General features: G+C 40.8%; 1 protein-coding gene and 1 pseudogene across 1 annotated transcript; one reads left to right on the top strand and one right to left on the bottom strand.

The window, feature by feature from the left end:
- Positions 1-29,117: 29,117 nt before the first annotated feature.
- LOC148019504 (uncharacterized) lies at positions 29,118-67,972 on the top strand. Its single transcript, XM_087700993.1, has 14 exons — positions 29,118-29,235; positions 29,429-29,525; positions 29,609-29,779; positions 29,971-30,128; positions 30,352-30,420; positions 31,792-32,026; positions 32,100-32,271; positions 65,641-65,768; positions 65,900-66,022; positions 66,130-66,260; positions 66,341-66,472; positions 66,594-66,699; positions 66,807-66,922; positions 67,223-67,972. The coding sequence occupies exons 2-14, from the start codon at positions 29,430-29,432 to the stop codon at positions 67,461-67,463; spliced, it is 1,878 nt and encodes a 625-aa protein (XP_087557119.1). The 5' UTR covers positions 29,118-29,235; position 29,429; the 3' UTR covers positions 67,464-67,972.
- LOC148019505 (uncharacterized) lies at positions 37,947-39,536 on the bottom strand (annotated as a pseudogene).
- Positions 67,973-72,089: the final 4,117 nt, after the last annotated feature.

Below are 72,089 nucleotides of genomic sequence, written 5' to 3'. Positions count from 1 at the left end.
TGTGGAAGCCTTAGTTGAACTCTACACTAGGCTTCCTCTAATGCCTCATTTGAAATGTCTACCAAGTGGGAAATAGTTGTCAGCATCAAGATAGTGGAAAATAACTCGCTAACTTCCATTGGCATGAATGGGAGAAAACCACAAAGATAAATGGTGTGAGATCAAGCTCATTACCAATATGTTTTAGGTGGTTGGAAGCTTAGTGTAGTTGAGGATCCAATAGGAAGCCTTATGAGTGAACTAGTCAAAGTTCTTCACCCCACACAACATGTTGTTACTAAAACCCAATTGATTAGGTGCAACTAATCTTTTAATGCTTTCATCCACTTTATTTTACCTTCTTCCCCCACACTTGTTGTGTTCTCTACTACATTGTTATTTTGTCACATCATTTTCTTCCTTCATTTCATACATTTTTTAATGTGCACCTTCACTTTGCACATTTGACATATATTATTGTGTTTGGGACTATCCAAATGCCATAGGTTTCATTTTGGCAATTGTACACCGTGACTTCAAAAAATAAACTGTGATCATATTTCTACATTATGGCTTGTCAATTTCTTAGCACAGTGCTTGCTACGAGTGAAAGGGGGTGACATTATTGCATCTCACCCATCACCACACACTTGCTTGCTTGCCTTCTTTTCACTTTCTTCTAATATGGAGAACTTTTATAACTAAAAGATACTAAGACCATCACAAGGGTGGAATGACTGAAACTTCCTTCAAAAAGGGTTTTCAAAAAATACTTCCTAATTAGGGTGATGTTCTAAAGCTCTTGTGATAACCTTATACGCATCAGCATGCTTCTTATTATCTACTTTTTTCACTAGAAAGCACTAACCTCATTGTGATATGGTGATCAAATTCGACCTTCCTTCTTCACCTCTAGTTATTTTCCAAAAGGATTTTGGATTCCTTATGTTCCCAAGGCAAATGCTTCTCCACCTCTTCATACTTCTTGCTGCACAATGGGCAATTAGGTGCTAGACTCAAAGCTTTGCTTAACTTTGACCTCATAGGGAAGGTCTTTGTGGCAACCCTTCATAGGATGAGATCAATCTATGTGAAGAGCCAAGTCAATAGGTATCTTATTTTCCACCTTTTGTGCACCTTAAGAATGATCGTTAGAATCTTCTCTTCTATTCAGCTACATGCAAAATAGTCAGGACATTGGATGGACTTTTATTTTTTCAGAAGCTACAACTCACTTTGATGGCAATCTCTCACTTTATCTTCTTGACACCCCACTGTAACTAACCATGAATCCTTCTCTCCAACCCAAGAAAGCAAGAACAAAAGACTAGCTCTGAGGTGCATTGAATTCACCAACCTACCTTCTCGCATTATAGTCCAAAAGCTTGAAGTCTCAAAGGCGGTTACACAATACAATGCCGCTACTCCTTTGTATCCACCACCAAGTATGCCCATGGTGAGAGAAGAAAATAGGAAAGAAGAAGATGGAGAAGATCTTCACTTACCAAATCCCTCACTCTCTCACAATCTCACAACCTCACTCACAACTCCAAACTCAACCCTCTTGCCATGAATGGGAAGAAGAAGAAGAAAAGCAAGAAGAAGTCATAGAGCTTCACCTTCTCTCACTCAACATGCCTCTTACTCTCACTCTCCCTTACTCTCAACAATGGAGACAAGATGATAGAATAGAATAAGTGAATGGAAAGCTTCAATAATTACACTGATGGAGCTTCCACAACATGGATACGCCAGAAATGTAAATAAAATAAATACATTCCACCCTTATATGGACCAAAGCTATAGCTAGATTTAGGCCCCTTCTCTAGGGTGATGCCTTGTTTGCATTTTAGCTTTTATACACCTCTGAATTAGGGTTTGCACATAATAGTTGTTGCAAATGTGATAGAAACAACTATAAGAAATAATACAACATGTACGAGTGTAGTGAGCCTGGCTATCACAAAATAATACAACCACAATAATAATGTGTCCATGAAGTATCACAAAAGTACCCAATCGTACACTAAAGCTCTTGAAAAAATACTATTCCCAAAATGCCAACACTTGCACTTTCATTGTATTTTACTTTTGCCTTTGATATTTTCTATTTGCATTACCCTCTTTGAGACAATTGCATGTCCCATGGCACTCATGTCAAAGGTAGATGCCGAATTCTAGGAGGGTTGAAGAAGTAGTACTAAAGAAATAATGGTTTAGATTTGGAAGTAATATATGCAACTGATGGAGAACTATTTTGGATGATGAAGAAGATAATGAGCCTAATGATGGTATGGATAATGTTTGTTAGTAATGTGATAGGTGCTAAGGAATGTTATTTTGGTGGCATAGCTAGTAGAGAATATGGGATTGTTGATGTTGCTACTCTTGACTATTGATCCTTCCTATTGGATAAACCTTGAATAGTCATTGAAAATGAATATGGCATTGTCAAAGATAGGAGATTTGAGTGTTGAAGTGTTGCATGCTTGAAACGATTGATTTTTCATTTTTTTTAAATTTTTAGAGTTGCATTGTCATTTTAGCTGTGGATTTAACTAAGTATGAGTATTTTAAAATATGTTTTTACGAGTTTGGATTGGTTGGATATCTTTAGTTAGTTATTTGTGGTTTTTGATTGGATTACAATGATTTGGCCTTGTTTTACATTTGGTTGTCTTTGTAAAGCATTGTTTCCCTTCTATTTGAGGTTTTGAGATTATAGATGAATGAGATTGGATATTATTTGAGATTCTTTTGATGGTTTTTGGTTTCTTGATGATTTTTTTTTGTTGATCATGTGGTTTTCATATCTTTTGTTGACTTTTGTGAGCTTTCGTATAGCTCTATAGCTTTTATGTTTGTCTGCATGAGTTTAATTAGATGGGTCAATAGCTTGGGAATGATTTTCTTCCTTAGAAAGAGGGGATGCTTGTTGGTGTCACAATGTAGATTTTCTTGTAGTATTTTTTCCACTTCCTTAGTATTCTATCAAGAGCTCCATGTTTAAGCTTACTAAATCTTCTACTACCATTATGACTTCTATTATCATTAATGCTTATGTTCATGTGCTATTGCTACTATTGCTTCTACTATTGTTGTTGTTGTTGTTACTACTATTGCTGATGTTGTTGTTGCTACTACTACTGCTACTATTGCTACTTCTAGTACTGCTATTGTTGTTGTTGTTGTTGTTGATGCTACTACTGCTACTGCTACTACTGCTGCTGCTACTGCTACTACTACTACTCTACCACTCTACTATTGTTGCTTCTGTTATAGTGATACTACTACAATTAATTGTATCTACTAAGCCCATAAATCCTAAGGTTACTACTACTTCTCCTACCTTTTTTTTTTTTTGTTGCTACTATTCCTACTACTAAAACTATCATTTCTACTATTACTATTGCTAAATTATTGTTGTTGTTGTTGCTGCTACTAACATATACCTCTAAGCTAGTATTATTGCAAATTGCAAACCTATTATACCATATACATGCCTTCTCCTAACACTAGCAATATATTAACCAACTATTATTAACATCCTAAGCCCTAAAGTTACTACTACTAACTTACTAGTTTGCCCACTAATCTATAAGTAGACTTACTAGTAATTTACTAACTAACAAATTTACTAGTCTATTACTAGAACCAATGTAATAAGCAACCTACCAATCTACTACTATTAAACTACCACCACAATTAATCTATTAAATAGCCTACCAATCTACTACTATTAATCCAAGCACCACAATCTAATCTATTACTATTTATTTAATTATTAAATGATTGAATTACTTTAATTTATTTGCTCTCTAATTTCTCTCATTTACTACGAGATATAGGCCTCATTCTGACATTCAAAGCGACGAAAATGCTCATAAAAAAATTTGCCCCCGTCGTCGCTAAACACGTCGGTATTAGCATCTCCATGGAACCATCAGTATTTGCGTCGTTATTTGCATCACTTTTGCTATGCAAATATCGACACCAATAGTGACAGTTTGTGACGCCAATAGCAACACATGTAGTAAATTTGCAACGCTAATAGCGATGGTTACAAAGAAAAAAAATTGTGGCAAGGCAGGAAGCACTATGTGCTATATTTACATTCTATAAATGGATTACATGTTAAGTATACAATGGTCGTCAAAATGAGCGCAAAATGTACTAGAACCCACAAGACTGAAACATAGAATAAGTACAATATCGCTAATGAAAACTCATGGAATCATGGCAAGATACAAAGGATGATAATAACATAGTACATGGAATATGCTTGTATAAATCATAGGACCAAAAAGGAAGAGGATATACACTCCACGAATCCAAGTGCAAGCTATAGATCCTTGCCATCCAAAAGCTCATCCCGATCCAAAGGAGTATCAAACGGAGTCTTTTAAGAAAAAACTACACATCAGTCCACTATACATAATGTATTTTAATAAAAATAGTAACTACGGACAGGAAAGATGAGTGATTTACCGAGCCGTCGCGTGCATATAGTCTATCAATCGATATAGTGAGACCGTGTCTCTGTGCATATCGAGTCTCTAGACCAGTGGGATCACGGTTTATAATGGAGTGTTGCAAATAATAAAAGTACAATTGTTAGAAATACGATTGTTAGTACAAGCCATATTGCAAAAAAGAAAGCGAGAAGAAGAAAAGAAAAACTTACAAAGTCCTCCAAATAAGGCTGCCACTCCCAGGATGATGGACCACCCCTGCCTTCAATCGTGCCCTCGCTACCTTGCATAGTTGTCTCCAATGTCTCAGAGAATCTATAGTATCTTCCCTGAGTCTCCACCAGTCATCTGCATCGAGCCACTCGGGCTTCAAGGTGTCACTCTTGAGTGCCTTCCATGCATCTGATATTCTATGTGACATGTATGTACGCATGCACTCCATCATCCAACCTATGGAAAACCTCTTTGCTGTGGTGGGTACCGGAAACTCCTCATGTAAGGACGCTACTATGTAATCCTTGCTCCCCTCGAGTATGTTTTTCCAATGGTCCAATATGTTGTGTCGAAAAACTTGTTGGCACAACTCTCTTATATGAGCCATCACCCTCCTCCCCTCATCATTCATGATCACGGCTCCTGTACTATCATCTACAATGTATCCATACCCCTCTAGGATATGTCTAAAATGTGTCCTCTCCCACCTACGACCGCGCTCTTGGGCATACCAAGAAAACCCTGTGCATCTGATGTACCCACGGGGGTGGTATCTCTCAAAGTAGCATCCATAGGGGTGCCACCTGCAGATGACTGAGCAAAAGCTGGAGTCACTGGAGTAGACATCCTCACAGGTGTAACAAATCCTACGGCTAACACAACTCCACCAAAACGATGAGACAGAGACACTGCATTGGTGTCTCCACAACCACCACCTAAGCCACCCTCTCTCGAATCTGCATGAGAGCGAGGATTAGCACCTACATCTCGAGCCGACCGTGAGTTCACTGCATCTATGTCTCCACAGCATCCCCCACAACCACCCCCTCTGTCCGCCCAAGTTTGGAGCATCAACCTCATCTATTGGAAACTAAAGCATCAGAGCATGCCAATGTAGATCTAATAGAATGGCCTGATGGTGTCCGAGACAGCTCCTGGTCCGTCATATCTCTGAATCAAGCCATTTGATCTGGAGACATACGTGTGAATATATCATGCAACTCCTCATCGCTCATTCCTTAACTCATAATGCTCTCCAAAATATTGTCAAATGTCACCTGCACATACAAAAAGTGATGTTAGCATAATCAATATAAAGATTCAAGCAAAGCCCGATAATATAACTCTGAAAAAAATGATGTTACTTAAAATGCATTTTCTAGAGTACCCTTATAAGCGATTCATCAACAAATTATGTAGGCAGATGCTGCAAGTATGACGTAGTCTATGGTCCCATATCAATCTCCTAGCACAACTCCACATATACTAAAAGGTCGATAGACAGGTCACCACAGAAGGATGAGTCCACCTCGTTCTCAAAGAAATTTTGGCTTCATGTCTTTCCATCATCATTATCCAATTCTACCTTCTCTACATGCTCCAAGCCATCTTCGACCTCCAGCCCTTGCAATATCGACCCCTCCACGTACATATTGTCCTCATTTACGTTGGGAATATTGTTTTCATCACACGCTTACACTTCGGGGAGCTGAAGGCGCAACATACCACCATTGAGGTTATTGGGGATTTGGATAGAAATTTACATGTTCAAAATCACATACAAGGAGATTCAACATTTGTGACATATACCATGTAGTAATAAAATTTAAAAAAACAATTCATGCACCTGTTCACAATGGGTCGACAAGACAAATGTGTCACGCAGATCCATCCATCTTTTTTCAAAATCTGTTTCGAGAAATCTAGATGGACCTCATCAAACGGTTGCCTTAGCTCCTTCTAGTACCACTACATATCAAATATGATCATGGAGAAGCTATGGTAATCCACTGTGATAATACTTTGCGAGTTTCCAAAATACTCCATCTCATCTATAATGGTGTTTGGATCCGTGGCTCGCTATCGGCTCTCTTGCTCGAACTTTGCCATAACACCACAATCCGTTGTGGAACGCATTTTGTTGATGCACTTGACGTGAAAATGTCGCCCGCGTGACCATGCCACACTGTATATTTTGTATTGTACATTGAAACAGTTAGATTAGTTGTCACATATAAAATCTAGATACAAGAGCTTTTAAACATGTGGTCACCTTTGGACTACATCCCCTCGAGAATTTCCACTCCTCAGTAGAGACATCCACTCCTTCACAAGAGGTTGTGATCAAAGCTCCATGTAACCATCGCATAGACATAAACCACGGCATCTCTTCCATGCCCTCGGGATATCAAATCGGTCGATGGCATATACTACATCGAATTTTCGATTGCACTTCTTCACAATCTTTCTTGGCTTGCTCGTACCTAGCGAGCCATGTCTCCATGGATGCATGGTGCAACATACAAAAATGATTCGCTTTTTCCTCCATTGTAGCATCCATCCTTTTTTCTACCCCATTTCCAACCACCACATCTTCGGTTAGTCTATCATTGTCCTTTAGTGACCATAGCTATTGTTGTCTGAATCCGTTGTTGATAGCCACTGTGAAATATGTACTAACGCCTCTAACACCAACCAACCTTCAGTCATTGCTACCTTTTGGCCGAGCTCATTGTTGCACAATACCTTTCAGGTTTCATGAAGTGTTTCAAGAAGAACATCCATCACATATGGATAGGTCCCGCAATCTCCACTTCATCTACAAGATGCACCAGGAGGTGGGTTTGTATCGTAAGCATGTACTTCTTAAAGAGACAGACCATCTCCATTGCTCCCCGCCTTGTGGATTCAATGGAGGACGTCTTTATCTCCTTCTATGAGATCCATTGCACTAATTTTGACAACTTATAAATTGCCTCGCGTATTTCTAGAGTAAGGCATTCTGTGATCGTAATCAGTAGTATAAACTATCATAAATGAATAAGCATTATGAACACTAACTAGACTCCAAATAGCAAAATACACAAGCCACTTACAATCCATTTGTAGTACAAACTTAACATATCTTATACCAATCATGGGATTTTAGCCTTGATAGTTGGTCGTCTTTAGAAAAAACGAATCTGAGAGAATGCATCATACCCGTCGAAGTGCGGATAGACCTAATAATTTGCTTCACAATGCACTCTTCTTTAGTGGACAAAACCCCAAGGAGTGCGAGGTAGTTGCAAGCGACCATCAGCACTTGATTGTGGCCAAAGCACCTCCATCTTGCCTACCTCCTTCAAATCTATTCGTGCCCCCTGTAGTGTCTCTCTTTCCTATGATGTGGTCCCATAGTAAGCTACCCACATTCTTGAAATATATGCATGGGATCCAACAAGTGGTTGATCTGTAAGTGAGTCCAATACAAAAACTCGTAGAAAATCGAGAACCATCACACTCCATTTGGATGCGACTCCGTGTAGATCATTTTCAACTCGTACCAGCTTTGGACATTCATTCGTGTTAGAGGTCGTCCAAGAAACCCTTCCCTCAGTTCATGACCCTCTGGCAAGAAAGAGGCATGTCCTTGATATACCATTTTCTTCATGGTTCATGACCTTCGAGAGTCTAACTTTGGACATGAATGATAACCTAAGGTAACCAAACCTATCCCAATGTCTCTATTTAGTGAACACAAACTTGAACGAGCTATAATAGATATGACCAACAAGAATAGAAGCCTACTTACCTGAGCACTCTCTGAATCTGGAAAATTCATGTATGGTCCACATGAGAATGGCTTGTATATTGGCAGACCGTCGACCATTGTGCTTGCTCATATCTTCCACGTCAATCCCCTCCTTCCACAAAATCTTAAGCTCATCGACTAATGGATGGAGATAGATGTCCATATTCTTGACTTTGTAGCAGCCAAGAACGAGCAAGCTAAGGATCAGGTGTCCTTTCTTCGTAGAAAGCCATGGCGTTATGTTGTAGTTAACAAGGACTACAGACCGCACATTGTAAGAAGTTGAGTAGAGACCGAATGGGTTCACACCATCCATAGCAAGACCGAGCCAAAGATTCCTTGGCTCTCATGCAAAGCCTGGAAAGGTAGAGTCAATGTGGCCCCATGCGCGTGAATTCGCTGATATTCATTAGACTCCATCTGTGGATCTATTCTATGCATGCCACGTTGTCAAGCTCGCCATGCTCGATGTACGAAACATGTGATGTATACAAGGGGATAAGTGGAAAGTGTCTAAGAACTTTTTGAGGGATAGTTTGCCCTTTGTAAGTCTTGTCGATCCTTGTGAGCACCAAACTTTGAATATGTCTCTATAGTCTCATACTCTCCTTGAAACAACACACAATCATTGACACATGCATGGATGTTATTGTAGTCCATGCCAAGCTTTTGTAAAATATGACATGCATCATCACGAGACTCAGGCATGGTATTTTCAAGTGGTAATATATGATACTTTAGCAACTTGAAAAGAAATCATAAAACACCTTGAAAAAGCACAATTGTTTTTTATAATGGTGTCGAAAAGAAATCAACGAAGCATACGTAGAAGGTACATAAACAACTCAATCACACTCGTATCGCTCCACCCATATTTTGCTTGCATACATAGGAGTGCAAGTAACATCTTTAGGTGAGACACTCGGCACCCATCATATAATGGTATGGATGCTTCCTCTCTTAGTGGATCAAATGTCTCAGCATCCATGGGTATCAATGCATCGATCATTGCCTCCATCTCAGGCTCCAAGATTGTAGAAAAGTCTAAAAGGCTACATATCTCCTTTGATATTGATGGTATAGACTGGGTCATGCCTTTCAAGTAATGGATTGGCTCAAGCACTCCATCCATTACATGCCCACAAACTCTTCTAATCAGTCACAATAGGTGCATTTCTCCTTAATGAGACGTCACCTCCCTCTATAAATTTTATGGCCACGTCTAATGTTTTTGTATATGTTATTCAATTAGTTTGCGAATATAAGGCATGATTGATACACATTTTTCTTACCGTTTGCTCAAAGTCTGAGATTGCCTGATCAATGATATCTGATTAAAACTCGCTGAAGCGTCGTAGGTATTCTGTAGACAAGCGACACTTTCGTCTAATTTCCAGCTTGCATTGAGAGCAAGGACACGGGACACATTGATTAAGATACGCCTCACGATCTTGAACATCACAACTATTATCGTTTTCCATTTTGTCTACGTTACGACAAACAATTAGTTCTTATTCTCATTCTCTTTTTCTTTATTAATTTGTTTGAGAAGGGATTTCTTCTCTTATAACTCAACAAAATTAATGTCAACTAAAGTCTTGGTTTTCTTCCCCTTTCTTTTCACTCTTTGTTTTATGTTCTCTCCCCTTTTTTTTATTTCTCTCTCTCTCTTTCTTTGTTGCCCCTCTCTTCGTTTCTCTCCACCCCCTCGTGTTTTCTCACTCATTCTCCTCTCTCTCTCTCTCCCCCCATTTCTTGGTTATCTTTCATGTTTATTATCTCTCTTCGTGACAAATTCTCTTTTTGTTTCTCTCCACCCCCTCGTGTTTTCCACTCATTCTCCTCTCTCCCTCCCTCCCTCTCTCTCTCTCTCTCTCTCTCTCTCTCTCTCTCTCTCTCTCTCTCTCTCTCTCTCATTCTCTCTTCCTTTTCCTTTCTTCTTCTCCCTCTCTCATTTCCTCTCTTTGTCTCTCAATGCACCTCATTCTCAAGAAAAAAAAAAAGAAGAACAAGAACAAACCAATAAGAGGAGGACGGTCTCCTCTTCGCAACAAACTCTCTCTTTGTTTCTCTCCATCTCCTCATGTTTTCTCACTCATTCTTCTCTCTCTCTATCTCTCTTTCCCCCCATTTCTTGGTTATCTTTCATGTTTATTCTCTCTCTTCATGACAAACCCTCTTTTTGTTTCTCTCCACCTTCTTGTGTTTTCTTACTCATTCCCCTCCCTCCCTCCCTCCCTCCCTCCCTCCCTCCCTCCCCCTCTCTCTCTCTCTCTCTCTCTCTCTCTCTCTCTCTCTCTCTCTCTCTCTCTCTCTCTCTCTCTCTTTCTCTCTCCATTTTCCTTTTTTCTTCCCCCTCTCTCATTTCCTCTATTTCTCCCTCAATGCACCTCATTCTTAATAAAAACAAAAAAAAAAAAGAACAAGAACAAACCAATAAAAGGAGGATGGATTGTCCATCTCCTCTTCACGACAAACCCTCTCTTTGTTTCTCTCCACCCCCTAGTGTTTTCTCACTCATTCTCCTCTCTCTCTCTCTCTCTCTCTCTCTCTCTCTCTCTCTCTCTCTCTCTCTCTCAATGTGCCTCATTTTCAACAAAAACAAACAAAAGAAAAGAAAAAAGAATAAGAACAAACCAAGAGGGGGCAATGTACTCACTGTTGCAAATGCCCGAGAATGGATTCTTCATCTCCTCTTCGTTCAACGACCCCTCTTCTTCCTGAATGGCAACGGCGGTAGCGGTGAGAAGCTCTCATTCTCTCTCTTTCTCTTTTCCTCTCTCTCTCCCTCCCAAAGGCACGATCTCTTTCTCTCTCTCTTTCGCTCTTTGCGGCAAAATGTCGCGCTCGAGTTTCGCTCGCTTTTTTTTCTCTGAGCGGCATTGCTATTTGTGTCACAAATAGTGATGCCACTAATATGCATCACAACTGCCTGTCGCTATGCCCCTATATCCTTGTAGTGATTGTTATTCTAATTACTAATTCTATTCCTTTAATCACTAATGTCTCTAATTTCTCTATTACTTTGGTATTGTGAAATTAATCATTAGTGTACTGCTATGGCTCTAGTTACTCTAAGTTTAGTACATTAATTGATCTAATCTTATTTTTTGTAGACATACTTATTTACTTAAGCCATAATATGCAAATAGAAGAGAAAAAAACTTCATTTGATAAAGCTTTTAGCTCAAGGCTTAATCACACACAATAATCATCACTCAAGCACTAACTGATAGTATACATATGGAGAATATACTATATAAAAGATAAACACATATGACGCTTATCAATGCTCACTAAACACACCTAAAACCACTAACTTAATACTAGATATATTTAATTATATTAACTACACTTCAATTTGTATCATCTTTCTCTAAATGTGCACTCATGTTCTTTTCCTTCTTCTAATATTCATCCACATTAGGCTTCCTTCTCATTTTCCCTCTCATAACTTATAAATTGAATGTAATTATAATACACCTACTTTTCATGTAAGTAAAAAGTACTTGAAAAGCTCTTGCAAAACGAGCATATAAAATTTATATTTATAGTATAGAGCAACAATAAAAGGATTAGCTCAATGGATAGTCACTTTGTAGGAGTTAAGTATGCTTAGGTGACATCTCGGTGACATTAATTGGAAGGAAAAAACAATCTACAAATTTTTAAAGGAATTTTTTTAAATAAAATTTATTTTTTTTTTTTGTTGTTGAGAGTCAGGCTTTCATTTGTGTAAATTGTAACAATCAAATGATACTTTGAACTCATATCTTGTATTAGTCAAAATTTTTATAAAGACTAAGGTCTAGAGGCATAGAATAAGAAGCACGATTGTCAAATGGCACAAAAGGGGTAGGATATCCAAGGGGGATGGGAAAAACCCAAACCTAAATTTTATGTACAAATAATATGAAAACTAAGGGAAGAAGCTATTCATATGTGCGTAAACTTTACTCTCTTGATTTCTTGCAACCTCGGTGCTTTGAGGGTGAGAGTGAGTGTGAGAGCATGTCTACAATGAGGGACATGGTTGTGTCAAGCTTCTTGCATTCTATATTCTTCTTCTCCATCCCATTTCATGGTGAGTGCTTTTGAGAGCAATATTGTTTTAGCCTTCAATGAGAAATAAACTGGGTCGAGTCTTGAGATGAAAGTAGGTCAAGTTCTAACCACTTTTACTCAATGTCCTAATTGACTCACACTTTGACAGACAAAATAACACTACCTATTGTATGGTAGGAATAGAAATGTTTCACAATGCCACTTCTAGCTTGGCTCATCCTATGGCAAGCAATTGGCATGTATACCTCTTACAGAGATAGGAATCATCCAAAAAGTGTGGGAGATTGATTGCAATACTTATCAGTCAAATAGTTAGAAAGTTGGCCTGCTATGATTTAATGGTGCTAACAAAGTGGAAGAGCCATCACTCTTAGGATAAGAGTGAGTATGAGCCTGGTGTGAGTTGAGAGTGAGAGAGGGTGAGGGACTTGAATGAGAAGCCTTTTTATTCTCTTCATCTCCTAGAGCTCATTATGGGTGTCTCCTCTCCATTGTGGCAATAAAGAAGAGAAATTAAAGGTAAAGGAGCATGCACTTGGATTGAGAATGAGGCGAGCCAATAGAATGAGTACAATAAGGTAAGTATACATAAGCATGTTCTATTAGGTGAGAGCTAGTTGCATACTTTGTATATGTTGAAATTCTTGAAATAATAAGATGCGTTCAATGGTCATGACATCAAGCTCGTAGACTATGACATTTTGTTTCTATTGCATGTGTCAATGACAATATCACACACCTCACATCACAAATTAGGAGGGGTATGCAAGTACAACTTTGAAATGCAAGTGATTAGTTAGTTTTCATTGTTTAGGTGGAGTGTAGTTCTTAGATTTCACTTTTATGGACTAAAGAGTTGAAATAGGAATAGTGAAAATAGAAGTAACAATTACCATCTTTGGCAAAATAGAAAGAAAGAAAATTTAAAAGAATTGTTGCAAGGAGAATATGAATTTAAAAAATCCTCATTGCAAGTATTCTCTAGTTTAATACATCGCGAGAATGCCTCAAGAGTCATGAGCACATAAGTAAGCTTAAGTTTAAGTGATGAAGAGAATGCGTTGAGAGGCAAAGAAGTCATGTGTGTACGAGGAATAGTGGACTAAGGTTTATTTTCTAACAAATAATCAATTTAAAAAGGGGACAAAAAGCATGTCAAGAAAAGCAAGGCAGCCGTCTCCACAATAGGTTCCACTATTGTTGCTGATCTTCATCCTAAGAGCAACATCATCTCAATCACCATCATTCGCCTATTTAGCATCATCATTGCTATCTTGCCATTTGTGTCTTCTATCTATGCACCTCTCGTTTCAATTTGTGCCTACTATATGAACTATTATCATCATCATCTTCACCAATAGCATTGTTTACAACAATCGCACATGTTATCCATGCATCATCATCAACAACATGCCACCTTGGTCCATCATCTTCATGGTCTTTGTCATCTCCAATAACATAAAGATTATCTTCACCGTGAATAGTAGTAGTAGCACAATAAATGTGGCTTTATGGAATGCTTAGCTGTTATAAAAAAATACCAACTACACATCAAATCTAACAAAATTCTCCTATGCTGTAAAACGAGGTGACCAGTTTGTGGAGAGGATAGTGAAATTTGAACTCAACCAACCGAGATAGTGAAAGATCAACTCCATTTGAAGCCCTCTAAAATCTAATCAGATGACCCATGCTATAGACTCATCTTATACACCTAGCCTTGGCCTTATTCACCATAGATCCTATTAAAAAGACAAAGTGATCATAGATGTCTAGGAGTCTCTCAGCATTTCACTTAACAACTACCAATATATTGAGGTATCATCTGCAAACATTACAATTAGGCATAGGGATCCAATGGGAAGAACCTCTTTGAGGGCTAAAATCAATCGTTTTAAGAGGTGGATCAATAAGAACTACAAAGTAATGGAGCCACATGGTACCCCTATCTCACATATTTCTTTAGTTGAAAGAAGGTTGACATCATACGATTGATCCCTATCACCGCAAAAGCACTAGAGGACAATTCACTTACCATCTTGTAAAATTGATGGCCACAATGTAGCTTGGACAAGACAACATTAATAAGTTGTTGTAGCCTTTCACCATACAATAACAAAAGATTAATGGGCATTCGAGAGCACAAAATTGCATAATAGAGAAAACAGAGACAAGAATGCACAATAAGAGAATGGGTACAATGTCACCCCATGCATGAGTGAGCACCTCCTTCATGCATGTATACATGGATTTGTATTTCTTAGCTTTTATGCTCAAAAATCATGAAAAGCATACTTTTGGGCTATTTGCTTCATTGCATGAACGTATGCTTTTGAAAAAAGATTCCCTTTGTAGAAAAGAAAAACTCAACTTTGTTTTTTGCTGAAGTAATTACAATATCTACATCTAGAAAAGGGGAGATTATTCCTCAAGATAAAATTCTCCAAATTTCAGTCATGGAAACTAGAGACAATAAATTTTTGTACACAAAATCCTGTTTGTGGACTTTGAGGATTCAATAATGACTATCTTGATTGAGAAATCCCTTGATTATATAGTTGTTCCTTTTGCATCTACCTAAGTGAGCTAAAACCTCAAACTCTTTCATTGGAAGAAAAGAGAGCAAGTCTCTTAAAAAACTGGCATAGAAAGGGCAAACCATTGTTAATGTATATGCTCATTTGGGCAATCTTGATCCTAATGTCAAAATTTCCTATTATGGGGTTGACAATGATATTTAGAAAGGGCAAACCATTGTTAATGTATATGCTCATTTGGGCAATCTTGATCCTAATGTCAAAATTTCCTATTATGGGGTTGACAATAATATATTGGAATGTAATGAGATTTGGTTTGAATCCCAAGAGATTTGGAACATCTCATTTAGTCAAAAGTTTGAAAGTGGGTGTCTTGGCTTTGTAGGAAATTAAGTATGGATTGGACTTCTCACTTAAGCTTAAACAATTTGAGGTATATTTGGATGCTTTAGATAAAGATTTGAGTGGCACTACAATCTTGTGCAAGAAATGCTTTAAGCCAAAGCTTATCCTCTCTAGTGGTATGTGCAATTCTATTTTTATCAATGTTCCGTTTGTTGGAACAAAATTCAACATCATTTTGGCTTATGCTACCAAACTTTCTAATGATCAAAGACAAGTGTGGGAGATGTTGGCTTAGATACATGTTGGCCCTATTGCCATTTTCATGGGTGATTGAAACATGGTGGAGAGTCCATTTGATAGGTCATATGAAGCAAAAACAAGATCCTTAGATGAGACACAAGCATTGGAAAGATTTTCTATCATGGATGATTTGATTGATGTTATAACTCTTGATGAGAGATTGAAGAATTTTACTTGGAAAAACCAACATTTAGATATTTCATGGCGTGCAGTACGTCTTGATAGGATGCATTGCTTAAGTGGCTACACCTATCTCCAACTTTTGCATTTGCTTTGCTATCTTTGTATGACCACTTTCCCTTATGGGCTTCCATTGGGATCTTGCATGAGAGAAATTTGAGGTCAAGCCCTTAACATTTTAAAATCTATTTTTTGAAAAATAATAAGTTCAAAGATTGCATCAAATGAGTTTGGAAGAAGCAAAGGAGTGATTCTGACCTTATCAAAAGAGGCATCGTAATAAAATTAAGGAATCTACAGCTATGGCTAAAGGCTTAGAAAGCCATAATGCTATGCATCTTAGAATAGTGAACCCTTTGCACCAACTTCTAGGGATGCTTTGCATAATATCTCCTTTGATTGCCCTAATGATCATATTATTTGGGTGATCCTTGCTACAATTGAGGCTTTCATTCAAGTATAAGAGTTTGAGATCAAGCTTGAGTTAGACGGTTACAAGCTAGAGGATTGAGAGTTTGAGACTTTCATTCAAGTACAAGAGTTTGAGATCAAGCTTGAGTTAGATGGTTACAAGCTAGAGGATTGCCCTTCCTCCTTCTTCTTTTCCTCGGTGTGGTAGAAGCATCTTCAAGAGCTTACAGTGGATGTGGTAGACCACAGTGGGACAAACATACCACTAATAAAGGATTTGCCATAGTCTTTACTAATCACACGTCTAGTATTATTGGGGAGCTTCATTAGGTTGATGTTAATTACAAATACAAGGTCAAAGATTTTCTAAATCCGATGCCCAAGTTTGGTCTCTTGTGAGAGATCGTTACTACTGGGTAGACCTTTTTCGATGGAAAAAATGAAAGAGGTGGTTTTTAAGATGAAGAAATACAAATCTCCGTGAGGTGATGGTTGCATATAGAACATTTTTAAGCTTTCTGGGAAGTTTGAAAAATTGATACTATGCATCATTGAATGCTAACAGAAATGGTGCTCACCTCTTCAAAGCCATGAATAAAGGAATAATCAAGTTGATTCCAAAGAATCCTAGGAGGTAGCCATGCATAGATTGTGAAAATTTTACATGATGCAATGAACAATATCTAAGAAAGGAATAGAGAGTATATAGAAAATGTGAGAAGAATAGAAACTTCTTTAATTCCAAACAAATATATCATTGTCCACATGTGTGCTTCCATTATGAAGCTTGGATGGAAATCTAGACATACAATAAGAGCTTAAGGCTAGCTAGAAGAACTCCAAACTAGGTGAAAGATAGATTGATGATGACTTTGGAGGGGTCTTTCTTTTATAGCATGGGAAGGCAATTAGGTTGGAGTGTTTGACCTACCATATTATGGGCCTTCCTCCCTAGTTGGCCAGGCAATATTTACTTTACTGTTGGGCCCAGGGTGCTATTCCCATTCCTTGTTGGGGAGGAGGGGGGGACATTGGTCCCCCTAAGACCCCTAGTCCCAGTGGCTACTTCCATGGTCCTCGATCCCTAAAATAGGGGTCCCTAATAACTCCCATATCTTGCAACTCGATGCAATGTGCCTCAAGTTGCTACCACCTTAACTACTCTATCTAACCCAATGGCTAGACCCCTAAGGGTCATCTTTTTACCATTTGGTCATATTGACCTCATATGACATACAAGTTAGGACCTAACCAATATCTAGACTCACACATGGCTTCTCCTTGAATGGGTGCCTTACAACTTTGAGCGCCATGGATCATTGGTGGCACCTTATGAGGGTGGGGCATTGAGCATATCTAACATATTAGAGGGCCAATTACCTTGTTGAATGCCTCCTACAAGATCCTTGCTAAGGCTTTGGCAAATAGAATTAAGTTTATACTTGCTAAAAATCTTCACAAAATGTAGTTTGGATTTGTGCATAGTCAGAATACACACGAAGTGCTACTTAATTTGATATTCTCTCTTGACATTCCTTTGCATTGGATGGTAACTTTGTCATGACCAATCCTGATCTTGACAAAGCATACGATAGAATGAGGTGGGATTTTATCATTATAACGATGGAAAAAATAGAATTTAGTGCTTCCTTCACGGAATTGTGAATGCACTCTTTTAAATGCTTCATTGATGGGTATCTCAAGGATTCTTTCAAGTTGCATTGGTCTATACACCAAGGTTGTCCCTTAGCCCTACTCTTATTTGCAATAATCTTTGATCCACTTTTATGAACTCAGACATGCTGGTGGCATCTAAGAAAATAAAGGGGCTCCCTCTTCCCAACAGTTCATATTTTGCTGGCCAAATGTTTGCAAATGACAATTTGAATATTACTAAGGAGGATGTAGAGAGCTTTGTTTGGCCTCTACAATGCCTTTGAGAGGTTTTGAGTCTAAGGTTAGCATTGATAAGACAAAAATTCTAAGATTGTCTGATTACCATGATTTTGTTATTCTGCAAGCACTAGATTTGAAAGATATTGCCATGGGCAAAATGTTCGTGTGCTTAGGTTGCCCATTGGGAGGTCTTTCCTCAGATAAAAGTTTTCTATGGATTAAACAAAGACTCACTCAAAATATCTCTTATCAGGAAAATCTACATTTGAATTTATTGGTTATGGTAGTCATCTTGAAGCATCTGCTTCAATTCTTTACTGTCTTTACAACAATGATTTTTCATTTTCCAAATTGTCATAGGACCAAGTTGAATAGTTTTTTAGGAGTTTTCTATGGAAGATTGAAGATAAGCAAAGCTAGTACACCATCTCATGGTCACAAATTGAAGGAAAGAATAAACATGAGGCATGGGGGTAAAATCCTTGCATGATAGAGCTATACAATTCAGTCTAAGATGTTTATAGAAGGTACATCACTCAAATAAGCCTTGGGTTGTCCTGCTAAAGAAATGGATTTAGTGCCACCCATAAAGAAGAAGTAGTGGTTGCCTGGAAGACATTTTAGCCCTTACCTCTTGGTCATCTTGAGAGGGCAATGCTCTCCTTAACTTATCCATTTGGTTCTCCCCTTTTGTTATGCAAGATGAGAAAGTGCTATTTTGGCTAGGACCAAAGAAGAAGGCTTTTGACTTGCATTGTAGGGGGCTTGAGACGACCTGAAAAGAGCTCAGGCTCCTACTTTGATTAAGGAAAATTGGCCATCTTCTTCGAGAAGGATACTAGAGTGAGTTCAAAACTAAGGAAGTTCGTGTTACTAGACTACATTCTTTCTTGGTGCATCTTAAGGAAGATTGGTTTATGAGGGCACACGAATTCTAAAGCAAACTTCGTCGGCCTCTTTTATTTAAAAAACTAAAAAGTATTGTTCTAGCTACGTGGAAGGCCACTTCCTTTCCACATCTAAATCTTATTCATTGGAGAATCGTAATGTTTAAGGTGCCAGCAAAAGCGATACAATGAGCAATTGCCCCTAATGTGAAGGTTTTAAGGAAAGCCCCTTGCATTTGTTTTGGGCTTGCAAAGTTGCGAGAAGATTGTTGAGGAAAATCCAATATTGGCTTGTTAGGGCTCAATTACATGATGTGATCAGTTGGAAGCTAGCTTTATTAGGGCAAAAAGGAAGACTGTCACTAGTGATATTTGAAGTTTGGTAGGTTATCAAGAGTGCTGGAATGTTCAAAAATTGGCCAGCTTGGAATCTTATGCTCATTCAAAAGAAACTGTGGGTGTTGGTTGATCTTGTAGATTATTTTGAAACGTTTTGTGTCAGGGCGATAGCATTACTTAAAGGAAAGAAGGGAGGGCAAACTAGAAGTTGATAATAGCTAGGTTACAGGGCTCTATAAGAGCATAAATCATGCTATTTTTCTATTTAAGGCTTTATGCTTGCTTGAGTTTTTGTAAGGTTGTACGTATTATATTCATGCATTACATACAAAGAACTGCATCATGGATCATTATTCCATACAAAAACCTACACGAGGCAGCTTAGGACTTTCCCTTCTTCATCATTTTGATCATCTATCTTGAGTTGCAATGAAATTCTCTATACCACAAAAGAGTCAAACAAGAAAATTCCCAATAAGGTTGAATAGAAAGAGCGGCAACAATATGTCTTCAACATCGATCAACATCATTCAAGGTCTTCCTCTTATGAAGAGCCTTATCTTTTCATTTTCTTCTTTGAGCACTGAGTTATTGCTTCAATGCATTTTCCTAATCTTAGAGCCATATCTTAACAAGAACTCTCCACAAGAACAAGTTTACCTTAGCACTTATACTTGGGATTGAAAGGAAAACACTTCGATACAAAATAGCAACATAGGGGAACTTAATAAGGATATTTTCCAGTGATGAATTTTTGAAACTTGTAACAAAAGGGAAGTTGTCTGTATGAAGAAAGACACCCAATGAGATCACATCTCGTTCCCATGAGAGATGAGTCTTGCTTGCTCCAACCTCCCCAAAAAAAGACAAAAGGATTGATTTAGCACAAAACGAAGAATGAGGTTAGAAACTTGCTTGTCCAGAGAAGTTTTGCAAATACACAACATTGTCGACAAGTGACATCGCCCAAACAATGGTGGAAGGCATTGCAATCATCACAAAAAGAACTTTGTTGCAATGACAAGCAAGAGAGATTGTGTCAGATGCACCATGAGAATCCAAGATTCCCTAACACGACTGTTCTTTTCTCCCTCCCATGAGAAACCCATCTTGATGAGTTACGTGATTAGAAAAGGCCGTTCGTGTAGGACAGGCTCACGGGACCATTCACATTTGGGGGTGCAGGACGGAGGAGCCATTTTGGCAAAGCCGATTAAGTGCCGCTTTATTAAAAGTCCTACCCTAAAGGGTATACTAAAAATTATCGAGCGCACCCACTGCCTAAAAATGGCTGCGGCTTAATTTACGAAAGGTTGTTGTCATTTGGGTTTTGTATTGGTAAATGGAGCGGATGCCACCCTTTATCATCATCATCGTCATCCTCCCTCCTCCATCATCAGATTATTAATCCATCCATGATTGTTGACATGATAGATGGTCTTCTGCCTTTGCTGCCCCCTTACTCTTGTTTGTAATTGGCGGATTTCTTCCCGCTTCTCGTCAATGCAACTGGGATTCCTCATCAAAGAAGAAGGTGGCCTGAAGCGTTCCTTCAGCCCCCTTTCACAAAGAAAAAAGAAGAGAGCGACAGGGACACCATTGCTTCCTCTCAAGGGACCTTGTGCGTCCAAGAAAATGCTCAACCAGGGGAGATGACATAGTCTAGGTGAGCCTGTCGACCTTCACCTTCAGATGGTTCGTTAATCTTTTTCCAGCTGTATGTCTGCATTTCCGGCATTTTTCCAGAAGAGTTGCCTTTACAACCTCTGTTTTCTTGCAATCACGGCAATTCAAAAACAGAATAAAAGTCATACCGGTTCGTCAATCTTTTTCCAGCTGTATATCTGCGCTTCTGGCATTTTTCCAGGAGAGTTGCAATCACAAACTCTGTTTCTTGCAATCACAACGAAGCAAAATAGAAGAAAAGAACTCGTTAACCTTTTTATTCAGCTGTACGTCTGCATTTCTGGCATTTCCTCAGAAGAGTTGCAATCACAACCTCTATTTTCCTTGCAACCGCATCGATGCAAAAATAGAAGAAAAGACATACCCAATCTACATTGCTGCTTGCATTTTGTTTGTGTATCTGCAAGTTCTGCACCAATCGCTCATCTGCTGTATTTTCACCACGAGCAAACGCCCAGCAGACCCTCTCTACTCTCTTCGACATTGCAGGCAGCTTGTTGCCTGTATCCATCCAAGCACCACAACCATGTGATTGAATTCTTCCATCATTCTAGCAGAGATGTAACCGGGACATCCCACAACCCTACATTCATTGCCGTCCCATCTATTGATGCACCCAAAAAGGCAGGCACATTCTGTAAGCAGGTGGATCCCATAGGGTAAGTGTGTGCGCTGCAATGTCCCTTGTAGATTGCTGCTTTAAGTCTCTTCTCCTGTAGATTGTTGCTTGTAGTTGTGTTTTCAAGTGCATGAAAAAAGCCAACTGTTTATTAGGTGTAAGTGCCACATTTTTGTTCATTCCCTTTTGTGGCTGAAAGGATCTGCTGCAAAAACTCTTCTTTACATAACTGCTTCTGCTGCATAGGCTGTATTTGCTGCTGATAGATAGATATCTTCTGTTGCATGCCAACTTGTTGTGATTTGTAGGGCATGTCAAACTGACCGATTTGATCCAAAGAGCATAAGAAGGTTTAATCATTGTGACTGACAATGAGTGACTCAATGAAACTTTTCTTGATAAGGCTATTGGTTAATTGTGGTTGTATAATCGTGTTGTTGTGCTCTGGGTATTGGTGGGTTCACAAGTCAACTACTCAATGCACCTACTCACACAAATTCTTTAATATATAATGTTTAGTACTTGGGAAGGAGAAATGAAAGATATATGTTTATTACTTGGGAAGGAAAATGCAGCAATTCATGCTTCAATTGATGACCTTATCTTCCATAAATAGTGGATGAAGTAGGACATCTGTTGAAGCTTGAAACATTGCACGAAATAACATCGACATTGATTAGAAATTTGATACTCGGTTCATCAATTGATATTAGATATGACTTGTCAGTCAATGCTTTTTTAATCGAGGCTTGCTATTATTGAGACAAAAAGGCTATATCAAGATCATGAAGCCACATTCAAAATAGTCTGGTGAGTGGTATTGACATCAACTACTAGATCAAAAGGCATTGGTGCAAGCAATTTTTGTAGGTCTCACCAAAGTTGGCACTAATGAAGAAGTTTCCATTTTAGATAGTTTAGGGCTTAGTGATGCAACTTATGGAGTGCCCTTGATAGCCTTTGATGTTTTATAATAGTGTATATTAACATAAATGGCAAGTTAAAAATACAATTGTTGAAGTAATTTACAAAGGATTATTCGAAGCTGGCAATAAGAAGTGTCCTTTAAAGATAGTTTACGTGGTAAAGGGAAAACTGATGCCACTTATTAGGATGAAGTTGAGCTCTCCAGCGTTTCACATTAGAGTTATGTGTGACCTTAGTGGGAATTTGAGATCTTTTGAGTGAGCCCCCTTAATGAGCTTTTGGTACAACTTGCAACATGAAAAATGAATGATAATAGTGGGAAAGATTTTATGAAACTCTAAGAAGCATTCCCCTCTTCCCTCCCCAATCAAAAAGGAAAAAAAGTCAAAAATAAGAAGTGTCCTTTAAAGATAGTTTACGTGGTTTAGGGAAAAGTGATGCCACTTATTAGGATGAAGTTGAGCTCTCGAGTGTTTCACATTAGAGTTATGTATGACCTTAGTGGGAATTTGAGATCTTTTGAGTGAGCCCCCTTAACGAGCTTTGGGTACAACTTGCAACATGAAAAATGAATGATAATAGTGGGAAAGATTTTATGAAACTCTAAGAAGCATTCCCCCCTTCCCTCCCCAAACAAAAAGGAAAAAAAACTCAAAAATCACAAATCCAAATTAACAAAAAAGAAAATGAATTCTTGAGGCAATACCTTCTTACCATAAGTTCTCCACAAAGCTATTTTATGATGAAAGGCTCCTTTCTTGCCCCCTCTTGAAGGTGTATTTAATTAGACAATGCTATAAGTGCTCTCTTATTAAAGTGTGAAGCTCAAGAGACATTCAAGTTCGGTTGGTGAATGCTAAAGCTAGCATTATTTATTGCATTGAAAAGTTTGAAAGGTGAGATTGAACTACCTCAGAGACCTTTACTAAAGCCTCTCGATCTAGATCATTGAGAAAATCGAGGGTTGTTAAATCCTTGGATATCAAGGATGGGTGGTTGCTGTGATCGTTGACCCTTAGGTGTAAGACTCATAGCTCTAATACATGATTCACAGAAGAAGAGAGAATTCAAGAAATGTAGTAGAGATCCTCAAATCTTAATTACAACAGTTTAAGAGAGATTTGTACAAGTATTGGCTCCGAGAGCCCAAGCAAGATTCAACATTTCGAATCCATGAAGTTGTCTAATTGTCCTATTTGGAAGAGCTTTTCACTGTCTTGATCTGCCTTGAGCAATCTCCACCTTGATCAAGCCATGAAGATTTTGACTCGCCTCAATCTCGCGCACACTCTGGTATGCAGATAGACTCGCTTTGCTGCTCCCCAACTCTGCACAAGAAGAAGAAGAAAAAGAAGAAGAAAAAGATGCATGTTTGCTAACTTGCACAAGGATGATTCCACAATGATTCTAGTAGTCGACAACAATTGGTCTTATCCTTGTTGATCCAATGCGCAGTCGACACTCATTATAGCCTAGTACTTCTAATCATCAAATTCAATCGCTCCTTTATTTTGCTTGTCACTTGATTTTTAAAACGAGAATGAATGTTGAAAACACACTTTGCTAAGCGGATACAATGACCTTGAACCTTTGTGTCTCAGAGTGGATTGGTGTAAAGATGAATTGGAGAGCGTGTTGTACTAAAAGGCAATTCTATTGGCCTGGAATGAATAAGGATGTCCTTGACTATGTGGTCAAATGTAATAAATGCCAGGTTAATAAAGCTGAAAGATTGAAAATGGGAGGACTTTTCCACCCATTAGAGATTCCTTTGGGAAAATGGGAGAGTATCTCCATGGACTTTATTGTCGCATTACCCAGGACACAGAGGGGGCACGACTCTGTGTGGGTGTTTGTGGATAGGTTAACCAAAATGGCTAGGTTTATTCCAACTTCAACTGATGTTAAAACACCAGAATTGGCTACATTGTTCACAGAGAACATATATCGATTGTATGGCCTTTCGGCAAATATAGTTTCTGATCGGGATAGAAAATTTGATAGTCAATTTTGGCGCGCTGTATTTAGGAAGTTGGATACTAAACTTAGCATGAGCACGGCGGAGCACCCGCAAACTGATGGGCAAACTGAAAGGGTTAACCAAATCCTTGAAGATATGTTGAGAGCATATGTAAGTAAAAGGCAAACTAATTGGGAAGAGTATTTACCGATAGCAGAGTTTGCATATAATAGTGCCAAGCACTCTTCCACGGGATATAGTCCATTTATGCTAATGTATGGGTTTCAGCCCGGAGCTCCTCATGCAGTAGGACTGCATAAGGAAAAGGTTCAGCCAGCCAAGGATTTTTTGGAGGATATGAATAGTAGTGTTATAAAGCTATTCCCATGTGTCGATACTCTCTGAACTCTGTTGGCTCTCCTTCACGAAGCACGAGAGATCCCTTTGACTCTCCACCAAGCCACACCTAGGAAGTTGTTGGCCTGAACCAAATCGCAACTTCAGGTGAGTTATACTATTTTTAAACTCACTTACTTCCTAGGCTCCCCTTGATCCCGTTCAGGCGCCCAAGGCCCCCTGACGGTCGTCCCTCGCGCTTGTTTTCCAACAAGTTACACAAAAAATATAACACGCCAGCTGCAAACGTAGCCTGTAGCAGTGAGGTAGGAGCCATCGACTGTAGAATATCACCACCAACAGTTAGGGAGGAGCCGCCAGCTGTTGCCAAGGGTGGATAGAGCTAAAATGCAGGGCAGACTGGTGGACAGAGGGTGCTACTAGCTGTTGCCTGGTTGAAACGCAGGCTGAGAAGGCAGATGGAGGTGTTGACGGTAGCAAGGAAAGCCAAACGCATTAGGGGGTAGGCGCTGGAATGCCGCCAAGTGCAATGGAAGAGCTGCCAACAGTAAACGCAGCAAAGGGGAGGTGGAGGCGGTAGCAGCAGCCCTGAACGCAGGTTGGAAAATAGCAAACGCAAGAGGGAGCAGCTGCCAGTCAGGGTGTTGATGTAGCGAAAGAAGAAGAGAAGTGGATGCCAAACCTGCCACCGGTCTTTGCCTTCATTGGAGTGGAGGATCTTTGCCGTTGTTTGAGCAGATCTAGCTTTGAACTTGGCAAACACTAAGAAGAGAAGAGAAGAGAGAAGAAACTCCGATGAATGGAATGATGAAGATTTGAATCATGGAGTGAATGTGATACAAGGGAACAAGGGTGCCGTAACACAAGGAAGATGATGAAGACAACCACGAACCACGAACCGCAATGTCCTCCTGAAGGGGTGTGAGGGTTAATGGAGAGGCTGGAGAGAAGAGGTGACAGATTGAATGAATTAGCCGTAAAGAATGGGTGACAGAGGCAGCCTATAAATAGGCAAGAGGCTATGTAGGGTGGTGCCCGGAGGGAGGGCGTTGGCCATCTAGGGTGGTACCCCATTGTGGGCGCCCAGCCCCTTTTTGGGGCTGTCCATTGTGAAACCCTAAACACAAAACACAACCCTAAACGCAAAATGTAGAATCCAAAACTGCGGGTGAAGAGTTTCTCAACATACCTTTCTCAAGGAGAAGTGTTGAAAAAAATACTCTCACCTTCATCCGAGAGTGAAGGATGGAGCTAAAGCCTAAAACATTTGAGTCTTCCTCTAGTCCCTCACCACCTATTATGCATGAGTTTGTGTTTCTTCACGTCCATGAGATTAAGGGGCTTTCTTTATTGGTTGTCTCGTCTTCAAAGAGGCTTTGGCTCATTGAGAGTGGTGCTTAGAGTCCTACTCCTCAAGGAGATTTGTTGCAAGATCTTTGTCCATCTTCTCTAAGTTCATGTGCTTACTATACTCGGTTATTCAAGTTGTCTCACCGAGTAGTCTTTATTGAGGATTCTTCTTCAAGAGTCATCTTAGCAATAGTTGGTAGGAGAGCACGCTATACATGCTCCATTTCCCTTTCATTGTAAATGGTCCTCCAAGGTAGTCTTCCATTGCTGCACCCATTTCCAATTGTGCACCATCTTTCCCACAAGTTCCATCCCATCTGCCACCATCTCCGATGATGGTTCCCTCTTGTTCGCCATCCCTTTAACAGAGGGGAGCAATATTGGTGATGTGGTTATGGATTCCGTGGCCCCTTGTGTTTCAGAGGGGGATTTCAAGTATTGCGAGGAGCTTCTTTGTCGATGGACTTCCTTAACTTTGGCACTTCTTCAGCCACCCTTGGATCCATTCCATCTCTTTTGGTCTTTAGCTACATCTAGGATTTGAGAGGGGATGTTAGCAATCATGTGTGTCATGCACAATCATCTCTTACATGTGAGCCTCAGTCTGAGACAAATGGGGATATTAGGAGGATTGACATTCAGTCAGTCATATGTTTTGAGGGAGGAGGCAGCTCTATTTAGAGCATGCATTTCTTTCTCACTTGGGTTTAGGTGTGTTCACAGTGGCTGTTTATTTTTTAGCTTATGCATTTCTTTTTCAATGGTTTGGACTGTGTTCACACTGGCCAATATGTGGTGATCTACATTTTTTATTTTTGGTAGCTTGTGCATTGAATGCTTGGCATGTTACTAGTTGGTTAGTATTTTGCAAATTTGGCTATATATACAGACTGTCCTTAGTTGGCAGATCATTACCTTCTGTAGGTTTGAGCACACTCCAACATCAGAGACTATGCTCCATCTTCTAGTGCTGCCTTCCATTAATAGCCTGATCTGATGCCCTCACTGATGCCTTGGGTTGCGTACAAGGACTGATCAGTCCTCTTTGTATTCAACATTTTGTTGGAGTTCAGTGCAGATTTTCTTCTTTCATTGTAATCTTTCTCTTCCTTTCTCTCTCCATGTTCTTGTTTCTCTTCCGTTGTGCACTATCACATAACCACCATGGGAACGATGGTTGTCGGAATTTCATGCCTAATTAGAGTTAGTGTACCCTTGCAAAATCAAACCTATACCAAAATGTATGCCAAAAGAATGGGTACACTTAACATGTCCCATCACACATAAATGTATAGTCCAATGTGAAAGTTTTGGGGCATTGAAATATTGACTATGCAATGAAAGCTAATATACTAAATTTACCCGAGTAATCAACCATAAGAGCATTTCCACCACTGAATGATAGGTATGCTCATCAAAAGCTTGTACATGAGTATCCTTAGAAAGTTTTGGAGTGGGATCTAAAGGTGTGGCTATGGGCCATGTTTGATTGGTGTGATACTGATTCACTAATTGAAGGGCATATTTTTGCTAGGATGCAAAGTAAAAGAAAGCCAACCAAGTTCAGTCATCTCAAATGTGGAGCTAAGTTTGGTCTTTATATCTACTATAGTGGTAGAATGTGAGCTAGTGAATTGCGGATGCGTTAGCCTACAGACCCTACGGACCCTACGGACCAAGAGTCCAACAGTGGTGATCACACAATAATGTGCACAATAGAGCATTGAGTCCTATAAACACAAGGACATGTATTTTTATGCTTAGCTTTGGCATTATGAAGTTGTGCACATGTGAGGTGCACATGTCAAGTACAAGTCAGTTAAGTCACAATGGTGGCTTAAGTAACACAAGTGAATAGTGGGTGACATAGGCAGAAGTTGTACAAAGTTATGTCGGAGAGGTACTTGTGGGTACTTGGTGATAGTTTGGGGTCTAGGCCATTAATTGGGCCATTAAATGTCCAATGATGACATTGTGGGACTAGGCATTAGTTAATAAATAATGCTAGTCCAAGGCCAATTAATGTTGGGACCATTAAATGTCCCACGAGGGTTAGCACTTAGGTTGTGAATGGGTACTAGCCAGTTCTTTGGCCGGGTCAAATGGATAATTAATTACTTTTCAGAATATAAAATCTGAAAATTAATTAATTAAAGCTGAAAATTACAATTAGAGGCTGCCAAGTGGCAAATGAGGTTGCCACTTGTCAAAGTTACTGTTGAATGAGCTCTGAGAGAGGTGACAGCCGGTCATGCAGCACGATAGGAGAGGGGCAGCAGGTTTCCTTCTTCACCTCAGTGAGAGGCGGTGCTAGAAAATGGACAAGTCAAGTGCTGCTGACACTTACGTGCAGTTGTAAATATACAACACATACCTGCAACTCTTGCACTGCAGCTTCCATACAGCCTTCTGTACACATAAAAACTTAACTCAAGCTCTTGCAATATAAGATGCTACATTACAAAGTCATTGTTGACATACATCTACTGCACATTTTGTGAGAAGGATGCTCACTTGTTTTCTTTCTATGTTTGAATTTAAGAGCACAAGGGTGTTGGAGTGCTATATAGACATCTTTTGAATTGGATCATGGAGTTTAGCATTCTTGTTTCTTCATCTACATTATACTTTCTTATTGTCTTTGGGGAGTTGCTTCATCTCTAGTTTGTGTCCAAAATGAAGCTAAAAAGGGAGCTTTAACACTTCATTATCCACTCTCTCATGGGCATGGCAACTTTTGGAAGCTGCTTTTTGTCTATGGGCTGGCTGCAATCTTAAGTTGTATTGGCTTTTGGTGCATGGCTTGGTTTCTTAGTATGTGTGAATTTTTCTATCCTTTACATATATCTTTGGTTTCGACTCAGTGTAACATGTCTCCCACATCTTCTCTATTGTTGTGACACTGCCCCAGCATGTTGATTGTGCTCACAGGACTCCCAAACGTCCTAAAGCATGATATGCTAGCCATAATGCCATCCTTGCTACAAGGAGGTCTTCAGAATGCAGCATTGGCCCCTGAAGGCTCCAGAAAGAGACATGCAATTCTGTGCTCCTATTTGCTGTGACAGTTTTTGGCCTGCATCCAGAGGGTCACCCTGCTGTCTGGAGGAAGCTGGCAGCCAAAACGCTATTGCTGTGGTAACAGCATGATTTCCCTGATGTTTTTGCCTGCAGAATCTCGTGATTTAAGTAGTATATTACACTGTCTTAGTATATGATTTGAAAAGGTGCTATCTGTTTGGAATTAAGTTATGATGCTAAGAACGACATTTTTATGATGGTCTTCAATTCTTTCTAGTTCCAGAGTCTAATTTTTGTCTGCTGGTAGAAGCATGGAAGCTATACTCAAAAAGATAGCTGATATTGAAAACCAGCTGTCATCCTTGAAAGAACTTGTCAAGGCTGAAGCGAAGTCAGGAGCAACTAAGGTTGGTCAATCATGATGTGCTGATGAGCAAAATGTGATTGTGCAAAAACTTTTGGTGTGAGGGCTCACAGTGCTGAATAACAGGAAAAGTTTGAGGATCATGCTTGTGGAGATTGGATTGAGATTTTGAAGAAAAGGGTTGGACCTTGGACAAATAAGCCATTGGTTGTCCTTAGTCTCTTTGATGGCATTGGTGGGATTTGGATGGCTTTGTCACTACTTGGTATACCATATGTTGGCTACAGTGCAGAAGTGGTATGTAAACTTTAGGTTCTGTGCTCAATGCTGTCCTTAACACTTATATTTCATATGGAGGATCAATCACCTTAGACAGGAACGATTAATTTTTCTTGTCTTCTCAAGCTTAGTGTAACATGCTACTATGTTGATATGTAGTCAACTACAAGAAGCTGAAAACATCCTCTGTCAAATTTCTCTGGTGTCAGAATCCATATGCTATAGAAGTTTTGAGGACACGTCACCCTACTGTACAACATTTGGGAGATGTTAGAGGATTAAAGAAAGAAGATATCAAAGATAAGGTTGATTTGGTGGTTGGTGGCTTTCCCTGCCAGGATCTTAGCTGGATTGGAAAGAAAACTGGGTAAGCGACTGGTTAAGCGGGAGTTTTCTTGTTCTGTTGATATTGGGTTTCTGCAGCTTTAGGATGATCTAGCTTATGCTTTCTTATAAAAAACCTATTTTGTGCAAACAATCAGATATTGAAGTTCCAAGAAAAGCTTGCAAACTTAGCATGGTCCTGTGCTTAGTTATGTTTGAATAATTGTTAATGTTTTCTGGTGATCAAGTAATCATGTGGATTTCAGGCTACATGGGGAGCGGAGCAAACTTTTCTTTGAGCTTCTTCGAGTCCTAAAGTTATTCCAACCAAAGTGGTATGAAGGAGCCTTCTCTACACACATTCGTTGTGCATGTTCAGCATGTTCAGCTCTCTTTGGTGCAAAATCTAATTTCTTGTTTCAAAAAATGTCTAATATCTATTAAGCCAGGTAGTCCTTATCATAAAGGGCTTCTGTGATAACCCACTATCACGGTAAGGTTTGCAGGTACTGTTAAGATGCTTTCTGCTGTATTCATTTTCATTGGAGTAAAATGCTTTCTGCTGTATTCATTTTCATTGGAGTAAAATATATCTGCAGATGTGTTCATTCCTTCTGACTGCATTATTCTAGCAGCTATGTCATGGCTGAATCCACTACTTTCTTTTTAACTTAGAGCTACATCTTCCTGACCACAAACTCTTATTGTTCCAGAATCCAGATTGTGTGGGCTGATGTTAATGCAGCCGAATCAAATTGGCTCTTAAAGTTCAGTTCTTGATGGAATGATCATGTGTGTTTTTGTTAGTTGCTTTGTCAGGGATGTTGATTGCAGTCTAGTGCCAATTACTCCCCCTTTCTGGTTTGAGTTCCAATGCCTTTCTTTTTTGTGTATATATGTCTCTTGGAGGTGCTTAGCTGATGCATGCTGCATCCAGTACATAATCTCCATGGTGGATAATGCACAATACAGTTGATATTTGAAGTGTATATACATATGCATTTGCATGGAGTTATTAATCGTAGTATTCAATCAGTCTAGACTGTTCCTCATTACGGTGAGGTTGAGTAGCATTCTAAAGGTCAAGTCTACATTTTTCAGCTTAGGCCCTTGAGGGAGTGTTCAAGACATGCCAATTTCTGGGTCTTATTCTGTATCTCAGTTGGCTTGTATGGACAGATTTTGTTCTGTATCTTTCCTACTATTAAGCATGTCTAAGCTCTGCATGATTTTAAGATGATTCTAAATATAGCTCTTGAAGATTTCCTGTTTATTTTTCCCTGCGTCAATATCCTCTCTTTTTTAGAAGGAAAAATGCAGCTTGTAAGTTGCTAAGTTTTCTGGGTGCAAGCCAGACTCTTCACTTGCACATTTTATTATAGATACTTTGTGAATAACATGTTGTATTCATGGGTGATCTTTTGAATGCTTCTTGGTCGGAATTTTGTTTTGAGAGCTTATTAGCCTCTTGTCCTGTTCTCAGAAGACATTCAACTTTGAGATTGAAATGGTTGAGTTTCAACATTATTGAGTTTAGTTCTATCTATTGCAACCTTAGGAGCCTTCCTTAGCAGTCACTATGCACTTATTGGAAGCTCATGCAGTTTATAAGTATTCTCACTTGTGGTCCTGCATATATAGCTTTTATACTGTAGACATTTTATTGTTATATGATGTAATACTCTAACAGTCATTGGTGATGACAGGTTTCTTGCTGAAAATGTTGCTTCCATGCACTGGGTTGATCGGGATGAAATTACCAAACACATTGGGTGTGTTCCAATTGAAGTAGACTCACATGAGCTATCTGCCAGCAAAAGAAAGAGATACTATTGGACAAATATACCTTATCCAAAGAAGATGCCAGATGTCATGACCCATGCATCAACAACATTGCAGCCTGTGTTGGAGAATGCGACTGCTTTGGAAGAAAAACTCGGGGTATGCTCTTTCACAAGTTTCTCATCCTGATTAGCCAACAGGATAAGATGAACTGAGTAAACATCTTCTACAGTGCATATTAGGACAAAATCCATTGGGGAGTCATGCGATGCTTCAGCAAGTTCTCAAACCTGATGGACTTAGTGTTCGCAATGTCACTGTTAATGAAGTGGAGAAAGCTCTTGGATTTCCAGCTGGATATACTGCTGTTCATTTTCATGAGAATCCTGATTCAAATACGTCAGGTACGTCACTTCTTTCCCAACTCTGCAGAGAGTTATGTGCATGGGATTCTGCTGATTTTTCTGTCACTTGCATTTTGTCTGTTGGGCTAGGATGGCATCAGTTCACCTTGAGTGAAATGCTTCCCATTTACATCATTTTAGTTGTCTTATCTGAAAGGACTCTGATTTTGAGGTCTGTGTGAAGAGATTATTCAGGGGCCTTTCATTCTCCTTTGGTCTACCTCATGTGAAATATGGAAATTCTTAAGGCTTCTGTCATTCATTCTGTTTTCACCAAACTTGCACTGAGATTTTTATCTCCTAGTGATCTTTTTGAAGTCTCTGATTCTGCATGGCTCTTGTGAAGAGATGTTCATATGGGACCCATGATGATTGATGTTGAGCCACTACTATAAGGATTTGTAATAATACATAATTATTGTGCATTAATCCCTAATTAGTTCTCCTTAAAACAATCAAAAAGCATTTAATGCTGAATTACCAAAAATCAATGGCTTATTTTTGAAGAATAGTACAAGTGCACCAAAATCCTCTATAAATAGAGTTTGTACTTGTGTAACTCTTTAACCCTCATCATTATCACTCTCAATTTGCTGCCCAGACCCCATTTGGAGGACATCGCCATCAGTGGAATGTTAGAGATTGGCATTCCCTGGACACACAGATTCAGATCTGAGCAGTTTCTCTGCAGTTTCTCCAGGCAGTCCATGTGGCAGTCAGTCCGTACAGCAGGCGGCAGGGAGTGTAGGTGCCATGTGGCACAATCGGCCAGATTTCCTGCAGTCAGCCAGTGCAGGTCGGACAGCTGCTGTCCACTCGGCTGCCAACCTACATTATTTTTGGCATTTTTCTTGGCCTATTTATTGGTCCTGATTTCAGCAGTCTCCAACAGTTGTTTTCACAGATTTCAGGCTGCAGACCGTGGAGACTACCCTCAGGGCTAACGGAGATTGAGATCTTTGAGGTGGAGACATGCATATATTCTCTCTACACCTGTGTATATTTTTGCATCCTTATACACCATTCCACACTGCAGATTTTTTGCATTTCAGTCTCTTTCTCTCTTTGTTCACTCTTTGTCTTGGTCTTTGGCTTTTGCATTGCTTCACTCTGACATGGATTGATCTAGGGTGGATCTACTTGAAGAGGAGATTTCAGCATGACACAAGGTTGCGTTTTCAGTGTTAAAGTGCGAGTAGGAGGGCTGCACATCAAAACAAGGCTGAGGCGAGCGTGGGCGTGCAAGAAAGGAGAAGATTTGCTGAAGCTGCTGTTGTTTTTTTGCTGTTAAAGAAGGAAGAAGGCTGCGTTTTGGTCCTTCCAGTGCAGATTTTACATTTTCATCACCTCCGGCAGGTGAAGGAGGAGTGGGCCAAGCGGACAAGAGCTCTAGCAAGTTGTATTCTCATAGTTAGAGGGGGTTGTTTTTTGTATTTTGTGCAGACATTGTAGGTGACAATGTCTTCTGAGGCCAAGACAGAGTTTTAGGCGATCGTGGACCGGAAGGTGCCTGGTCATGATGCTTGCTATTTTGGAGTCCTATGATTTGGCGGAGCTTGTTACGGAGGCTATTCATTGTCCTTCTTCGCAAGACGAGACCCGACTCTCTTCCAATGATAAGGTGGAGTTGGCAAAGGCTCAGGCACATTGGGATAAACTTAATGCTCACATTCACTCATTTTTATTTCTCTCTTGTACTACAACTATTATCTCTCATATTGAGCATTTGATAGTGGCCCAAGAGATATGGCTAAAGCTTGATGAGATGTATGCAATGAAGGGGAACTGGGAGATGGAGGAAAGCCACGGAAGGCAAGGGAAGATAGAGAAGGAAGGGGAGATAGGAGTAGCGTGAATTGAGAGAGAGCACAGGTGAGGAAGGAAGCCGATTGAGTTGGAGATTAGATGTCAAATCAAATAGGTACCTTACAATCCTTTTGGGGTTGACTTATATAGTCCCCCACATTTCCCACATTTCCCCTACTATTTTCCCATCTATTTTCCACATAAAATCCATGCTTTTCCCACCTTCATTACAGCCATCCCTTCCCAAAGAATTTTGCCCTCAAAATTTCCGTGAGGCTGCCCTGAATGAGAAAAATACAGCAGAAACTGATCAGCTTTGTAGGAGATAGGGGTAGTCCTGCACAATGCTCTCAGGTTGCCAAGAATTCTCATCTTTAGATAAACCTTTCCATTTTGATGAGGTATTCTGTGTAGGCTTTGTTCCTGAGCACGTGATCTCTGAAGCCTTTGACTTGCTCTGGCACATAAATGATGTGGCCCTCTTCATCCATAGGAGGCAACTCAGGAAGAACCTGGACATGCTGTCCGACATGTGGTTTCAGCAATGATACATGGAAAACATTATGGATCTTGGAGGTCCTAGGTAGTTCCAACTGATATGCTACCTCCCCAACTTTGCGGACGATTTTGTAGGGGCCATAATACCTGTGGGCAAGCTTGGTGTTGGTATTACCTTTCAGTGAGGCATATCGATTCTTATGGAGACGTAAATGCACATAATCCCCGTCTTCAAAAGATAAGTACCTCCTTTGTTCATCCGCATACTTCTTCTGCTTGGCTTGGGCATCTTGCATATTCTTCTTAGCCAACTGCAGAAGGGCATCCATACTCTCCAAATCATTTCTTGCTTGCTGATTTTTCACAGCCAAGTTTGCAACCCTGGAAGGCATTCCCACTTTGCATCCATACATAGCCTCGAATGGACTCATGCCAATAGAGAGGTGTTTGGTGCTGTTGTAACAAAATTCAGCCAATGCTAACCATTTGTCCCAAGACTTCTGTGTGTCATGACAGTAATGCCTTAAATACTCCTCCAACCATTTGTTCACCCTCTCTGATTGTCCATCTGTTTGGGGATGATAAGCAGTACTAGGCGCAAGGGAAGTACCAACTGCAGTGAATAATTCCTGCCAAAAGTGGCCCATAAACTTAGCATCCCGGTCACTGACAATCTCTTAGGACAACCATGGTGCTTGAAAACATTTTCAATGAATTTCCAGGCAACCTGTGAAGCTGAGTACCGAGTCCTAGTCGGTATGAAATGGGCGTGCTTGGTCATCCTGTCAACCACCACGAATATGCTATCCCAACCCTTATCTGTAGAAGGCAAGCCTGTAATGAAGTCCATGGCAATGTGAGTCCATTTGCCTTCAGGAATGGGTAGCGGTTGCAGAAGGCCTGTGGGTAACGGGCTGTCCACTTTATTTTGTTGGCAGTGCAAACATTCACTGACAAACTTAACCACATCTTGCCACAAGCCATCCCACATAAAGCTCTCCTTGACCTTTTCATATGTTTTTGTGATACCTGTATGCCCTGACATAGGAGATGAGTGCATTTCATGTAATACTAACAACCTGTACTTGGAGTCTGGCACAAGATAAATTCTGTCCCTGCACCATAACAGTCCGTTGCGGAGCTGAAATCAAACATGTCCTTGGCTGGACGGACTCTGTAACTCCACAAAGATAGGGGCTGCATCAGAATTTTGCATGTATTCCTCCTGAATCCCAAGTATCCACTCTTGATGAAGCGTGGAAATTGCAGACAGTTTGCATGACCACATCCTGGACAAAGCATCAGCAACCACATTCTCTTTCCCTTTTCTATATTCAATGTCAAAGTCATAGGACTGAACTGCAGCCAGCCATCTCTTCTGCTTCATGGATAAATTAGGCTGCGTTAAAAAGTACTTGAGTGTCCTGTGATCCGTTTTGACCTTAATCTTGCTACCGTACAGGTAGTGGTGCCATTTTGCAAAAGCATGCAAGATTGCCAGCATCTCTTGATCATAAACATGATAATTCATTTCCTTGGCATTAAACTTCCTGCTCTCAAAAGCAATCACACCATGCTCTTGTCTTAAGACAGCCCCTAAACCTTTGCCACTGGCATCTGTCTCAATAATGAAAGACCGTGAGAAATCAGGGCACACCAATATAGGTGCATTACTAAGGGCATCCTTGAGGTTATCAAAGCTGAGTTGTGCTACTTCTGACCATTGGAATGCATCCTTTTTCAGCAAATCAGTGAGAGGGGCAGCCCTTTTGGCAAAGTGCCTAATGAATCTCCTGTAAAAAGAAGCAAGACCCAAAAAACCCCTAAGCTGCGTGGTATTATGTGGCTGTGGCCACTCCTTAATGCATTTCACCTTAGCTGGGTCTACCCTGATTCCGTGCCTGCTTACAACATGACCAAGATATTCAACCTCATCTGCCATAAATGTGCACTTGCTGGCCTTGGGATAAAGCTGATGCATCCTCAAGATTTCTAGCACTTGTCGGACATGGTCAATGTGTTCCTGTGCATCCTTACTATGAATGAGAATGTCATCGAAAAATACCAGTACGCATTTGAAAAGAAGGTGGTGCAAGATCTTGTTCATGAGTGCTTGGAAGGTGGCTGGTGCATTAGTCAAACCAAAAGGCATCACCTTGAACTCATATAATCCTCTTTCTGTACGAAAGGCAGTCTTATGCTCATCACCCTCTTTCATCCTGATCTGATGGTAACCTGACCTCAAATCAATCTTCGTGAAATACTGAGCACCCTTGAGTTCATCCAGCAGGTCATCAATCTTGGGAATAGGAAACGTGTTCTTAATGGTGGTCTTATTCAAATCTCTGTAATCAATGCACATACGAAAAGAGCCATCCTTCTTCTTCACCAGGAGTACTGGAGATGCAAAAGGCGAGGTGCTATGATCAATGAAGTTTTTCTCAAGTAAATCTTGCACCTGTGTTGCCACTTCTTCCCGTTCAACGTTAGAAAGTCGATACGGGGCCTTGTTTATTGGTTTACTGCCATGTTCCAGAACTATGGCATGATCAACATCTCTTTTTGGGGGCAACTGAGATGGCATATCAGCAAACACATCCCCAAATTCTAAGAGCAATTTCTGCATTTCACAATTATCCACATGGGGAATACCACCCTCCTGAGGTACAGAGACATTCAATGCATAAATGGCACTTTCTTTCTTGAGCTCCCTAGCTAGCTCCCTTGCTGAAATGACCTGCGATTTCTGATTCACAATGCCCTGCAATGTAACAGTTCTACCCTTGTGGCAAAACTCAAGAGATAAGGCATTCAAATCTATACTGATTTTCCCCAATGATTGCAGCCAATTACAACCCAGAACAGCATCTATTGGCCCCATATCCAATGCCAGAAGATCACCTGCAAACTCATAATCATCAGAGAACTTGATCCTGGCATCCTGGCAACAATGTCTGCTGATCATATGCTGTCCATTCGCGATCTCCACTTTCAGACCATGGTCTATCTCTGTAGCAACCAATCCCACTCCTTGCAATGTTCTGCAATTAATGAAACTGTGAGTGCTACCACTGTCTACCAATACATGAACAGATCTGCCATTAATCATTCCTTTCAACCTGATTGTGTCAGCACTTTTGGCACCCATCAAGGCATGAAGTGAGATGGTATACAGTGTAGACTGGGCATCCGAATAAATCTGCTCATCATCCACAGGGACATTACCATTAGCATCACCTCTGACATGAAAAGGCATTGTAGTTTGATGCTCCAACACAGAGAGTGTTGGCTTACGGCCTTTCCTGCCACATGTAGGCTGAATATCAATCTTATGCATCACACGAGTGGTTTACTCAATAGCCCCACCCGGATCAAAGGGAAATGCAGTCCCCTTTGTGGCTTTTGTGTCAGGAGATTCATCTGCATCATGAGCTCCTGTCAATTCCTCATGAGAGACATCATGGGGGTCTGCTACATCAGCCACTTCATCATCATCTGATCATGCTGAGTTTGGCTGAGCTGACATTCTTCATTTTACACACATCTCGGTGCTCAGGTGTCCATTTCTCTCCACACCTAAAGCATAAATCTGCCTTTTTCCTACTGTCCATTATGGCCCTGGAATGTTGTTTAACTTCTGATTTGTCAAAACCAGCACTGGGTTTGACACCTGACTTTGCATCCATGGGCCTGTATGGCTTTGCATATGGCATTTTACTCCGAGTAACCGTTGGATATCGTGGAAAGGGGGACAGCTGCTGATTTCTTATCGATCCAATCAGCAAACTTTGTCTTCCTGTCAGCCTCATAAACAGTACCATAGGAGCTACCTGACAAATGCTTGTACTTGCCAGCATATTTTGGCTCAAACACCTCAGCAAGCTGGGCTGCTCTCTCAATGGTTTGAGGATTATGAGCTCTCACATCAGCAGCCAGAGAGGGATTTAAGCCTTGTATAAAACACAGCAGCTTCCCCTTCTCGGAAATGTCCTGTACAAATAAGGAAAGCCTCCAAAAAACGCTGCAAGTACTCCTGGACCGTACCTGTCTGAGATAGTGCATAAAAATCAGCCAGGTATTGTTCAAGGATTAGGGCCGAGATGAAAGTCGTGACCATAAGCTCCTTGAACTGTTTCCATGTGGTCGGCTTCTGAGGTGACTCTCGCATGTAACGCTACATGTATGTGCATAATCCTGTAAATGCATGCCAGCAAAAATGATCCTCTCCTCATCATTCTTAGGGTAGAAGCGGAAATAATCTTCCAGCTTCGTGAGCCACTCTTCCAACTCATTGGGAGTGCGAGTGTCACCCTTAAATTTTGCACAAAGATTTTATCTTTCACATCTTTGGCTGCGTTATTCCTAGAGTGACTACCAGCATATCTAGCATCCTCATGCTTGAAGCTCACATACTGTGAAAAGGGCATCTCATCACGAACATCCTTAGGCAAAGCCCTGTATGAACGTAAGGCATCTGAAAGCATATCATTCATGTTTGAATGCTGCCCACTTCCAGCATCATGCTGGTTAGGAGAACCACTCCCCTGATGCATAAAGTGCGTCTGACTGAAAGCATTACCTCCCTGATACGCGGGCTGAGTCTGACTGAATGTATTAACAGGAGATGTCATCGAAGCATGCAATCCCTGCTGAGTCTGCCTGCCAAAAACATCTCGGTGAGTGGGTGGCATAGAAAAAGGCTGAGAAGAGGACTGGCCTCTCTCCCAACTGCCCTAAAACCCAACACCCAATCCAGGCATGCTCGCCGTGGGTGGAAATATGCCAGTAGGCCGGCCCAAAATGGACGGCTCAGCCAATGAAATCTGCGAGCCAAATGGCGGCCTGGAATCAAAAAAAGAAGTGCTCGGCGGCACGGGGAAGGCATCACCTATATCAACATAATCCCCATGCTGGGGTGCATGCATAGAACCAGCATCATAAGTGCGACGGCCATCAGCCATAAATCCCCTGCGTGGGTCAGGAAAATCCCCCTGGCTATCCGATTGATTCCCGTGCTGGGGTGCGGCCTGCTTACCCTTATCATGCGTACTGATGGCAGTAGTGATCTGTTGCCCAATGTTCTGACCCATCTGGGTGATAGCTGTATCGTGCATAGCCATAGCAGTGGTGAGCTGCTGCCCCAACTGCTGACCCATCTGTTGAAAAGCCTCCTGAAGCATCGAGGCCAATGCATCCAAAAACTGTGTGTCATGACAGTAATGCCTTAAATACTCCTCCAACACCCTCTGTAACTGGCATCTGCTCCTGCTGAGACATCATCGCCATGCTGAAACGTCTCATCTGATCGGGGTGCACGCTTGGGGGCCATGAGTGCGCGATGGAGTCGATAAAGAGGCTTGAAGAAAACTCGGTGAAGAGGATGGAGAGAATGCTCGAAATGAGCCACAAAGGTGGCTGAGAAGGGCCCAGAACACGGTTGTAGAAGTGCCCTAAAAGAGGGTTTTTTTTTTTTCTTTGGGAAGTCCTAGGACTATCCTAGCCTAGCTAGGATTGCTAGGACTGTCCTAGCCTATCTAGGACCGTTAGGATTGTCCTAGCCTAACTAGGACTGTTAGGACTAGACTAACTAAACTAACTCACAATTAACGAGTTAATTACCCCTCAGGTTAACTAACCTTACTAACCTTAGGAAATAGATTAGAAAATTAGTCTAAGGTATGGAAACGGTGGCGGAAACGGTGGCTAGTGGAAGGTGCGGGTGGGTGACGGAAACGGTGGCGGAGGAACGACGGAATCGCGGTAGCGTATGATACGAGGGGTGCACCGAACAGGCGCGAAGAGATTGTCAGTTCGGTGGAGATGGAACCCGGTGGAGATGGCGTATTCCAGTGGAGATGGTGCGACGGTGGGGCGGTGGAGGTTGCAGGCCGGTGGAGATGGCGTATTCCGGAGGAGATGGCGTATTACTACCTCGTGGTCGAGCAACACTGGCGAAGATGATGGCAGGCAGTAACGGTGACGTGAACAGAAAAAAAAAGACGGACAGAAATAGCGAATGGACAGAACGGTGAGGGCGACATGAGGCAGAGAAGTGATGGCTGAAGCGAGGCTGCTGGTTTCTCCAAATGAAATGTTGAGTTCGTGATTGGCGGAAGCAAACGGAATGGCTCACTGGTAGAATCGGTGCGTGAGGGAGTTTGGCCGCCCTGAGTACCTTGATTCCAATCGACCTGCACTCTCTTTCACGTGCTGGATTCCGCTTGGTTCACCTAGATAACAATAGTTCTGTCCATCGATGCAAAGTTGCTCTGTAGGTGCCAGAATTTTAGGCTCTGATACCAATGCAATGAAGGGGAACTGGGAGATGGAGGAAAGCCACGGAAGGCAAGGGAAGATAGAGAAGGAAGGGGAGATAGGAGTAGCGTGAATTGAGAGAGAGCACAGGTGAGGAAGGAAGCCGATTGAGTTGGAGATTAGATGTCAAATCAAATAGGTACCTTACAATCCTTTTGGGGTTGACTTATATAGTCCCTCACATTTCCCACATTTCCCCTACTATTTTTCCATCTATTTTCCACATAAAATCCATGCTTTTCCCACCTTCATTACAATGTACAATTAGATGACTGTCATCATGAAGCGAGTTTCTTTGGAAGTGTAGATGCGGACCATGAGTGTCAACAAGTTATCTTCTATGTGGGAGCATATCAAGAAGCTGAGGAAGCTTCAGATGCAAGTTCAAAACACAAGGAAGGTGATCACTTCTGAAGACATGGCAATAACTCTTCTTTCATAGTTATTGCTCCATTTTAGTGGTTTTTACTCCGCCTTGATTGCTTTAGGATGGTCTGAGATTCTTCGGTGGGAAGAGTTGGTTCCTGTGGTCTTGGACCAAGAGGAGCAATTAAAAGGGACCAATGCTTCTAAATTTGAGGCCTTGGTTGGTTAGTCCTCTCAGAAGAAGGGGAAGGACCAAAAGAAGAAGGAGGACAAATTCAAGGACAAAGAAAAGGAGTCTACTTGTCACATTTGTGGCAAAACAGGTCATTGGAAGAAGGATTGCCTCGACAAGGAGAATAAGGAGAAGAAAAAGAAGGAGAAATCTTCAAAGGATTCCAGAGTGGTGGCTACTTCCTCATCAATTGCTTTTCTCCACTTGGAGGTGGTTGAGGATTCAACCTTGACGGCTTCTGATGCTGCGTTGCCGATCCCAAACACTCGGGAGTGGATTGTTAACAGTGGTGCCTCATGGCACATGACTCCTTCTTCAGTAGGTATTACCGATTTGTGGCCTTCGCATAACCAAATTCTCATCGGTGACGGTTTGTCTATTCCAATACAGGGACGAGGTGACATTCATCTTATTCTAGATGAACGAGGTTGTGCCCATACATCCGAGGTGTCTTATGTGCCGGCCCTGGGGTACCATCTACTTTCGGTGCATAAGATTTGTGCCCTTGACCTCTTGGTCGAATTTAATGTGGATTCTTTTTTGATTCTTGATCGTGGATTGAGGTAGATTGTTTCTTTAGGTTATGAAGAGAATGGAGTCTACAAGTTGCGGCCTTCTTCTGCCTTGACTTCTCTTCTTTTTCCCTTACAAACTCAGTCCAAGCTTTGGCATGCTCAGTTTGGCCACCTTAATTATGATTACCTTTGGAAGGCGTCCGAGGGACAACTTGTTTGAGGTTTGCCAGATATTGTGGTGAGCCAGCAACCTTGTGTATCCTGCATTCGTGGGAAGCAGACTCGTGATGCTGTTTCTAGCAAGGCTTTGAGGTGGTCTTCAACACCCTTGAAGCTTGTTTCTACCGATCTTTGTGGACCGATGAGGATGGAGTTCCTTTGAGGGAGCTTGTATTTCATGCTAATTGTGGATGATTATAGCAAGATGACATGGGCTTATTTCTTGAAGTTGAAGTCTGAGGCTTTTTTCAACTTAAAGAATTGGTTGCTTTTTGAGGAGAACCGCATGGGCCGAAAGCTAAAGACCTTACAATCGGATAAGGGCGGAGAAGTTGTTTCTACTGAGCTTGCTTATTTTTGTGTAGATTGTGGTATTTACTAGGAGTTTGCTAATACAAACACCCTTGAGGAGAATGGTATCTTGGAGCGGAAGAATCGCAGTGTGATCGAGATGGCCCGTACCATGATGGAGCACCCTCATACACCTAAGTGTCTATGGGCTGAGGCTGTGGCTACTACAGTTCACATCCTTAATCATTCTCCTACTTCCGTTGCTGTTGGTGTGACTCCATATGAGGCGTACTTTGGGTCTAAGCGAGATGTTTCTTATTTCAGGGTTTTGGGTGTGATATCTATGTTCACATTCTGCAGACACAACGTGACAAATTTGAAGCGGCTTCCAAACGACAGGTGTTTGTGGGCTATAGCTCGTAGTCTCAGGGCTACTGATTGTATGATCTTGTTAAGCAGGATGTCTACATGAGCCGTGATGTTTGGTTTGTGGAAGTTCTAGCCTCATAGGGGTGTGAGGAACACCTTGTTCTTGGAGATTCCGGTGATAATTGGGCACCAACGACTGTTCCTCTGGAGCTTGTGTATCTTGAGGACTCTTCTTTGGATGAGGAGCTTAGTTCTCAGCCATTGGATTTACCGATTGCTCCCCCGCCATCGGTGGATCTTCTTGAAACTTCACCAGATGGAGAGCAACGAGGCGAGATTCGGCTGTTGGGTTTTCTCACTTACTCCTCACTTACGCCTACGCTCACATAGGAGTGTCGGTGATTAGTAGAACACTTGGGCACTTTTTACTCTCTATATGAGAGGTTTTTTTCCCCAGACTTACTGTCTTATTTCGTATGTGCTTATGTCACACACTTACTGGCACTTATCGTGTTCGGGTGTGAATATCCCTTACAACCTTAAGGTCTAAGGGTTGTACTTTGTACATTTAGATTACACTCTTTCAGTCTATTGCATTGGGTGTCGTGCTTCACTCTCACACTGTCTATTGATTTCTGTGCTGAGCTTTGATCCTGATTTCATCTCACATTTGGTATCAGAGCATTGGTTCTGTTCAGCTGAGGTTCCGTTTAGCCTTTGGGAGCTCCTCGCTCAGTCCAGTTTTGCTCCCTACCGCCACAGCCCCAAGACCACCACATTTGCACCCTGTCCTGCAGCAGCTCAACCTGCATCCTATACTGCAGCAACTACTTCGTCGTGCACCACCAGCTCGCCACTCCAGTCTGCTATACGGGTCACTATGGTCATGTCTTGACAACGCCATTCGTCAGACGGAACTCCCGCCAGACTGTTGCACGCCCCTTCAGTCACGCTGCCTCTGGCCAAGCCTGCCCGTCGCCTGAGAATCGCTAGTCTATGTCCCATCGTCAGAGTGCTGCCCGCTATCTAAGCGTTGTCCGCCTGTCTGTCTCCAGCACCACACGACTGCGACTGACGAATCTGCGCCAGCTCGCCACAGTTCTGATGCCCGCAACCAGTCTGATTACGATGCCAGCTCCATGTTTGTTGCCTGTTGTTTGCAACCCTTGCTTTGCGCCTGACCAGAACGCTGCCCCTTGCTCTTGTTTGTGCTGCTTGCCTGTGCAGCCGGTGCTGCCCTAAGTCACCCCCACCTGTTGCCTTCAACTTGACATTCCAGAGGTAAATTTTTAATAATTTTTTCATTTTTTATTCCAGAATTAATTTTTGGAAGAGGGGGTTTCTACCCAAGCAGACACAGAACAGTGGGTACGTACGGTGGATGCAAATTTTTGGCCAAATTTATCAGATATTTTGGCGCTTTTGTGTTTTTTGAGAACATTGGCACATGTATTGCAGTTACAATCATTGATAGACTGTTTTGAACAAATTTGGGGCAAGAAATTTTGGGAATTTTGCTAATATAGTGTTGCTGAACACTGAATGCACCTTGGACTGCGTGCATTAAAGACAGTTTTGATAGAGTGCACCTCAGTTTACTAATTGCAGAAAGTTATTTCTTGCAATTTGTGGAAACTTGCAGATTTCCAGTTTGGTCCCGCTTGGACATTGCTCTTTTGCTTCTTTTGGTAATCGATTATCATGGCAAATCAGGGAGGAGATATCTTCACCTATGTATCCAAGGAGGACAGATTGGATGGAAACAACTATTCACTTTGGTCCTTCATGATGAAGAATGTGCTTGTGGTGAAAAATCTTTGGGATTATGTCAGTGGAGAAGAAGCTAGACTTGGAGTTATGGCTCCAGCTACTCCTCCTCTAGGAGGACGTGCACAACGGGCACCTCAGCCTGCTTCACTTCAGCATTTTCCCAAAGATCAACAACTCAAAAAGCATGGGATACACGGGATGCACAAGCTTTGTTGTTGATTGCATTGGTAGTTCAGTGGTCAATAATCCCCCATATTCGTTCAACAACTTCTTCACGAGAAGCTTGGCTAACTTTGGAGCAGATGTTTGCAGGCAAGAATGAGACTCGTATCTCTTTCTTAAAGAAAGAGCTAGAGACATTGAAAATGGATAAAGGTGATTCCATTCAGGATCACTTGAACAAAATTCAGGACTTGTGTGAGCAACTCATGAATGTTGATGAGTACTATTCGGATGCACAGATGATATTTACCACTTTGAACTCATTACCTCCTTCGTACTTGGCTTTTCATACGGCCTTAAACCTCACCATGAGGATTGCTGCACAGCCAATCACTTTTCTTTAGTTAGCCAGTTTGCTTCTAGAGGAGGAGGAGCAAACAAGAAGAAATAGTGGTGTGGATGCCATAGCCTCTGAGCAGGCTTTTATGGCTAGATAGAAAGGCAAAGGTAGTCAAGTAAAGAATGCTTTGCAGAGTTCTGGGATTTCTAGCACATCACAGACAAGTAAAAAACAAGGGGGCACGCAAGCCAAAAAGGGCAAGTGCCATTATTGCAAGAAGCCAGGCCACTACATTACTGAATGGAGAAAGTGAATCGCCAAGGAGAAGGAGTCATGAATGTTTGTTTCTGGGCTGATCGCGCATTTAGCTCTACTGAGGATGTAGACACTTGGAAATTTGATAGTGTTGCTTCTAGGCATATTACACCTCGCAGAGATTTATTTGCTTCTGTTGGTGCAGCTCTAGTTGGCAAGTCTGTACAGTGTGCCAATAATGCATCATACCCTGCTAGAGGTATTGGGGAGATTGTGCTCACAGCCATTGATGGCTCTATTCTCCGCCTATAGGATGCTTTGTTTGTGCCAAGCATAAAAAAGAATCAGCTCTCTATTTCTTCTTTGGCACATTGTGGATTGCAGGTCACATTTGATGATGACAGATGCGTGGTGAGAGACAAAACACATGACTTTGGTCTTGACGGGTACTTTATGTCATGGGTTATATGAGTTGGATGCTATTTCAGTTGATTAGTCAGTGTACTTGGCATCCACTCTTACTCGTGCCATATTACAGGCAGAGTTACGGCATGCTAGGATGGGGCATGTGAACTTTGGCAGCTTGATGCTCTTACAATGTACACAGATGCTGAATTGATTACCTCTACTGGAGAGACCTCCTGAGCACTTGTGCAAAGGATGTATTTTGGAAAAAATACATCGTTTTTCGTTTCCCTGTGATGTTGCTTTTAGAGCAACAGCCAGGTTGTAGTTAGCGCATTCAGATGTATGTGGGCCTATGCAGACAAAATCATTGGGAGGATGTTACTATTTGTGACTTTTATTGATGACTTTACTCAATTTTGTTGGGTCTACTCTTTGGTCAAAAAGTCAGAAGTGTATGATGCATTCTTGGCTTTTATTGCACTTGTTGAAAACCAGTCTAGTTGTAAAATTAAGACTCTACGTTCGGACCGAAGGGGGGAATACATGCCCTCTATGCTGAATTCTTTTTTGAAGCAGAAGGGCATTGTTCATCAGTACACTACTGCTTATACTCCACAATAGAATGGGGTTGCACAGAGGAAAAATCGGTCACTCATGGAGATGGCCAGATGTATGCTGAAAGCAAAGAGCTTTCCACAGTTTTTGGATGGAAGCCGTCATGTGTGCTTGCCATGTTTTGAACGGATGTCCCACCAAAGCATTGAAGAAAATTACACCTTTTGAGGCTTGGAACAACTGGAAACCTTCTGTTGGACACTTTCGTACCTTTGGGTGCCTCACATATGCACACATTCCACAGGTACTCAGAAAAAAGTTGGATAATAAGATTGTCAAATGCATTTTTGGGGATATAGTAGTGAGAGCAAAGGTTATAGACTCTATGATCCTGTCTCTAAAAATATGTTTGTCAGTAGGGATGTATTATTTAATGAAAAATCAGAATTGTTGAGATGGCAAGCTCAACACGTGCGGACATTGATGATGGACCGTCCAGTTAGATGAGTCCGCATGTCTACACTTAGCACGTTGGTGGTCATTATGATACTCACATGGCCACTGACTTATCACTTATTATATTTAGTTTGTTACACCTACCTACAGTTGGCAAAGATATAACGCCAGTCGATTAGTGTAGTCAGTTATGCACTGTTTGACTTAGAAGGCCACTTTCCTTTATGTTGTATCTTATCTATACTTTGTGTACATTGTATAGTGTGTGGAAGAAGAAGAAGAAACCAATAAGAAAAAGTTATGGCCTCCATCTCTCTTCTTGTGTTCTTGAGTGAGCTTCCTCTTGTGTATACAGTGTGTTTGGCGCAGCACCTCAAGGAAGTTCCCCCACCACGCGATTCTTGACAAGAATTGTCCCTTGCTGATTTAGATACATATCAGGCTGCCCATGATGTATTTGAAGGGCTGTTGCCCATTATTACATTTGGTGATTCAGCTGGAGTTTCAGCAAAGTGAACTCAATGTTCAGCCAGCTGCTCCATTGAAAAGTGCAGAGAATCAGCCATTGGCTGATCTGAATATTGAGCAAAGAGTTGAAACTGAAATTCAGCAAGAGCTTATGCACAGTCAGGAGACAAGACAAATGTCTAGATGGTATTTACAGACTATGAAAGATAGTCATCTGGATGCACCCATGGCTGGTCATACTAGAAGGCAAGCCTGTATGCATGATACTACCATGGAGTTTGTTATGGCAGCAAGCACCTTTGATGATGAGGAGCTTGAATGTTTTGAGGATGCACAACAGAGTGTGCATTGGATGGCAGCAATGCAAGTTGAATTGGATTCTATCACTAAGAATCAAACATGGGATTTAGTGTCTTTGCCCTTTGGGAAGAAAGCCATTGGAACAAAATGGGTCTACAAGCTGAAACGGAATGCAGATGGATCCATTGACAAATACAAGGCAAGGTTTATAGCTAAAGGCTATGCACAGAAGAAAGGCATTGACTATGAGGAGACATTTGCTTCTACTTTTTGTACGATGACCATCAGGTCTATGGTTGCTTTGGCTGCCCATTATGGATGGACTGTGCATCGGTTGGATATTAAAACTGCATTTTTACATGGGGAACTTCATGAGGAAATATATGTACAGCAGCCCGTTGGTTTTGCAGTTGAGGGATCGAAACACTTGGTTTGCAAGCTGAAAAAAGCTATATATGGTTTGAAACAAGCTCCTAGAGTTTGGTATGCAAAGATAGATGCTTTCTTGCTTAGCCAAGGGTTTATAAACAATTCATCTGAGTCTACCCTTTACGTATGTAAAGAGGGGGGATCCATGCTGATCATTTGTCTATATGTTGATGATCTCTTGCTTACAGGGATACATGCTGATCAGATTTCAGCATTTAAACAATATTTGCAGTAAACTTTTAACATGTCAGACTTGGGATCTTTGCATTATTACTTAGGCATTCAGTTTATACATGATGCTAGAGGTAACTGTTTATCATAGTCAAGATACATTGGTAAACTTCTTGAGAAGTTTGGCTTACAGGATTGTAAGCCGGTCTGTACACCAATGGAATCTGGACTAAAGCTGTCATTACATGATGATAGTGATTTGTTTGATATACACACATGTGCTCCAGCAGTTGGATGTCTTATTTACCTATGCAACATTAGACCGGACATACAGTTTGCAGTTTCAGCCCTAAGTAGATATATGCATCAGCCACACATGTCACATTGGCAAGCTGTTAAGCATGTCTTCTGTTACTTGCAGGGTACTAGATCTCTTGGATTGCTTTATGCCAAGGGGGGACCACTACAATTACATGCTTACAGTGATTCTGATTGGGTTGGTGATTATGATTTACGCCACTCCACTAGTGGCAATTGTTTCTTTCTTGGCTCATCTTGCATATCTTGGCTTAGCAAGAAACAGTCCACTGTTGCCATATCGTCATGTGATGCTGAATACAAGGCAGCTTTCACTACCACAGTTGAATGCAAATGGATTAGACGCTTGCTAGCTGATTTGGATGTATCTATTACGGAGCCTACTCCTTTGTTAACTGACAATCAGAGTGCCATTGCAGTGGCATGGAACCCAGTGTTTCATGCACGCACAAAACATAGTGAGATACATAATCACTTTGTCAGAGAGAGGCTACATGTAGGTGATATCAGCCTTGTCTATTGCCCTACCACGAGTAATGTGGCAGACATCTTCACCAAAGCTCTTCCTAGTGACAAATTTGAAGCATTTTGCAATGCTTTAAATTTGATCTCCTTTGGTGGCGGATGATTCTTGTACTCTTGATTACTCTTCACTCCAGGGGGATTTGTTGGGTTTTCTCACTTACGCCTCACTTACGCTTACGCTCACATAGGACCAAGAGGGTGGATTCTTGATGGAGCCATCCTACTTAAGGCTGGGTAGTCTCAATAAGCCAAGAGGATTTCTTCAGAAAACCACTAGAATTAGGCATTAGTTGATCGATGAATTTCCTAGGGTCTAGTATTAAAATCTAATCATGCACCATTTAGATGAACAAAGATGAGATTATGCCTTGTAGGCAATGGGGTTGAGCTCCCCCTTGTCTCTCACTCACTATGAATCAGGTACATCAACTTTTTTGCTCTGGATCTTAATTGATTACAAAGCGATTGTCCTAATTGAGTGCTCGAATATTCTTAAAGACTATTAGATCTTTAGGAACTTTCAGGTCGATCCTCATGGATTGAGGCTAAGTGTTTTATTGCAAGGTAGACTAAGGACTACCCAAACACGTGATTATTATTGTGGAGTGTGGATTGCAGTAGTTGGGATAGACCTTCGATTACTACCAAGTGTTACCTTCTGCCATTTATAAGCGATGGGTATATCACACATTATCGGTGATTAGTAGGACAGTGGGGCACTTTTTACTCTCGATATGAGAGGTTTTTTCCCCCAGACTTATTGTCTATGGTATGTGCTTATGTCACACACTTATGGGCTATCGTGTCCGGGTGTGAACACCCCTTACAACCCTAAGGTTTAAGGCTTGTACTTTGTACTTTCAAATTATACTCTTTCAGTCTATTGCATTGGGTGTCGTGCTTCACTCTCACATTGTCTACTGATCTTTGTGCTGAGCTTCGATTCTGTCTTCATCTCACACCAGCCTCTTCCTCGTTGGGCTCGTGACACTCTTCGTGATGCAGGGATTGAGGTGGTCCTTGAGGAGTGGCAGGCGCAAGATGGCCCGCGGCGTTCTCGCGAGGAACCAAGCATACTGCATCGAGCTTGTTTACACTAATTAGTGTTCGATGACTCGTGTCATGCAAGATCACGAGAGCCCACTTTTGTGAAGGAGGCTTTACGACATGATCATTGGCAGAAAGCAATGGAGTAGCAGCTTGAGTCGATTGAGAGGAATGACACTTGGTGTCTCGTGCCGAAGCCTCCTCATAAGAAGATCATTGGAGTTAAATGGGTCTTCAAGACCAAGTACTGCAGTGATGGCACATTGAACAAACAAAGTACAAAGCCCCCCTTGTTGCTAAAGGTTTTGTATAGTGTCTAGGCATTGATTTCCATGATACTTTTGCCCCTATAACTCAGATGGCCACTATTCGCATAGTTCTTGCCTTGGCTAGCCATAGGAGATGGCCGGTCTATTCGCTGGATGTGAAGTCTGCCTTCTTGAATGGAAAGTTGAAGGAGGAGATCTATGTTGAGCAGCCTCTAGGCTTTGATTCTTTTGATGGTAAGGTGTACAGATTGCAGAAGGTTCTCTATGCCTTAGATATCCCTATGCTAGGAATGAGAAGATTGACTCGTTCTTGCGGGAGAAATTAGGGCATCGGTTTTCCAAAGCCGATCCCCTGTTATATGTACACACCTTAGGTGGAGGTTGTGTGTTGTTTGTCCTTTATGTGGATTTGATTGTGATAGGTGACCATACTTAAATGGTCGAGCATGTTGTGAGGGTGTGTCGCAACTGAAGGAGTGAGTAGGTGAGTGGGAGTGATTGAGAGAGAGAGAGTATGATTCGATTTTGGGTGTACCAACAATGTGTTGGTACACAAAGAATAAAATGTATTTATATTTAGGGTACGTAAGGGTGCATTTACATGTACAACTAAATAATACATGTGTACTATACACGAAGGTGAATAAAGGGCCTTTATCCCAACAACCTCCCACGTAAAGGTCCGAAGTGAACCTCTAACCAACTCCCACTACTCGTATGCAATGCTCATACTGAGCCTTGCTTAGACTTTTAGTGAGAATATCTGTAAGGTTGTCTTGTGTTTTGATCTTGGTCAATGTGATTAGACCATCTTCTAGAATCTGTCTGATAAAGTGATATCGCACATCTATATGCTTTGTGCGTGAATGATTCATGGCATTCTTAGCCAGATACATAGCACTCTGGCTATCACATCCAACACTGGAGTACTCGTAGACATGCCGAGATCCTCTGCAAGTCTGCTCAACCATATAGCTTCCTTAGAAGCTTCAATAGCTAATATGTATTCAACTTCAGAAGTACTCAGTGCTACTATGTTCTGCAACCTGGAGCACTAAGAAACGGCCCCACCAGCAACTGTAAAGACATACCCGCTAGTAAACCTGTGAGTGTCCAAGTCACTTGCCATATCTGCATCACAATAACCCGGCAAACTAAGTGTATCCTACCCATAGCAAATACACTTTCTTTGTGTACCCTTTAGGTATCGAAGAATACACTTGATAGCTTCCCAATGTGGTTTGCCAAGATTTGACGTAAACCTGCTGACAACTCCTAGTGCATGAGCAATGTCTGGACGAGTAGCAACCATTGCATACATAAGAGAGCCGCAAGCTGATGCATAAGGAACTCCCTTCATAGCATTGGCTTCCACGTCATCTTTTGGGCTGTTGGCTTTACTAAGCTTAAGGTATGGAGGTAAGGGCACCCCAAAAGGCTTAGCTTCAGTCATGTTAAATCTGTCCAGTACCTTTTCAATGTACTTTTCTTGAGATAAAAACAACAATTTCTGCGTTCTATCCTTGCGAATCCTCATGCCCAATATATGCTTTGCATTCCCCAAATCTTTCATGGAGAAAGCCGATTTCAGTTGATCTTTGAGAGCATCCAAGCTAGTCTTTCTTTTCCGAGCTAGCAACATATCATCCATATACAAAACAAGTATGATGGGGCTGCCGTCTATATCCTTTTTCATGTACAAACAATGATCTGCATGGTTGCGTGTAAACCCATGAGAGAGCATAAAAGTGTCAAACTTTTTGTACCACTGTTGTGGTGCTTGCTTTGAGCTGCGTTTTAGTTTACATACCAATTGCTCTTTTCCAGGAACCAGAAAGCCCTCAAGTTGTTTCATGTAGATTCCCTCATCAATGTCACCATGCAGAAAAGCTATTTTTACATCCATTCGGTACAGCTCTAAGTCCAATACAACAGTGAGAGCAAAAAGCACACGTAGAGTGGTCATATTCACAACATGTGAGAAGATCTCTTGGAAGTCAATCCCTTCCTTCTGTGCATATCCTTTGGCAACCAGTCTTGCCTTGTACTTGGGTTTCCCATCACCTGTCTTTACTTTGTAAACCCATTTGTTTGGAAGAGGCTTCCTTCCTTTGGGCAATGACACAAGATCCCAAGTATCATTAGCATACAAAGATTTAATCTCTTCCTGCATAGCTAGCTTTCACTTATTGCTGAATTTGAATGACTTGGTCTCTTTATATGTAAGAGGCTCACCCTCATCTATAAGCATCATATAATGCAAGGAGAGGTCACACCTATGTGGCTGCCTTCTTAAGCGTGTAGACCTGTATACCCAATGATCTACATTTTTAGGAATTGGATCTACTTCTGAGGGTATGTTATTTTTGTTGAGAAACCCTTCACCCTTCACTCGCAGTTTGCGTTTTTGCGCGTTTCTGCGTTTTGCGTTTAGGGTTTGCAACCCCAAAAAGGGGCGCCATCCTAGATTAACTGTGCCTATTTATAGGCCATTCTCTCATTCATTCCTCACGGCTGATTTATTCAGTCCGTCACCTCTTCTCTCCAGCCTCTCCACTACCCTCACACCCCTTCAGGAGGACATTGCGGTTCGTGGTTTGTGGCTGTCTTCATCATCTTCCTTGTGCTACGACACCCTTGGTTCCTTGTATCACATTCACTCCATGATTCAGAACTTCATCATTCCATTCATCAGAGTTTTTTCTCTCTTCTCTTCTCCATGTTTGTCGAGTTCACTCCGTGTTCCTCCTCGCAAAACCTATTGTCTTGCTGGTACGTCATCTTTTGACATGGTATGAGAGCTGGATTTGCTCAAACAGCGGCAACGATCTTCTACTCAAGTGGAGGCAAAGACCGGTGGCGGGTTCGGCTTCCACTTCTCTTCTTATTCCGCTACATCAACATCTCGTTTTTGCAGATTTCAGGTTTTTTAGCTTGCTGCCCACACTCCCCTCGCGGAGGACATCGCAGTCTCAGCTGTCCCTTGCTGTTATCTACAGTCTGGTGCCTGTGTCCAGCCTTCCAGCCGCAGTTTGCAGCTGTTTACAATAAAACGATTGTTGCTGATCACTCTCCATTCAGAAAACAATCTCGTTTTTGCAGATTTCAAGTATTCAGCTTGCTGCCCACAGCCCAAACACGGAGGTCATCGCAGTCCAAGCTGGCCATTGCTGTCTACAACAGTCTGGCACCTGTTTCCAGCCTATCATACACTGTTCGGAGCTGATTTCAGCATATTGACTGCTGTTGTTGTTTTTTATTGCGTTTTTAGTCTTTCTCTCTCCTGCAAGCTGTGCTACTTGCGTTTTTAGTCTTTCTCTCTCCTGTAGGCTGTTTTGCTTGCATTTTTAGTCTTTCTCTCTTCTCACCTGCGTTTTTCTACTGATTGCAATCTCTTACTATTGGTCGCATCCTCCTCCCATTGGCACCTCACTTCCAGCCCTTCCACTATCCTCCCACCCCTTGAGACAGATATTGCGGTTCATGCTTCACACTGCCCTCACACCCCTTGAGGCGGATATTGCGGTTCGTGGTTCATGGTAGCTGATCTCTTCCTTCTTCAGCAAGGCACATTGGTATCCATGGCTTCTTTACCAACAGATGACCAGACTTCTGGATGCTCCTGCTATGGCATCACCGGCCACACCACTGATGCTTGCCGACTTCGACCTTTGCTCCCCACCCCTCCGAAGTATATGCATCTTCCACCAGGCACTCCTTGTGCTACCTCTCCTTTTTGGGCCACAGAGATCGTTTTGCATCGGCTATTAGAGTACTATACTCAAGGCAATAAGAGGCATTTGATGCGCACTAAGTCCTTTCTAGCATATGGAGGATCGATTGGTGCTACGATCTCCTGGAGATCGTCGCAATGCTAGCAGCAGTCTTCTCCCACTTATTTTCAGGTACAGTGGCTTCCACGACCTACGGATTTGCAGTCCGCTCCATCGAGAGACAGTGATTGTTTGATACCGTCTCCTCGTCAGTTTGCTCCTTCGAGAGACAGTGGCTGCTCGACTCCTTCCTCTTCTTTGGCTACCCAGTGTGCTCCACTAAGAGACAGCGACTGTTGCCCACCTCTTGCTCATTCTAAGCCCCACCCTTTCCCACCTTCGACTACTCAGGTTCGAGAGGCTACCTCTAGGAGCTCTTCGGCACCCCAGATACCTTCTTCAGCACGACCAGTGGCACTTCCTTCGTCATCAGACATTTCGGAGTTCGTGATCCATGAGTTTTTGGATTCTCTATCTACTTCAGAGGGGGATGTTATTTCTTTGCCCTCAGAGGGTGCATCTATTTTTTCTTCGACTTCAGGAAGGGGCCCTCCACCTCCCACCTCAGAGGGGGAACCTGCTCCACATGAAGTTCTTCACCCATGCTCTACTTTCTTGGGGTGGCTCTCTTCGACCAATCATCTCTTCTACTGATACCCAGGATCTTCAGGTACCACCTAGATCGGGATCTCGGAGGTTCAGCCGTGATTGATGACGAGGCCTTTGTATTCCTTCCAACATGGATAAATGGAGCTAGTGGCTTCTCTCCCGAGGTTGAGTTTCGGATTCTCTAGTTCACTCTGTCTACTGTTCTTTACTGTAGGTTTCCTTTCCGGTGGAAATCTTGGATCTTAGGGATCCTCTACATCTTCTTCCTCCTCTTCTTCTTCTTGCCTACCGACATTCCTCCTATGCATTGCATGTTTTCATCATCTTTGTACTAGGGCGCTTGGGCAAGTGAACAATTTCCCCACGAGGGACACTGTCCAAGTGGCATATGCTGCATGAGCATTCTTCCGCATGTAGCATTGCATCTCCACCTCACTCTTCTCTTGTTCCCCTTTTGGGCCTGAGAGGGGATGTTGAGAAACCTTTCACCCTTCACCCGTAGTTTGCATTTTTTTGCGTTTCTTCGTTTTGTGTTTAGGGTTTGCAACCCCAAAAAGGGGCGCCATCCTAGACTAACTGTGCCTATTTATAGGCCACTCTCTCATTCATTCCTCACGGCTGATTTATTCAGTCCGTCACCTCCTCTCTCCAGCCTCTCCACTACCCTCACACCCCTTCAGGAGGACATTGCGGTTCGTGGTTTGTGGCTGTCTTCATCATCTTCCTTGTGCTACGACACCCTTGGTTCCTTGTATCACATTCACTCCATGATTCAAAACTTCATCATTCCATTCATCAGAGTTTTTTCCCTCTTCTCTTCTCTTCTCCATGTTTGCCGAGTTCACTCCATGTTCCTCCCTGCAAACCCTACTGTTTCGTTGGTACGTCATCTTTTGACAATTTTCAGCATTTATTGGCTGCTGTAAGCCATTTTCAGCATGTTGTTCATGTTGTACAATACCTTCATTTTCATTACCAACACTTGCATTTTCATAATTAGCAAGTCTATCTTGTTGTCCATGACCTCCTTGTGCTTCTATTTACTGTCCATCATCATTTGGCTCAAAAATAACCGGCTGATCATCAGTTTCAACCTATTGTACAACATCATGAGGCTCATCATTTGAAGTTATAGGTGGCTGCAAATTTTGAAATTTGACATTTTTTATGTCTTTATTAGAGGCTAAAGTACCTTTCAGCAATTTCGCCTCATTAAACACAACATTATGGTTGCGAATAATTTTCTTGGACTGGGATAACCACACTCTGCAGCCAAATTCACCCTCATCACCATAGCCCATGAAAATGCCTTTGGTGGATTTTGGGTCAAGTTTGCTTCTCAGCTCATCTCTAATATGCACAAAGGCATCACAATTGAATATCCGTAAATGGTCATATGAGGCCGATTTGCCAGACTAAACCTCCTCAGGGATGCCATTATTTAAGGATCTATTTAGAGAGTGGTTGCAAATGTGAATCGCGGTTTAAGTGTCTCTCCCCAAAATTCATGAGGGAGATTAGCAGTGGACAGCACGCACTACACTCTTTCACATAAAGTCTTATTATATCTTTCAGTCACCCCATTTGAAGAAGGATTGTAAGGAGCTATAAGCTCCCTCTTAATTCCATGCAAGTCATAAAAAGGCCTAAACTTAGTAGATGTGAATTCACCCCCATTATTAGGTCTCAAGCATTTCAGCTTTCTACCTGTTTGGGTGGTCACAAATGCATGAAAAGTTTTAAAAACAACGAACGCTTTACTTTCCTTTTTCAACACAGGCATACTACATACATCAGAATGCACTAAGTCCAAGACAGTGAATTTACGAGAGACACCAAAGTAAAAGGGATTTTTCATTTGCTTTCCAAATTGAAAGTCATTATAAAAGTCAAGTTTATAGCCTTTTCCATCAACCCTCTTCAAAGAGATAAGGACATCAAGTCCTTTCTGAATACAAAACTCACATAGACATAAGACAATGTAGTCTAAATGGTACATGCTCCCAAAAAATGAAGAGCAAAGAGAAAGATTTTCATTAAAAGGATCAATACATCTAAGAGAGTATCCACGTGCTATGTAGGATGAATATATTTCTTCTTGAACTTCATACTTAGCTTGAGACATTTCAGACTCTTGTTCTCATCCACAAAATGTAGAGGCACATTCTGGAGAAACTGTAAAAAACACATTCTTTTCAATAAGATAATAAACCTAGTAGAAAAAGCTTGTGCAAAATAATATAGGATATCCATCTGAGCAACAGTCACATCCTCATTCGGATTAATCATCAAGTGCGAAATACTCTTTATAGTATTCAAGTGAGACTGCTGATGCATAAAAGCAAGGTACCAACAAAAATGAGACGCCAAGCATATCAAAGTATCCTTAGAAGAAGCATATGATCTAGCAATATGGCCTAATCTCTTATGCCACAACTCCAAATGACAACCAATTTCAGCAACCGCAAGAAACTTGCCATTCAAAGCTTTACAATGCAAACAATATGAAGTGCCCTTCTTGGTTCCTTTTGCAATCAGCATGGAACCCTTTTTCAATTTCCATAAACCACCACCAGACAGTGTAGTGTACCATGTAAGTCAAGTTGACCAACAGATAGTAAACTCTTCTTGATGCCATGCACATATATGACATCTTTCAACACAAGCTCTTGCCCATTGTCTAAAGACAAGTGTATTGGGACAATTCCATCAATGCTGCAAGCATGGTTATTTCCAAGGTATACTTTTCCATAACTACCTGCATTGAACATAGTGAAACACTCCAAGCAAGGAGTTACATGGAAAGAGGCACGAGAGTCTACAATCCAAGTCTAAGTGACACCATCATCAATTGACAAAAGTACATCAATCACATCAGCCTTGGTAGTCTGCATATCCTGCATGTGATATACAAGGGCATTATAATCAATTGCACATAATACATTAGCCTGTGTATCCGAAAGCTCCTCTATGACTACACTAGAGGTCATATTGGCCTTTTCCTTGTCTTTGGCTATCTCAAATGCATTTGTCTTATCCTCTTTCTTCTTTTTGTCTCCTACATTTTTCTTTCTCTCTTGTTCTTTTTTGTAGTACCTGCAATCAGGCTTCTTATGGCTCTTCCTACCACACTGATAGCAAGTAATATCACTCTTTTCCTTTCCTTTGCTTTTGCTTCTGTTTCTCTGTCCAACATTTGCATTTTTCTTTTCAGCCCTGCCTCTAACATCATAACCTGTGTTGTTGCCTTCTCCACTAAACTTATGTCTAATTTCTTCATTTAAGATTGAACCCCTCACACCATCATATGAGAGATTGAGGTTATTGCTGAGAGAAACCACCAAGGTCTCCCAAGAATCAGGCAGTGTCATGATCAGAAAGATTGTCCTCAACTTATCATCAAAATCCAAATTGGTACCCTTGAGCTGATTTAAAATGCTAGTAAATGCAGTCAAGTGTTCAGCTGCGGGCTTGGACTCATCCAGTCGCATATTCACCAACTTGCGCATTAAATGCACCTGATTAACAGGTGTGGTGATCTCATAGGTAGTTTTCAACTTCTCCTGTATTGCATAATGTGTATCTAAGCCCTTAATGTCTGTCAAAATGTCATCAGTGACACCCAACTTTATGTAAGCCACAACCTTTTTGTTAACTCTGGTCTAATTTACGTCAGACATTTGTGTGGGTTTATCTTCTTACAAAGCATCCTCACAATCCTTTAAGAACAATATGTCTTGCATACGGTCTTTCCAAAGGTCAAAGCCCTGACTATCAAACCGTTTGATTTTCATCAAACTCTTAATGTCAGAATTGGAAGAAGTTGCAGCCATTTTTATTATGAACACAAGGGTAAATGCACTGAACTACAAGAGCACAAGCTGAACCAGCAAAATACACCACTATTCTTACCCAAACAATAGTGAATCTTTGCTGTTTTTACATAAACCAACCACCACACGGGCAAATACTGCAGAAATTTACCAAATTCTGCACAAAATGCCAAAATTCCAAGTTCAACAGTGCATAAATGTCAGCCAATCCGACCTAGTTGAGCTAAACTTTGGCAAAACATGAAAAGCCCCAATTTTTCAGGGTCCAATGTCAGGAAATTTTACTTGAATGAGCAAAATTCTAACAAATTTGGCAAAATCCCCAATTTAATTGAGGTTAACATACACAATGTCTGCAATTTCTGACATGGATGTCACTGCCAGGAACAAAGGATCAAATCTGTGAAAAGCCCCAAATTTCCAAGCCAAATTTGCACAGATCTAGAACCTGTGCTCCCACGCGTGAACCCCCATCAAGACAAGGGGATAATTGAGAAATTAGAAGAATTTGTGATTTCCTTAAAAAAAAAAAACAGATCGGGGGAGGGGGGTCCGTTGACTTGTTGCATCGTGTGATTGGGGCGATTGACGCTTGTCACACGCCTGTCACGCTTGCTGCCCGCTTGGTCGTTGCGTCAGTCACTCTTGCTGCCTGCCTGGTCGATCGTCACGCACGCTTGTCACGCCTAGTGCGCTTGCTGCCCATTGAATGCCCGACTCCCTACAGCCGCGGCCTAGTTCACGCCCGCTGGTCATTGGTCAACAACGTGGTTGCCCGGACTCCCTTCTAGTTCGCGCTGGTCGCTGGTCAGCAACGTGGTCGCCCCGACTCCTTGCCGGACATGAATTGCAGCTGTTTGCACACCTGCCGCTAGGTCACTCGTGGGTTGTCGCGCTGGTTCCTCCATCGACTGCAGCCAGTCGCGAGCACCTGCACAACTTGTCGGTCTTGTACCGTAAGCTCTGATACCAGTTGTTGCAAGGGTGTGCCGCAGTTGAAGGAGTGAGCAGGTGAGTGAGAGTGACTGAGAGAGTACGATTCGATTTTGGGTGTACCAACAATGTGTTTGTACACAAATAATAAAATGTATTTATATTTAGGGTACGTAAGGGTGCATTCACATGTACAACTAAATAATACATGTGTACTACACATGAAGGTGATTAAAGGGCTTTTATCCCAACAGAGCAGATGAAGGTAGCACTTCATGAGAATTTTGAGATCTAGTACCGTTTCATTTGAGAGAAGATCTTGGATGAGACCATTTCCTTGGTCTATTGCAAGACAAAGGACAATCTTGCAGATTTGTTTATCAAGGCACTTCCCCAGGCTTTCGTTTGATAGCACTCCAGATCCCTTAGCCTTCTACCGTGTCCATGAGCTGAGAGGGGGTGTTAGAGATTGGCATTACTTGGACACACAGACTTCAGATCTGAGCAGTTTCTTTTCAGTTTCTCTAGGCAGTCCACGTGGCAGTCAGTCTGTACAGCAGGCGGTAGGGGGTGCAGGTGCCACATGGCATAGTCGGCCAAATTTCCTGCAGTTGGCCAATGCAGGTCGGACAACTGCTGTCCAGTTGGCTGCATTAAATGCAGCCGACCCGCATTATTTTTGGCATTTTTCCTGGTCTATTTATTGGCCCTGATTTCATCAGTCTCCAACAATTGTTTTTACAGATTTCAGGCTGCATACCGTGGAGACTGCCCTCGGTGCAGCCAACCTGCATTATTTTTGGCATTGATAGAAGGTTGGGCGGCTGTCAGGCAGTCTGCTGGAGCACAAAATGAAGCTGAAAATGATGCCAATAGCTGGTAGGGATGCCCAGAACAGCAAAACACAGATGCTGGCAGGCCATAAGAGGTTGTAGGCAGAAGACGGCCACTAGAAGGTTGAAACACAGATGTGGCAATAGTGTAGATCAGGGTGCCAGTTGGTAGACAGGTCACTTGACTGACATGTGCAACAAGACAGCTTGTGGATAGATTGCCAGCAGCTTGTGAAGGTTTTGTGGATGTGGTGTGGGCAGAAATGTGAGAGAAAAGGCTGATTGCTGATAATTGGGAGTGATAAAAATGAGGTTAAAGGGATACACAAGAACAAACTCAAGGATATGGTGCATTTGTACTACTAGTAAAAAAATAAGCCATTTATTTTGGTAATTCACCATTAAATGTTTTTTGGAAAATTTTAAATGAGAAAATTGGGATTAATTCATGATAATTATGTATTAGGGAAGACATTGATATTAGTGGTTGAACAATTGACTTATATCTCCCTCTGTTTCCCTATTAGTGGGTATCCTCAATATTGAGACTTAGCTTCTTTTGATTCATAAGTTTTGAGGAGTTTTGAAGAATACTATGATTGTTCACATTCAGGCTTTGTTTTGTTTAAGTATGTGGGGAAGTTTGAAGCAATCCTGGCCAAAAATAGTAGACACCTACCTTGTGTTGCATGATTGGTCCTTATTGTTTAAATCTATGACTCTTCACATTTAGGCTTTGTTTTGTTTATTGATTAAATCACCCATATAACTATGAGCACAAAGTGTCATTGTGTCTTTGTATACAAAATTTACCAATGTATATGAAACTAGTCTTCGGAAATAATCTTAAGGGCAATGCACATAAACTAACTTGCACACAGGAAATAAATAAACATGTAAACAAAAAGGGTACACTATTGCAGGAATTCTCTGATTCGGACATGGTAGGAGATCTTGACACTGGAAAATCTACCAGTGGGTATGTCTTTACTTTGGCTAGTGGGGCTATTTCTTGATGTTCAAGGTTGTAGATTCCAAAAAATTGTGGCATTGAGTACTACAAAGGCTGAATATATTTCAGCCATACACCTATGACTTTCTACTGAAATCATCAATAAAAGTAACAAAGTATCGTGCACCCCCATATGAAATAACATGCATAGTGCATACATCAGAGTGTACTAAATCAAGAGCATTGGGCTTCTTAACGACACCAGAGTAATAGGGAGACTTCACATGTTTTTCATATATGCAATCATTACAAAAGTCAAGACCAGAGCCTTTTACATCAAATCTCCCTAAAGAGGAGAGAACCTGAAGGCCTTTTTGGCTCATATGGCCAAGTCTTTTGTGCCAAAGTTCCATCTGTGAATGAACTTCAGCCATTGCCAAAAAACTTGCTAGGTAATGCTTTACAATGCAAATAGTACAAAGTTTCCTTTTTGCTGCCTTTAACAATCAGCATAGAGCCCTTGTGGACCTTCCAAGATCCACCAACAAAGGTACTAAAATATCCTCTTGCATCAAGCTGCCCAACTGACAATAGACTTTTCTTTATGCCAGGTACATATCTGACATCTTGTAAAATCAGCTCTTGGCTGTTTTCAAGGACCAAGTGAATGGTACCTACACCCTCTATCTCACATGCATAGTTGTTGCCCAAGTAAACCTTGCCTATGCAACCTACAGTGTATTCTGAAAAAGACTTCAAAGAGGGAGTGACAAGAAAAGAGGCACTGCTGTCCACTATCCATGATTGGGACAGCCCATCATGAGCTGAAAGTAAAGCATCAATTATCTCCTTTTTGGTGATATGCATATCATGTGCTGTTGCCATTACATCTACATCAATGCATGAGGCTGCAACAAGTATCTCTTTAGTGTCAAGAGATCTCTTCACCTTTTTTGAGGGAGAGTTGTTACCATCTTTATTGTCATCCTTCTTTTTTTTTCCTTGTTGTTTCTTTCTTTCTTGCTTTTTCTTGTAGTATTGACAATCAGGCTTTTTATGCCCTTTACGCCCACATTGATAGCAAGTAATATCCTACTATTTGCCCTTGCTTTTACTTCTGCTTTTGCCTTTATTTCCTCCATTACCTCTCTTCTCTGATTTGCCTCTAAGATGACAGGCTGAACCATTGCTTTCTCCACTAGACTTTCTTCTAATCTCTTCGTTGAGAATAGAGCCCTAACACTATCAAAGATTAAAGCAGGGTTGTTGCTTAGCGAAACAACCAAAAACTCCCAGCTATTAGGCAAAGTTATCAACAAGAAAATAGCCTTCAGTTTATCATTGAAGGGTTGCAAACCAAAGTCTTGCAAGTGACTCAAAATCCCTGTGAAAGCACTAAAAGACTCAAATGCTGGCTTAGACTCATCCAACTCCATGTTCACAAGCTTGCGCACGAGATACACTGGATTCATTGGAGTTTTGTTTTCATAAGTGTCCATTAACTTTTTCCATATGGCATAAGCCGTATCAAGGCGCTTAATGTTTGCAAGTACATCATCAGACACAGTCATTTTAATGTATGCAATGGCCTTCTTGTTAAGTCTAGCCCAATCCTCATTTGCCATAGTTGTAGGCTTGGTTTCCAGGAGAGCATCATCACAGTCCTTTAGAAACAAAATGCTTTGCATCCTGTCCTTCCACAGATCAAAGCCAGTGCCGTCAAACCTCTTGATTTCAAGAAGGGATTTTGTGTCACTGTTGCTAGAAGCATTAGTGGCCATTATTCGGCCATTATTCAGCAGAATGCCAAGTACCAATGCTGTATTCTATGACAATAAATATCAGGCTAAATATTCAGCTAATTTCAGCCCAAAATTTCAGGAAATAAGAGCAAGATTTGATCCAAATACATGTATAGCATTAGAAAGGATGACTTTCATCAATAAAATAGAGATTTCAGCATACAGTCCATGCATACACTACTGCAAGGTGACTCCCACTTCAGCAATATCACCAAAAATACATTTGCAACAATCCCAAATTTGCAAATGATCGCTAAGACTGTTGCACCATGAATATTCAGCAATACATCAACTCAATAGGAGCTGCTTAACATGTGTACTGTATATATATGTGTCCAAAAACACTTTTGGTACACAAAAAACACCAAAATTATTTGCAATTTCTTCAAAATCTCACTAGTGGGAGATAATAAACTTGAATTTCATTGTTTACAGTACCAAGATTGCTTCAACAATGTCCCCAATATGCATTTCACACATCAATTTTACCAAAATTCACAAAATTCAGCAAAATCCCCAAAATTTCACTGTGACCAATCTGCCCCAATTGCATTAGTACATGTTCCGAGAGCATAAAACAGGCAAATTTAGCAAAATTTTACAAAATTTTGCAAAAGCCCTAAATTTCTCAGGTTTAAATTTGCACCGATGTTAGTAAATTCGGCTCAACTGAGCAAAATTTCACTAATACATGAAAAGCCCTAGGATTTTCAAGGCCAATGTGCACAATTTCTGCAATTTTTGGGTCCAATATCATTGTTATGCATGAACAACAGGAAATCTCGGAAAACCCTCAAATTTTCGGGCATAAATATGTACAAATCTGAGAACTATGCTTATACGCGCAAACCCCCATCAGCAGAGGGCTTGCTTGGAGAAAAAAAAAAACCCCAATGAAAAAATGCTTGAAACGTGACAAAAAAGCGAGCTGTTAACATGTCGCTTGTTTGTGATTGATGGACACTTGTTGCGATTGCCCGCTGAGCCGTTGTCTACTAACATGCTGCACACACCTACTTCCATGCTGACTCGGAGAAGTTGCGCTTGACCAAAAATGCCATCGCCTGGTCAACAACTGTCACTTGCTTGCCGCCTGAACCCGACTTACTACAGCTTGGTCAGAACGAACGCTTGCTGCCCCTCGACTGATTGAAATGTGACGGCTTGACTCCTTCGCGCGCGCACTCTGAACCGACTCTCGCTGTCCTCGGGAAGCACACATACTCTTGTTGTAGCTCTGATACTAGTTTGTTGGGATGAGCGTGCAATGGAACGTGAGTTAGAAATGGAGCAGGAGCAGTGTTGAGAATGAGAGTGAGAGAATCCCAAGATGAGAGTACCAACAAGTCACGGTACACAAAGAAGAAAATGTATTTATATGTTAGGGTACAAATAAGGGTGTGTTCACACCCGTATAAGTTTATAAGGGTGTGTGCTCACCCGTATAAGTTTATACACACGGAGATTAAGGGACTTTACAGTGTTACACCTGAAGGGACTTTACACCCAACACTCAAGTGAGAGAAAGAGATCCCAAACAACCAAATCAACTTTCTAAATGAGTGGCCAACTGCTTATTGATCAAATTTTAAATTTATTAAGGGCTAATAAATCAATGGATGATCCGAACCAAAGCATTGGGTCTTTTGTAACTTAAGAGAAGTTGCTTACTAGGCGAAACTTTCAAATAATCATTCATTTGAAGGTGCAAACTTTCAATTTAATGAAAGTTCCATATTGCACCGTGTTCCTTTTGCCTTGCCTTTGTACCACATAGCTTGTATATGTGGTACTTATATACTTGTCCACTACATGCTTGGTGTCAAATCCTTCACTATTGGTGCAAATGGTTAGTGTGCCAAGAGCTAGGTGTACCATAACGAGAATTCATTTTTAATTAAATCATTAAGTTCATTTCTCATTCTAGTGACACCATGTGCCGAGATTACTTTGGGATTAGACATGAAGTTGACATCCAACAAGACCTTGGCCTTGCATGTCATTCAGCTAATCCTGGTACATGTAGAGTTGAGCTAGCACAATCTAGGCTCAGGCATAACAAAGCTAGAATAGTTCTTGTTGGCAAAATGAGGCTATATAAAGGGTGTGTATTGATGAAATGGGGGTGTTGATTGGATTGCATCCAAAACCAAGTAGTATACTTTGTTTTTGGTCACAAATTCTGTCTGTGCTGCTTCTCTAGCTTTGCCACAGTTGTGAGGGTGCTTTCCATGGCACCTGAACCCAAAATGCCACAAAAGCAGCTGAAAATACACTTGTCAACTTATGTAGTATTTGAGCAGTTACTAGGTTGCCACTAGCCATTGTATCTTATGTTTTGCCCTTTAGAAAAATAAATGTCATATAAGGACTGCAGCACAGATAGGCAAGAAGCGTGCCAGAACTATGCTAATGAACTTCCTACAGCTAATGTTAATCTTTATCTCTACATTTACAGAACTTTCACCATTAAGCTTGTTGCTTCTGCTCTTAGGAGATCTGCATATTCAACACCCCTTACAACAATTTTGAAATTTGTTTATGATGCAGCTCCTCCTGTATCCACTGAAAAAACTAGAAGTAGTGGACGCCTTGTCAAAGCTCCTGAGAAAAGCTCAGAGCTCAGTGTAAAAGGACAACTCAAAGTTCGGTGGCAGCTCTTAGGCAATAGTTTCTCTGTAAGTCCATGAAATTGTAGATTTAACCAGCATTGATCTATGGAAAAATCACAATGGGTAGTATATGGTTAGAAGCGTGAAGCCTCAAAAACATGGTTTTCACTATTTAAAGGGGTTCTTATGAAACACAGGTGAGAGTGATTGCATATTTGTTGAGTCCTCTTATGGAGAAGTCATCATGGCGTCTAACAAAGACCATCAATCTGCCTGAAAAGGTTTCTGAAGAAGAGTGCTCTGCAATGGAGGTTGGAGAGGTGAGGTTTGGCAGTAAAGGTGCATTTCTTTGATTGTGTAGGACAACGTAGTTCAAGATGCTCTACAGTAAGTAATGGAAATCTTGATTTTGGACCCAAAAGGGCAGGTCTGGGCTCTGTACAATATGCAACAACTACCCAATTGGTATGCAGTCGTTCAGAAAAGGTCTGGTGATAGATTTGCCCCTCAGACTCCTATGTCAAGAAGCAGCAAAAAGTCTCCTCTTCATATTGAAGTGTAAGCCTGCTGACCAAAATGTGTGATGTTTTTGGGTCATTCTTTAGAAGTTTAACAGGAAGCTCTGGCTTTGTATCCAGCAAGTTTTTGGAAATGGCTAGTCAATATGCTGATGGGGAAGTTGACAAGTGGAACCCACGAAGGGGTGCAGGGCTTTACCACATTGGATCTTCAATTGATACGCAAGATTGTTGGCTCTCTTTCTCTCATAGGTTTGTTTTCTCTGTTGAGGTTGTTGTTTACAAAAGTTGGTAGCCCTGTGAGTTTCTACAGTGCTCCCAACCTCTTCTTAAAATTACGAAATTACATGGCTGTTCACTAATATATTGACAGAGTCACTGGATGTGTAAAGTTGCAACGTGGCTACTTCTTTTACCCACAAAGGGGGGAAGTCTGGGCTGTCTACCAACGAGGAGAGAGAAGCCGACCTTGGTTTGTGGTATACTTCAATGCTTTCCAATCTAAGCAAAATTATTTGGTGTAAGTCGAGCTTAATTTACTTGATTAGAAAATGATTGCTAAGTTTACTAATTGTGCTGTGAACAGTTCGTTGTTGACAGCAAGATTGACAAGAGCAAACTGGAAGCAGCCAAACCTGGCCAAGAAGGTTTCAAAGCTCAATGTAAGATTTTGCGACTAACTGTGCAGACTGATGTATTCAGGTCAATCTCTCTCTCTCTCTCTCTCTCTCTCTCTCTCTCTCTCTCTCCCCCCCCCCCCCCCTCCTCTGAACACTTAAGTGTGGTGTGGTACTGGTGCACATGCATGGATGTTCATGCTAAGCACTGTATGAATGATGGATAGAATTGTACGAATTGTTCATTCAGACACTTGCACTGTCAATTTGGTTAAGTGTCATGCATCTTTGTTAGTTCACCATTGGAGCAGAGCATGCAGAATCATGTGTGTGTCTACTTTTGCAGGCAATGTTACTAAAGTGGAGTGGTCTTTTATTTTGACAGGATAACTGACAAAGAGATGGTTTATACAGACTTATTACAATTTGCTTTCACAGTGCCCTACTTTTACAAAAGTGAAGCAAGTCTCATTAAACTCGAGTTCAGTAACAAAGGAAGAAAATTGCTTTCAGAGAAGAAAAGGAAACGGCGCAGACAAGAGGACGAGGACTCTGATGAAGACAATCTTATTGATGTTGATGATATTGAAGAAGCAAAGCTAACTGACATCCTTGACTTCATCTAGATTATAGATACAAAGGCATGATTTGTGACACTAATTCAGGCACCCCTCACTAAATTGTCTTCTCATTTTGGGACAATTTCGAAAGATGAGTTGGGGTTGCTTTTTTGTGCATTTTTTCTCTGGCATTCCAAGGCTCTACAATTGTATCTTTCAAGAGGGGTCATTTGTGAAGTTTGCCCTTTTGTCCATACCAAGGGTATACTACTGTAACTTAAAACACGGTTGCAACACAGTTGTATCAGGGAAGAAATTATAGTGATTCTTTGTAATAACCATGCTAATCAGATTCGTCCACATTATTGTTGCAACTTAAATCTCAATTGCAACATGGTTGTATTAAAAAAACTGCAACTAGATTCACCTACATATGGTAGATATGTTACAAAAGAGCTAATATGACAATCAATTGCATGTCCTTGACGAGGAGGTGCAAACATTTATCGATTGGTTTTCTTAGTATGAGAGAGAGTGGCTCATGTGAGTGGACTCCTCGAATCCCTTTGCGGGTAGCTTGTATTAAATTATAGTGGGTTGGCCTTTGTGTCTTTTGGGAGGTGCTGTATGCTTGCTGCTCCACTCTCTCTCTCTCTCTCTCTCTCTCTCTCTCTCTCTACACACACACACACACACACATTAGAATGGTCTCCACTTTTGTTCATTCACTTGATCATGAGAGAGAGAGAGAGAGAGAGAGAGAGAGAGAGAGAGAGATGTGTGTGTGTGTGTGTGTGTGTGTGAACATCCTATCAGGTTCTTAAAGGCATAGAATATGTTGATTTGTCTTTTCTCGTTTTTATTTTCTATTTGTAATATTGCAACAAAAAATCTCTTTTTAATGTTTTATATATTTAATTATTTATTAAATTTGTTTTCTTTGCACTTATTAGATTATAAAAAAAGTACATTAAAGTTGGTCTTTAATGAGTGGTTATAGAATATGGACTCACATAGTGCATTAAAGAAAAGATTGTATATACTATCATTTATATAATCCAATTGGACGCTTGTGATTGAAACTCAAGTATATCAGAGTTAGGCTCGTGCATAGAAAGGATTGAAGCCTTGAAGTGTAGGCTAAATTTGCTAGAGCATACAATTATAATAAAACGATACAATCATAAAATGCATATATAATGTGTATGTATATGTTAAAAGCTTAAAATGCATAAATCTTTGCATGAAAAACTTATATGAGATTTCAACACAATTTTTGCAATACACTTATAAAGAGCTTTTATATGATACATTGGGGGGTTTTTAAAATTTTAGGAGATTTTTAAAATTTAGGGGATTTCTGAATTTTAGGAGTCTCATATCGTTTAAAAAATAGTAATTAAAAAAATAAAATGACATTTAAAAAACATTAAGTTGTGTTTTGACAGTGCTTACTAAATTTGATTGATTTTATCATTGATAGTAAGGAAGGCTATAGAGAAGAGAAGTGTTATGATATTTGTTACATCTCATGGTATATGGTTGGACACTTTTCTTATGTTACTCTACTTTTTTTTGCATTAGTTTTTTTCCCCTATAAAGAGAGTTTATTTGTTTTCATTTTACATTAGTTTTTTTTGTTACAATCTTTTATATAGTAGCTCAAGATATCTTAAAGTTGATCCCCTCCATTATCAAATATTCTCATATGTTTTTTTTTTTGGTTGATGTTTTATATGGCATCGAATTTATAAATTTATTATAGCACTTTTTTCTCAAGTTTTTTTTCTATTTCATGAATAAAAAGTCATATCGATATATTGCTATTCATCAGAAAGAAAGTTTGATTTTTTTTAAATTTTTATCTTGTGATATATATATATATATATATATATATATATATATATATATATATATATATATATATATATATATATATATATAGCGTGAACTAATTTTCCTCACTCTTTGATAGATTGTAAAACTAAGTTTTTTTCTAAATAACTTCGGTTGAACATAGATAAATTTCTATGGGGAAGGGAGAATTTGTCCATCTTTAACTCTTAATTTTTTATTCATTACTTTTATATTTCTATGGCTTTAATTTCTTAAAATATTAAGCCTTGAAAACAAATGAATATTACAATTGTTGAGTATACTATGTTATTTGGGGCGTTTATACTTTTGTACTTATTGATATGTATCATTTTTGTGTACTTTTTGTTGCACTTTGACAATTATTTTCTTTATTTTATTTTCAAGCTTTTAATTAGTTTAGTCACTTTATTGTCAACTTTTCATTTAGTTCTCCCAAGCGTGTGAGCACTTTAGCAAGTGAGTTTTTCAAAATAATATCTTTTGCAAGTTGGAGTTTCATTGATGATTTCTTGTAGTTTTTAGCAAATGCTATGTATCATAAGATACAAAGAATAAATGATGGGTTACGAAGACTTAAAATGCTAATAACATGTGATCATGTAGAGATGGGTACACAAAATGACACTATAGATTATGCCAATTATGAAAGTTAAAAATCTTGTATTAAAGCAAGATTTTTGTTTGGAGATTTCTTATTGGAGGCAGTCTTACTAGTGGTGATGTAATGTGATGATGCAACACTATAAGTGGTCATTGTGGATTTTACATATGTTTGGAAATTGCATCTTGTTTTGTATCTTTGATTTGTGATTTTGTTGCCAATTTATGAGGGCTATTGCAATGTCTTTTGTTCATGTATCTTTGTGATCTCGTCTCCTTGCGTCCTTCACTACCATGTAGTGTGAGAATGAGAGAGAGAGAGAGCTAGGAGCATTGGAGATACACCTTAGTCTATACTTCGGTTGTTGGTGTGCTTTGTATCTTTGGTCTATGATATGGATTGTGTTGCTCATGCATTCTCACATGATATTGTATGTTTTGGAATCTATGTTTGAGGTATGATTGTTTTGTGTTTTTGATGTAGGTGGTGTTTTGTGGCATCAAGGTGTCTCCTTGTGAGTGCCTCGGTTAGGGTAGCCTAAGAGGCTCTCATTTTGTGCTTCATTATACCCTATGTGTCTCATTACGATCTACTACTCATGTAACATTAGTTGTTTGCATTTAAGCTTCTTTAGGCTTCATCCTAATGTTGAATTTTGGACCTTCTCCATGGCTTAGGGTCCATAATTCACCTTGTTTCCTTCTACAACTGATCAACTAGGTTGGGCAATTGGCTTTTTGTTGCTTCAATTTCAACTTGGATAGTCTCTTAATTTGGACGCTTGACCAATTTGGCATTTTCTTGCATTTTGATTTTACTTTGTTGAATTGGCATTTATATTGGGAGAGTTCTTTGATGTTGATTTAATGTTTGCATGACTCTTTGCATTATTAAGCATATTCTTGTTATAGTGCATCTTGTGACATGTGCCAAAATTTTTCCATGTTTGAATTGCTTCTTTCATTAAGATTGTTGCAATGGAATTTGATTTATTGACTTGTCAAGAACCTTTGGGAGCTCTATATGTTATCTATTCATTATGACACTTCTTCTAGGAAGGTATTCTTCCTCATGGTTGGAATATGACTTTGACTTTGTAGATATTTTTTGCATATTTGGTGCGTTTGAAGGATTCCCTTCTCCCATAAAGTGAGTGATCAACATTGGGAACATAACATCACATTTTTTTCCCTTCAAGGTCCAATTTATATATCATTTTTATGGAACACACAAACTCAATCTTACACACAAAAGCATGATCTCTAAGAGGAGGATGGTAATTTTCAATGTTGGAAATTGAGATTATGTTGTTGGATACGTATGCTATATTAATGAGTTTCTGGCTTCCTTACTTAGTGATAATCATGCAAATAGATTAGTCGTGGTAATCCCTTCAAATAGGAAGAATTGACTCTATTTTGGGCATGGCTAATTGTATTGAGATGGTGAACAAGTTATTGTTACATCAAGTTATGGCTCCTAAGTTTGACTTGGGTGTTTCTTATTCCTTGATATTGCTCTATGTCATGGTGGCTTTTGTGATAGAAGGAGGTGGATACATCTCATGTTGCATGCATATGTATGTCAAGCTCTTGGATAGTTTGATGCTGTCACAAGTGTTCTTCCCATGAGATGATTCTCCTCAATAGATCCTTGGTTTAGAGAGGGTTCTCTTGTGCTAGAGTGGGGCATTGTGAGAGTGGTGGTTTGGCATGTTGGTGCTTGACATCTTATACACTACAATCGTAGACCATTTGTACATGGATTTATGCTTTTGGCAGTTATGAACCTTGGACTTAGTTTGACTCTAGGTCCTTAATGGATTTGGTGATATAACTAGAGTGGATTTACTCATGCCTTGTATCTATGTGAAAAAACAATTGTTGAAGGAGGGAAATCCATGGTATATGTTGAGCTTCTTTCGGCTATGCATGATATATAAAGAGCTATGCTTTTGGTTCTTTTTGTGATTGGGGATGTAGTACGATCAACATTGACTTCAATGCCTCTTCCGAGCCACATTTGGCATAGCCAATGATGCTATGATATCCATCATGCATTGAAGTATGATCAACATTGACTTCAATGCCTCTTCCGAGACACATTTGGTATAGCCAATGATGCTATGACATCCATCATGCATTTGATGCCATAGTTATGTGTTTATATTGACATTTTTAAGATGGCTATTATGGTATGGGATATGGTGGATA

Source organism: Lygodium microphyllum, chromosome 19 (assembly GCF_053477565.2).
Source record: "Lygodium microphyllum isolate KBCC chromosome 19, Lygodium_microphyllum_v1.1.10, whole genome shotgun sequence".
Taxonomy (NCBI): Eukaryota; Viridiplantae; Streptophyta; class Polypodiopsida; order Schizaeales; family Lygodiaceae; genus Lygodium; species Lygodium microphyllum.
Note: the sequence above shows the minus strand (reverse complement) of the source record. Positions and strands in the feature narration are given on the sequence as shown.

Coding starts and splice junctions, on each gene's coding strand:
- LOC148019504 (XM_087700993.1), top strand. CDS start 29,430: ATGGAAGCTATACTCAAAAAGATAGCTGATATTGAAAACCAGCTGTCA. Junction 66,473..66,593: donor TGGCTCTCTTTCTCTCATAG/GTTTGTTTTCTC, acceptor ATATATTGACAG/AGTCACTGGATGTGTAAAGT. Junction 66,923..67,222: donor GTGCAGACTGATGTATTCAG/GTCAATCTCTCT, acceptor TTATTTTGACAG/GATAACTGACAAAGAGATGG.